Source organism: Littorina saxatilis, linkage group LG8, assembly GCF_037325665.1.
Source record: "Littorina saxatilis isolate snail1 linkage group LG8, US_GU_Lsax_2.0, whole genome shotgun sequence".
Taxonomy (NCBI): Eukaryota; Metazoa; Mollusca; class Gastropoda; order Littorinimorpha; family Littorinidae; genus Littorina; species Littorina saxatilis.
Genome location: NC_090252.1, coordinates 63,906,799 through 63,978,887, shown reverse-complemented (window position 1 = coordinate 63,978,887; position 72,089 = coordinate 63,906,799). Strand labels below are relative to the sequence as shown.

Sequence of the window (72,089 nt, the reverse complement as noted above, 5' to 3'; positions counted from 1 at the left end):
TCCTGTACTTATGTATCTTGAATGTGTCAATAGGCTATGTGCTTTAATGACAATAAATTCTGATTCTGATTCTGATTCTGATTCACACACGAGAAAGTCTTAGGCCTATATTCTGCATTATACCGAAAAACATGAAATGGGTTTGCCTTTGTAAAAACAGCAGAAAGCACTTTAACCACTTACTACGCATAATACAGCACCAGCACGGATCATAACGACAAAGATAATCTATCGGTTGCTTTCCGATCGATACAAAGCAATCGGGCGCCTGTGCAGTTTATTTCCGCGACCCTGCTAAGCAAGTTTAGAGTAGCACGGTGTTTGACTGTCTCGAAGGCGCCATACGTTTTAGTCAGGCTTTGGTTGTGCGAAGGCCAGTTTACTCTGCGGATTTTCTGCCGTCGTGTTGATCGAAGCCTGTATTTAGATACCTGAACTTCTATGTGGGGTTCGCTGAGAAAACTGACACTCCCTTACCGTGTGCTGAGACGTTACATATCAGGTAGTGTGTGTTTTGTTTTGTGGAGGAACAGAGAAGTGTCAAAGTTCAGAACATCGGTAAAGCATGTCCGCGTTGGAATAGTGAAAGAAGAAAGGCGGACTAAAGGCGAGGAAAGGTCGACTGGGTTTTACAGAGACTGCGACAAAGGAAGCCCATTGTTGTGACTGGTGTAAGGTGAGGACTCTGCCAGTACAGTGTTGATCGAGTGTACACTTTGACTTGTTCTGTTCACACACAGACTGACAGGCCGCACGGTGCACAGTTTCGCTAGTTCGTCGATCTGTTCTCTAGGCGTTGGTCATTGTCAGGGTATGGCGCTCATGACACCTGGATATCTACACTGGTCGGTACACGCGTTCACTAACTTTATATTAAACTAGAATGAATACCCGCTTCGCCGGGTAGCCGGCTTCGCCGGGAAGAAGTACTTAGAGCCGTACGCCGGCTTCGCCGGGTCCGAACAATGGACCCGCCAAGCTTAGGTCCCTCCCAGATTCGTGGAATGGGAACAGCACGAAAATGATTCAGTGGCCATAATGCCATTCCTGACCATATCGAGTCCCATCCTTGTCGACGAATGTAACCGTGTTAATCACCTTTGGAGGCGAACTCCACTCAAACAGGATTGAGCAATTTAGAGCTTATCTGTAAGCCCTTTTGAACTGTTATGGCTTCTCAAAGGAAGGCCAGTACATACAAATACACAAAAGCCGCCAGACCACATCACAAACAGAACTGAACAATCCCCAGGTGTTGCTCACATAGAGAGAGACACACACACACACACACACACACACACACACACACAAACACAGAGAAGCCGTATCTATAGAGAGATAGATGACAGTGTATTTTTCGCGTGGCTATAAATTGATTCGACCTTTGCACTTTTACAGTGAGGATAATTTACGGGTCCAATTTACGTTCTGGACACTGCGGTGACCTTCTAAAAATAGTAACAGAACGCCGGGAATATCCGAAGATGCTCCATAGTGCACCATACGAAGGAAGGGAGGTAAACGCTGAAAACCTGGAGAAGATGAGAAGATAAGGAAGAGTTACTTATAATGGTGAAATGAACACAAAAACCAAAATCGGTTCCGCGCTGCGCGCTGAGAGCACGTGTTGAAATATCTCATCGATGATATTGTGTCCGGGGTGTAGCTGAATACGGTGTCCAAATTTGAAAAAGATCCACCGAGAACTTTGGCTTTGGTGTGTCGGTATGGGGGCCCGGGTAGCTGAGGTGGAACCAAAATAGCTGAGGTGGAACCAAAATCGGTTCAGCGCTGCGCGCTGAGAGCACGTGTTGAAATATCGACCAGGTTGTGTCCTGTCCCGGGTCTACCTGAATATGCCCACCAAATTTGAAGCAGATCCATCGAGAACTTTGGCCGTGCATCGCGAACTCACACACAGACACACAGACACACAGACACAAGTCGTATATATATATAGATACGAGAAGCACTTTTTTTGTATCTATACTTCTACTGGTCTATTGGAACCTAACATGAACAAAAAAGAACTAACGTTACTGTATAGACTATAGGTGTGATACTTCTTACTGAACACGGTAACAGTGATCAGAAAATGCTTCTTAAATGTCGTTTTCTCTTCAAGTTTCTAGTCTTAATCGTACTGCATTTCTGGGGAGAAAACTACTTGGTCTTGAATGTCTTTGTTTGTCTCTGTGTCTGGATATGTGTTCATGTTTGTCAGTCTGTATTTCTGTTAGCATTTTTTCATGTCTGTCTTTCTGTCTGGCCACGCATTTATATGTTTCAGCCTGTCTGTGTGTCTGTGTGTCCATGGTTCAGTCTTTCTCTCTGTACGTAAACAACACACTGCACACAGCCTGCAATATGCCCTTTACACAATTTCAAAAGCCCACACAGTAACATCGATAACCGATAAAACGGCCGTGGTAATGCAATGCACACGAACTCTTTTAGATGCAAACTAGCATTGATTTTTCTTTCCGTGAGGCGCCCTTGTCAGCGACTGATTCATCACAGAGCACACGCACTGTGGGTTGAAGTAGTTGCGAAATCAAATCAAATCAAATGTTATGTCACGAGGGTTTTGGCATAAGCAATACAAACGAGCTTCTTTTCAACCAACCCTCGCCCAGAGAGGGACTACTTTAAACACGAAATTTCATTAAAAAAAAAGTAATTTATATTTACTTGAGAAGGAGCACATTTGTATTGAAGAACCAAGTTTCAGCTGCAGATTGAATGCAGCACAATGTCCCCCTCCCCCCCACACACACACACAGCGAGCAGTTAGGCTGTAGCTTTCTTGTATATGTTCAAGTAGAAGTATGCTGTTATTCCGTATTTACTGAAAATCTGAAAATAACCCGTTAGAATTCAGTTCTCTTCAGTGAGTCAAAGGGCGCATCGAGATAAGATAGTTATGGTTAGCTATGCACTCCGACGAATATGAAGAAGAAGACAAACTAGTCAGTCACGTATTTCCGACAAAATATATGATAACTCGTCTGACTAAAATTTAGTTTCATGATTTTATCTCTTGCTTGTGTTTTAGGTAAACAACAATGGAGGGAACATCAGTTACGTCAGACGCGGTGCATTGTGGGTCATGTGGCAGTGACCCGGAGGGCGCCATCTTGATGACGTGTCTGCACGTGCTCTGCCGGAACTGCGCACCTATCGCCACTTCCGGTAGCAGCAGAAGAGCCAGCGAACCTGCAAGCCTCTGTCCCGTCTGCAACCCTGCTACGTCACACGGAAGTAAACACTCGTCACAAAACGGAATGTCGTCACTTGGGGCTTCCACCATTGCGGCGAAACCGTGTGTGTCTATTGAAGAACTGAGACAACAAGGAAGGGGTGAAAGCAATGGAGCACCAGCTGACGATAACGGTGATGAAGATGGAGAGGAGAACGGGAGGGAGAGAGAAGAAACAGGTGAGGGTGGGAGAGAGACTTTCACCACCACCCTCACCTTCCCCTGTCCCGCACACTCACACCGGGACGCCGAAGAGTTTTGTCTCTCCTGTCACCAGCTGGCATGCTCCAAGTGCGTCACTTCCTCTCACCGGAAGTGCGCCGACCACCTCGTGACATGCGCAGAGGCCGTCACCTCCCAGCGCCCTATGCTGAACTCCCTTCACTCCAAACTCGCCGAGAAAGTCATAGCGTCACAAGATAGTCTTCGACACGAAGAATCCAAAGTCAAATCCATAGAGGACCAAAGAGCTGCCCTGGTTGGTCAAATCGCTGCCCAAAGAGAGGCTTTGGTGCGCGCTCTCCTGGAGAAGGAGGCGAAGTTGGTGGGTGAGGTGAACGCGACGCTGGACCGGATGAAGGAGGGGGTGGAGGGCAGGGCGGAGAGGGACAGACTGTCTGCACGTGCGGCTGAAGGTCAACTGTCAGTCCTGGAGGCTGTCATGAGTGTCAAGGTCGGTCGCAATGACAATGACGATGACGATGACAATGACAATGACAATGACAATGACGATGACAATGACGATGACGATGACGATGACAATGACGATGACAATGACGATGACGATAACAATGACAATGACGATGACGATGACGATGACGATGACAATGACGAAAACAATGACAATGACGATGACGATGACGATGACGATGACGATGACGATGACTTTTTTCATTTACGAGGGTTATGGTATAAGCACGAAGAGATTCCTTTTTTACGACCAGTCCTCGCCCTAAAGAGGGGTTAAACCATTCATCATAAACGTTCATAAACGTTAAATGAATAAATTATTACGTTCAAAAAAGTATGTTAAAATGAGCTTCAGTTATATTGATTTAGGCCAGAAATAATTTCAAGCGTAGATGTCGATCAATTCCACTGTTTGCTGTCATGCTTGCTTACTTGCTTTCTTTATCCTCGTCGTGCCAATATTGTTTTAAAGCATACAAAGCCGACTCACGAAGTCAACAATATTGTTTTAAAGCATACAAAGCCGGCTCACGAAGTCAACAATATTGTTTTAAAGCATACAAAGCCGGCTCACGAAGTCAACAATATTGTTTTAAAGCATACAAAGCCGGCTCACGAAGTCAACAATATTGTTTTAAAGCATACAAAGCCGGCTCACGAAGTCAACAATATTGTTTTAAAGCATACAAAGCCGGCTCACGAAGTCAACAATATTGTTTTAAAGCATACAAAGCCGGCTCACGAAGTCAACAATATTGTTTTAAAGCATACAAAGCCGGCTCACGAAGTCAACAATATTGTTACTTTCTCTCAGTGCATTTGGCAGGTAGCATGGAAGTCGATACATGAAAATGTGTTGGTAATTGTAAACAATAGTAATTTCGTTAAATTTAAAGTTGTATAATTTCTGTCAATGTTCCGGCCTCTGCAGCGTGTCGCGGTTTATCACAAGTTATGCGAGTATCTCTGTCTTCTTCCCATGTTTATCTTTGTTGCGTTTTCCTCGGCTTTTGGCTTTTGATTGGGTGCTTGTTATATCATAGGAGGAACTAACTGATAATCTGTCCACAGGGAGAGCCGGAAATTCTTTCTCTTCTGCCATCACTGCACATACGCCTCGACGCAGAGCTCGCCAACTGCGCAAGCGCCAGATCAGACACTGCGTCATCAAATCTTGTGTTCAACGTCAACAAGAAACTAGAAGGAGAAATCAAAACCTCGGATCTAGGACAGATAACTCATGCTGACGAGACGTTCAAGGGAGACAACGGCAGGAAGAAAGATGAGTGTGATCTGCGCTTGACGCTGATGACGTCATTTCACGCACGCACGCGAGAAGATATATGTGACCCTCTGTTGACAGACCTGGTGCTGCTACCTGGTGGTGACGTCATATTAACTGATAGAGACAACAAGTGAGTTTGGGCTGGGTGGGTTGGTTAGTTCATTGGTTTGGTTTGATTTGATTTGATTTTGTTAAACTGATTTGTCTGTTTGTTTTTGTGTGTTTTTTGCGTGTGTGTGTGTGTGTGTGTGTGTGTGTGTGTGTGTGTGTGTGTGTGTGTGTGTGTGTGTGTGTGTGTTTTAAGGCAACGCAAATGTCATAAATGTAGGTATTTGCTGACCAGTTTTATCAATCGTGCTGATTCTTGCTTTATACTGCAATAAATCCAATTCCTAAAACCTCAAAGCAAGAAAGAGAGGATGAGAGAGACCAAACGACTGGTTTTGAGATGAGACGCATTAAGAATTGTGTTTAGTTATTCTCTGTTTCTTTCATGTGTCAGTGTATACGTCGGAGATTAATTCTCTCTGTCTGCCACAATAGCTGGTTGGAACAATTTTATTCAGATAATTGCTAATAGCAATGCCGCATACAATCAATGAAATAAATAGAGCAGAACAAACCAATCTTATAAACGTGCTCTTAAAAGCGATATAAGATCTGAGTTGGTGGACGAATACAAGGTATATGGAAAGGGTATTTGGATTTGCAAAAGAGGAAAAGTACAGCTCACGAGCACTTGTCAAGATGTCGGTCAAACTAAATTATTTGAATTCTTCTGTTTCGTTCAACAGATGCGTCAAGAAATTCAACTCCACGGGGCACCTACTGACGCGTGTTCCCATCCCCGAAGTGCCGTCCCGTATCGCCCTGGTATCCCACGGGAAGGCCGCCATTTCTGTCATGAACAAGAAGGTCCTTCTCTTCCTCTCTCTGCTCGGCACCGTCCGCATCCTATCCTCCGTCAAGGTCAAGAAACCTTACTGCTTCCTGGCTACTGCGGGTCAAGGTCTCATCCAAGGTCAAGGTCAGGAGCAAGGTCAAGGCCAGGGTGAGTGTCAGCTGCTGGCGGCGACCAGTCTGTGTGACGTCATCGACCTGATTTCGGAGAGCGGCGTGCTGCTGCGAAGGCTGTTCACCCAGAAAGGAGACAAGGTAGGGATTACTGTATGTCTAGCTGGCAGGCTGGCTAGCTGGCTGGCTGGTTGGCTGACTGGCTGGCTGTCTGCCTGGCTGTCGGCCTGTCTGTCTGCCTGTTCTTTTCCATCTTGTGGATGTCTCCAGTGCTATCCTTCCGGCTGTGCATGCCTCTCTGTATGTCTGACTGTTCAGTCGTGTCTGTCTGAACGTCTTTCTGCCTTGCCTGTCTTTCTTTTGTCTATCAGAGTTATGCGAATTGGTCCGTCCCGGAGTGCTACCCTGTCTTGATATTTATTGAGCCACTGAGAATGAGGAATGAGGCTTGGAGGAACCGTGTGTTCTGGACTCTTAGAACTTGTGTGGTATCCGTGACAACGTGAACAACTGGGTGGGGCAGAAGCACTGGGTCAAATTGGTTGAAATACGGAACAAATCTTAACCAAGCTGACCCAACCGTTGGTTCCCAACCATTTGGCCGCTTCCTCGCGCACATCAACCTTTCAACCCACCAGCGGTTACCTTGAACTGTTCAGGCACATTTGCTAACGAAAAACACTCAACATTCATTCCATCTTTTCGTTCTGCTTCAGGTCAACATCTCGCGACCCCTCTACCTGCACGTGCCGCAGTCACGTGACCCCCAGGTGGCGGCCTTGGTGGTGGACAGCGGACGGCGCGTGCTCTTCGCACTGACCCCAGACGGTCAGACGACCTTCACCTTCAAGCCGAAGGACCAAAACTCTCTGGAATGTCCGCTAGGGGTCGGGACGGTTCCGGGCTCGGGACTCATTCTTCTGGCGGATCGCGACAAGCACAAAGTGGTGTTGTTAGGCCGGCGCGGAACGTTCCTGAAGCAGGTGCTTGGGGAAAAAGAAGGCCTGCACAAACCGTGCGCCCTGTACGCCGCTGTGCCGTGTCGCTTGGCGTTAACTCAGGTCGACGGCTGGGTCAAGATCTACAGAACGGAATAGCCTGGCGTGAACACTGAAGGGCTGTGTAGTCTCGCTTAGTGCTGACACAGTTTAAGATGGTCGGAAGATGGTCTACAGAAATGGAATAGACCAGGAATAGACCGGTGAACAAGGGGCTCTGTCGTCTCGCTTAGCGTTAACTCAGGTCGAACGCTGGGTCAAGATCTACAGAATGGCATAGACCAGAAATAGAGCCGTGAACAGCTCTGTCGTCTCGCTTAGCGGTAATTCAGGTCGAACGCTGGGTCAAGATCTACAGAATGGCATAGACCAGAAATAGACCCGTGAACAGCTCTGTCGTCTCGCTTATCGGTAATTCAGGTCGAACGCTGGGTCAAGATCTGCAGAATGGCATAGACCAGAAATAGACCAGTGAACAGCTCTGTCGTCTCGCTTAGCGGTAATTCAGGTCGAACGCTGGGTCAAGATCTGCAGAATGGCATAGACCAGAAATAGACCCGTGAACAGCTCTGTCGTCTCGCTTAGCGGTAATTCAGGTTGACGGCTGGGTCAAGATCTGCAGAATGGAATAGAAATGGCCGGACGAGTAAACCTCGTAAGCGGTCAAAAGCATGATGTTTATGCGGAATCAGTTGTCAGGGTTACGCCACAAAAAAAACAGCAAATACCGAGAGGATTGTATTTACACTTTTTGGATTTATTTGTTTGTTTGTTTTGCTTAACGCCCAGCCGACCACGAAGGGCCATATCAGGGCGGTGCTGTTTTGACATATAACGTGCGCCACACACAAGACAGAAGTCGCAGCACAGGCTTCATGTCTCACCCAGTCACATTATTCTGACACCGGACCAACCAGTCCTAGCACTAACCCCATAATGCCAGACGCCAGGCGGAGCAGCCACTAGATTGCCAATTTTAAAGTCTTAGGTATGACCCGGCCGGGGTTCGAACCCACGACCTCCCGATCACGGGGCGGACGCCTTACCTCTAGGCCAACCGTGCCGGTGTACTTTTTGGATGGATATATAACCAAATATACAAAAGACATAAGAAACAATTTTCTGCGTGCATTTTGAACTGTTTCAATCATGTGATTGTGCCCTCTGCACTGTTAGGGACAGCCTTCCTGTTTTTTATTTAAACAAAATCTGAAGACAATTTGCAATGATCGTGTGTCAACAGTCAATTTCCAGAACCAACCGTCTGTCTGTCATTAATTTAACTGGCTGCGGAAGAGTTTCTTCCCTTGTTTTCCTTGCCTTTCCATAGAAACACTGCATGAGGCAAGCTACACGTGACATTGGGTGATGCTTGCCTCAGCGTTTCTATCGAATCAAGAGAAAGCAACGCCTCCGCAGTTATTTCCAAACATCGTCTATAGTATAACTACTTTTTGTTGTTGTATTGTGATTTGAGGCAATGCTATCTTTAATAAAGATATCAATACATAAATTGGTTTCTTCTTCAGTGCTGCTGAAAGTTCTATAAAAAGTTGTTAACTAGCTTCCAGTGCTAGAGAGAGGGATTGTGTGTGTGGGCAGAGACATACATACATTCTATCTATGTCTCTGGTGTGGGTGTGTGTGTGAATTTGTGTGTGTGTGCGTGTGTGTGTGTGTGTGTGTGTGTGTGTGTGTGTGTGTGTGTGTGTGCGGGCGTGCGGCCTCTGACATCGAAGAGATAGATAATGGAAACCGTTTACGAGCAAATCATTCCAGGTGTTATCGAATCTTCTTCTTCTTTTCGATCGCCGATCACACTTGGAGTCCAGATCTTGAGATATAATTAGTGGTCCTCTGCAGCGCAGCCACTGGCCCGTACAGCTTGTTGTGCAGGGACTCCGGCATTGGCCAGATTTCCTCTCTCAGCACCTGGTGGTTCCTGCAGTCTCGTAGGATGTGGGCCGTGTCCTGCTCTGCTTCCCCACAAGAACACATGGGGGAGGGCACAACATGCAGCTTCTTGTGGAGATGCTGGTTAAGTCTGTTGTGTCCCGTTCTCAGGCGGAAGATGACCACCTGCTGTGGTCTGGATAGCAGGTGGTAGCTGTCCTGTGGCTGGGGCGTCCTGTGCAGAGACTTAATGATGGTCTTCATCTCTGTCAGGCTCACAGGGTTGTTCTCTTGCTCATCTTCTGCACCCAGCTTTGCCATCCTGTCCGCCTCTTCGTTTCCTTGTACACCACAGTGGGAGGGGATCCATTGCAGTACGGTCCTCAGGCTTTTGATGTTGTGTAGAGCGTGTTCCAGCTGAGGCAGTTTGCTACTGGTCATTGCTTGTAGTACTGACAGAGCGTCAGTCAGGAAGACCACCTGGTTGTCATGGTTGACTCTGTCGTTGATGGTGTATGCTGCATGGATCAGTGCCTGTACCTCAGCTCTGTAGTTTGTACAGTGGAGGCCTGTTGGTATAGCCTCTGCTTGCCTCTCTCCACTGGGGTACTGGACATACACCCCCGCTCCTCCATTTTTGACGGCCTCTGTGGCTGACCCATCAGTATACACCCGTATCCATGCTTCTTGGGGGTACCTTTCTTCAAGCATGGCAAGAGTCAGGGCTTTTTTCGTCACATTGCTCTGCTCGTCCTTTGTTGTGAGGTAGGGGACACTGGTCTGTATGTCCAGGTTTCCTTGTCTGTCTTCCCAGGGTGGGGCGTCAAGGGAGAAAGATGGTGGCTCCACTAGCTCTGGCATCTCTGTCTGATGTTTCTTCTGCAAAGCCCTTGCCTCAAGAGCGAAGCTTGATCTTTTCAGCCTGCCCGAGGACATCTTCTTGAGTCTGTCACTCATTGGATGGTCATGAGTGCACTGGTACTTGGTGGCTTGTACCATTGTTTTGCAGTCTCGCCTTTTGCTCAGTGGAGGAATGCCAGTCACCTGTTCCATCTTCTGTATGGGTGTTGATTTCATTGCGCCCGTGATGATTCTCAGCGCTTGGTTCTGTACTTTGTCTAGGGCCTGCTGGTGTGTCTTGGCTGCTGTTGCCCAAGAGCTTGATCCGTACTCAAGGTGCGGTCGTACAGTCCCCTGGTAGACTGATTTCAAGATCTTCTCGTTTGCACCCCAGTGTGATCCTGCCAGCTTCCGCATGATGTTTAGTTTTCTCCTGGCCTTTCCCTCTGCATTCATGATGTGTTGTTTCCAGGTCATGCGCTTGTCATAGGTGACCCCCAGGTATGTTTGCTGGTCTTCAAATTTCAGGGGTGTGTCACCCAAGGTCAGTTTGCCAGGTGTCGCTTTGGCAGAGAGTGTGAAGAGAGTGGCAGTGGTCTTCTCCCTGTTGATGGTCACACACCAGTCTTCCGCCCACGTTGCAACCTTTTCTAGGGCAAGTTGCATCCTGTAGGTTGCTGTGGTTGCATACTCTTCCGAGCACCAGAGAACAAGGTCATCAGCATACAGTGCCGCTTGGACTCCCTTGGGCAACTCTGGTACCAGGTCGTTAATGAAGAGTATGAATAGCGTGGGGGAGAGTACTCCTCCCTGTGGAACTCCTTGGCGTAGTAGCACCTTTCGGCCACAGTGACCGTCCACCAGCACTCTGGCCTTTCGGTTGTGCAGGTACGACTTGGTCCACTGGTACATGTTGCCTTTGACGCCGGAACGTAGGAGCTTCACAAGGAGTCCATCTTTCCAGACCTTGTCGAAGGCCTTCTGCAGGTCAATGAAAGTGGCCAGGGTGACCTTCTGGGCCTGGTAAGCATCCTCTATGACCTGGCTAAGGTGTGTTGTCTGGTCCTCCGTACTTCTGTGCTGTCGGAAGCCGGCTTGTTCTGGGACGATGATGCTTTCTGATTCCAGGTACAGCTGCAGGCGCTGGTTGACAATGCGCTCCATGGTTTTGCATACGCAGCTTGTCAGGCTGATGGGTCGGTAGCTCAGGGTTTTGGTCTTGTTTTTCCCTTTCTTTAAAACTGGGATCATCCTGGCTTCCTTCCAGCACTGAGGTACCTGTCCTTGTCTCCAGCTGAGGTTGAAGATGCCCAGTAGTTTCTGGAGGGCCGAGTTGCCTATGTGTTGCAACATCTCATTCGTAATGTTGTCTGGACCTGGAGACTTCTTCTTTTTGAGCTTCTTGATGGCATTCTTCAGCTCGGCCATGGTGATGTTTTGTTGCATGGCATCCTGGACGTTTCTTTCTGTTCTTTCTCTAATTTCTGTTCTGACTTCCTTTTGTAGAGGCAGGGGTATGGTGGTGTCGCTTTCTCCCCGATATGCTTGGGCGAAAGCATTGGCAGCGGCTTTTCCAGTGAGTGTTCTTCCTTCCTCCTCCAGGGTGATCTTCTGTCCCTTGTTGCCCTCTTCATTCAGCGCTCTTGTAAGTTTCCAGAGCTTTGTTGTGTCTTTTTCCATATTCAGCCCTGCCGTCTTTTCTCTCCAGCCTCTTCTCTTGCACTCTAGCTTTGTCTTCAGATGTTTTGCTTTGCTTTCTTGGAGTTTGATGTTGTTCTCCTGGCTAGGGTTCGTCTCTGCCTCTTCTCTCATTCTTGTGAGTGCATCGTGCGTCTTCTGCAGCTCATCGGACCAGTATGGGATGTAGTCCTTCCTCACTCCACGTGGGATGCTGTCCTTGGCTGCCTGGATTATGCTAGCATTGAATTCCTTTATCACGTTGTTGATGTTTCTCCCCTCTGTTTCTATGGCTCTGGTCAGCTCATTTGTTCGTATGTTGAACAGTCCCCACTTTGCCTTTTTGTAGTTCCATCTCGGGTGTTGTGGATGCTCAGATGCTGAGTCTCTACTGATGGTAAGGAGAACTGGGCGATGGTCGCTTCCACCCAGCTGTTCATCCACTTTTCTTGAGATGTTTTTGTGGATGTCATCCGTGCACAATGCCAGGTCTGGTGTTGTTGTTGAGTGCCAGCGGCGCGAGTAGAAGGTAGATGGATCTCTGGGGTCGTTGACAAGGATCAGGTGGTTGTCGTCCTGCCAAGATTCAATGTCTTCTCCTCGCCTGTCTAGTGTTTTATATCCCCAACTCTGGGACTGGCTGTTAAAGTCTCCAGCGATGAGGAAGCCGCTGTCAGGGACCTGGATTGTGTCAAGCGACAGCATCTTGTCGTTGGGGCAGTAGTAGTTGACGATGTTCATCTTGCTGTCATTGGTCGTTATCTTGACTTCTATGTACTCTGCTTCTTCCATGTATCTGTTGGTTTCACTGGCATTTATGTTGTTCCTGACCAGAGTCATCACTCCTCCTTTCTTCCTCCCTTGTCGGTCACTCCTGAACACCTGGTACCCTCGGATCTTAAAGGGCTTCCCTTCTTGCAGGTGTGTTTCCTGAATGCAGCAGATGTTGATGCTGTTTTCATAGAGGAAGTGCTCTAATTCTTCCTTCTTATTGGATACCCCCTCTGCATTCCAATGCATGATGTTAATAGTGGGGTTGTCCTTGGCTCTGCTGTTTTTCCGGCCAGTCGCTTTCCTTTCTCGTCCCCTGGCTCCACAAGACGAGATGAAGGGACCTCCAGTAGCTGAGGGTGGACTCCTTTGAGGCGCGGAGCCCGGCGCTGCACCTGCCTGGTGGATCCTCACAGGGCGAGCACCATTACTGTCAATTCTGTTTCCAAGTGTCATAATGGCAGTTGATGCGTAGTGTTGTGGTTTGTTGGAGTGCGCCGTGCGGCCCAACACATACGTCTTCAGCACTCGAGGTTTCTGTCAGGGTTACCTCACCCTTAGCTCATGGCCCAAGGATCTGCCCTGTGAGCACAAGGTTGGTCCATATTAGTCTGGCCTCTATCCTTCGACCTGTCCAGCTTGGGAAGCCCTGCCAGGAGTTTACACTCCCGCTGGCATAGCTCTTAGGGTCACAGAGACACGCAAACCACCACACCACGTTAAGGAATGGGCCATGTGGTGGTGTGTTATCGAATTATATCAAACCGTATGTTAATTGGGCGAAGTCAGCTTCACAAAGTCTATTTCACGAAGCTTGCTGCACAAGGCTTTAACACTGACTTTTTCGCGAAATCAACTTGGGGCCTAATAAAGGGCGGCCTTAACTCACCCGAAACCTGGAAAAGTAGGGGCGATCACCCCCAGGCGCGTCCACAGGTGGCGGATAGTGGGGTGGCCTTCATATAATGGAGGTTAGCTGCGAGATAAGCCAGGCTTGCCAGGACGAATAAGCAGTCGCGGACCAAATGGCGGTGCTCCCAGCAGGATGGGACAGGGTAACAGGTGGCACTGTTACTCTCAAGAAATACCCCAGGTGTCCAATTACGGGAGCACCATGCAATAAAGAGCCGCATAATAAGCTCTAGCCCTCGGGAAGGTCACCTCAGATAAACAAACCAGCCAGCTATGGCCAAATAGCCGGATAGACTGGACTCGACAGCCCTGTAAAGCCACCAGTCTAGGAGAAGGACCACTCCGATTTAAAAACACGGTGAAGTCGGATGAGCTGGGCCATGTATGGCGCATAACGGCAGCTTAACGCATCAACGCTCAAATGACAGACACTCACCCGCCAAATGGTGATCCATATAGATAGGCTACTACGTTTTTAAATCTTTCAAAGCCAACCTGTTCAATCTCCCTTCTGTACATCCTCTGTTGGCATCGCTGTCCGGTTATTGTATTGCCAGTGGGAGTATGATATCAAATCAACGGTATAGGGCTTGCATCACGTCGCTATTCACTCGGATGAAATGTCTATATTGTGTGCATACCGTATACGTGTATTTGCAAATAATGAAAAACCCAAGAATAACCAAACAAGATAGCTAATCTAAACAACGAAGTGACTGTGGTAAGATGAACAAAGTTAAAAAAACAAAGGATTACTGTACTCACCAATACAAAGACGACACAAGACGATAACGAATTTTCGCTCCTGGAAGCTTCGTAGCAGCAACCACACCTCCCTGGATGCACGTGTGAAGGGTGTCTGGCAAATGTACAGCACCTCCACAGACAGAAAACAAGTAGAGTCCAATTTCATTTTATCCCTGGGCACATCCACACCTGACGGTTTGAATGCGAAAATGTGATGTTCTTGTATTCCCCCAAACATACTGTGGATTTACGCTACGTGTGTGTGTGTATTTGTATTTGTGTGTGTGTGTGTGTGTGTGTGTGTGTGTGTGTGTGTGTGTGTGTGGTTTTGTTTCTGTGTGTTTATGTGTTTGCTTTTGTGTGTGTGTGTGTGTGTGTGTGTGTGTGTGTGTGTGTGTGTGTGTGTGTGTGTGTGCGTGCGTGCGTGCGTGTGTTCCCCCCCCCTGTTTTTTTCAAATTCCTCCCCCCCCCCCTTTATGAATGTGTATCACTTTTAGTCTGTATGCCTGTGCCCCTGACATCATCCAACCACTTCTCTCCCCTTTCATTCATTTCCGTTCCTAGAGTTCCTTCCCCTTTTTGCGTGTTTCCCCTCCATTTTCTTTCAAATTGTTCGTTCCGTGTTGCGTTTGCTTTTTACATTTAGTCAAGTTTTGACTAAATGTTTTAACGTAGAGGGGGGAATCGAGACGAGGGTGTGGTGTATGTGTGTGTGTGTGTGTGTGTGTGTGTGTGTGTGTAGAGCGATTCAGAGAAAACTACTGGACCGATCTTCATGAAACTTGACATGAGAGATCCTGAGTATGGTATCTCCAGACATTTTTTTCATTTTTTTGATAAATGTCTTTGATGACGTCATATCCGGCTTTTCGTGAAAGTTGAGGCGGCACTGTCACGCTCTCATTTTTCAACCAAATTTGTTGAAATTTTGGTCAAGTAATCTTCGACGAAGCCCGGACTTTGGTATTGCATTTCAGCTTGAAGGCTTAAAAATTAATTAATGAGTTTGCTCATTAAAGTTGTCATTAAAATCGATTTTTCGCAAACAGATTTAAAATTGATTGCATCGTATTCTTCATCACATTCTGAATCTAAAAATATATACATATGTCATGTTTACTCTTAAAATGTGATCACAATTAACGAAAATAGATTAATTAATCTTTCGATTAAAATTTAAGAAATCGATCCAAAAATGATTCCATCTTATTCTTTATCTTTTCCTGACTCCAAAAACATATAGATAGGATAGGTTGGATTCAAAACAAGCTCAGAAAGTTAACAAGAATACAGAAAAGCGCGCTTTCTTGCTTAGCACAATACGCTACCGCGCTAATCTGGCGTGTCAATATCACTACGTTTTGCACGTGGGAGGTGAGCGATTTCCTTCACGCGGGGATTGACGAAGCTGTACTGTCTTGGTGAAAAAATACAGTGCGTTCAGTTTCATCCCGTGACGGTTCGACAGCTTGACTAAATGTAGTAATTTCGCCTTACGCGACTTGTTCTTGTCTTTTGTGTTCTTGTTTTTCATGATGAAGCTTCCAGAAGCGAAAATTCGTTATCGTCTTGTGTCGTCTTTGTATCGGTGAGTACAGTAATCCTTTGTTTTTTTTTAACTTCAAACAAGATAGATCAAAGCAGGGCGTGTTTAATAAGGTTGATAATTACTGAAGGAGATAGCAACATTGCCTTCGTGGTCGCCGGGTTTTGTATTGCTCTTAATTAAACATGTCATCATTAACCTACTTTTCTCTCTTTGATTAGGGAACTTCAGCGGTCTGTCTGTTTCTAATTTCGAGTGATGGAAAACAATCCCTGGAAAATATTGTCCTGACTCCAGTGATCCAGTTTCAAGTCTTGGATGGGCATCTGCTAAGTCCTATACCTTATACATAGGTTTGACCCAAAACGGCCCGGGGGTGGGTGGGTGGGTGGGTTGGGGGGAGGGGGGTTGGATGGGGGGGGGGGGGGGGATGAGTGTTCTAATTACTGCCCGGCAGTATTTATACTACCGGGCAGTAATTAGAAGGTACTTTACGGTAATTATTTTCATAACTGCAGTTCGTGATGATGTCTATTTTCGTTGATGTTGTTGTGCTGAATGAGTTCTCATGTGTGTGTGTGTGTGTGTGTGTGTGTGTGTGTGTGTGTGTGTGTGTGTGTGTGCGTGTGTGTGTGTGTGTGTGTGTGTGTGTGTGTGTGTTCATTTGTCTGCCTGTCTCTGCCGTCTGTGTCTATTTATCTGTGTGTGTTTCTGTGTCATGTTTTGGGGAATTAGTTGTGTGAGTTGTGATACAGTTGAACGGCGACTGGTGTTATCTGTGAAAACAGACGTCACTCAGATCGTGAGTAATATATATAACAGATATATCACCCTGACGCAAACATCACCATGTCACTTGCATCTGCCGTAAAGGGAGGTAAACGCGTCTGAGACTCGGAGAACCTGAGAACTCTACAATCAGGTTGGTAGCGCTCGCTATCTACTATTAATAATGTATTAATACCTTCATTTTCTTGTGTAGGGTGTAAAGTATTTCAAAGAACTACATTGGTAAAACTCAGGTTTTGTTTAAGTATTATGATGTTTCTTTGGTGGAAATTCGGGTTGCTTCATCTCTCACTGGGAAAAGTTTTCCTTCATTTGCTCAAATTAATCGGAAACTGCACTGACTATTACAACCACCATCATACAGCATATTGTGACTGACTGAGAATGTTAGTACATTGTTTGTAGAATAAAAGGCTGCTCCGTCAGGCTGCTGCGTTTTATTAACGCTTAGAACATCTTTGAAAGAAATTATGATTTGTTTAAAGTCCGAGAACTCTGTAAAAGCTTGATCCATCTTTGACCAGCATTGACAGTGTCCCCTGATGTGTGTGCTTCCTACCACACAGTCAACCCACCTTTCATTCCCGGCGTGTGGAATGAATCCTGGCTAAACTCTCTGTCTCTTCTCTCCTCTCTCTGAGTAGTCCCTCTCTGGGCGAGGGCTGGTTGAAAAGAAGCTCGTTTATACTGCTTATGCCACAACCCTCGCAAAATAAAATTTGATTTGATTTGATTTGATCTCTCTCTCCAAAGCAGGCAGCTCGTAGCCGACAACAATGCGCACGCAGCGAGAGACAAAACCATCTAAGTCAGTATTTTGCTTGTTTTTGCACTTTGCTTGCTGGTGTATCTGGGGACAATGGTAAATGAGAGAAGAATGGAGGCTGTTGGGTAATGGTTGATATTTAGCTTTTGGGAAACAGCAGGCTATATATAATCACAGACCAATTAACAACAACTTAAAATGTAGTTTTGTGTGACTGAACAAACGTTTCATATTTGTTTCCATTTGCACGCATCAATGTATTTACACATGTTGTCAACAAAATGACATAAGCATCCTTTAAAAAGAAAGAAAGTGTACAGCGGGAAAGTAAATTGGTGGACGAAATTAAACATTTGGAGACAACTTTTAGTGAAAATAATTTGTTTATTTTGGAAAGAATTAATTGCAATTCGACAAAAGAAAATTGACGGAATGATTATAAGAACCCATACAAAATGGATTTCAGACGGTGAATATTTTTGTAATTTGGAAAAAATTAGACATGTAATAATAAAGGTACAATCATATTACAGTACTCCTCGGATAAGGTGACCCCCCTTGGGACCAAAAAATATCGTGATCTTATCCGAGGGACACGTTAACCGATCCTCGGATAAGATCAATTTCAGTAGAACAAAATTGATCTTATCCGAGGAGATCAGAGTTTAGTTTGAGGCCCCATAAGAGACTTCCCGCCAATTGAAAGTCAATGACGTGATAATGGGCAGATCCGGACTTTATTGTCCATTTCCATAAAACACAAGAAAGGACTTTTTCTGTCCGCGTAACGCATAGCTCATAAAATAATACTAAAACACAATTCATTATCAAAATTATACATAGATCTATACATCAATCAAAATACATCAATCACAATGCTCTATGACATTTAAATACAAAATTATGAATAAATATTTATTTATTTATTAGTGAGTATTTCTACGCACATACCCTCTCCTATTTGGGGAGGCTCATGGCGTTTACAATATGCCGTGTGAGATGGAAGTTTTTACACATTATATCACGCATTCACATCGGCCAGTAAATCTCAAGCGTGTTAGGCGAGTATATACTTTTCACGGTCTATTATTCCAAGTCACACGGGTATTTGGTGGACATCTATATATATATACGACTAGTGTCTGTCTGTGTGTGTGAACTCAGAACTCAGAACTCAGAACTCAGAACTCAGAACTCATTTAATTGTCATAAAAACACAGTAAAGGGTTTATCAGACACGAAGTGGATATTTGTAAAGACAAGAAGAAATATCGTCCATGGAGCAGTGATTACAACATTGTTATGTATCTGTAGTTATGTCATTATTGCGTATAATCATGCAGTTGTATACAAATTCAGCAAGTTGTTGCTGTATCGATACGTCTTGCATCGTCATCAGCTGACTCGGATTTCGAGCATTAACACGTGCATGTTCCATAAGCTGCAAGCGTAGATCATGAAATCTTGTACAACTATCCAGGAAATGGAGCTCGTCTTCAATTACGCCACACACGGTGCACTTTCTATCCTCTCTGGGTGTGTTTGTGTATCTCCCCCTTTCGATTTTTAAATCGTGAGCGCTAATACGCAATCTACACAGTGCTTTTCTGTGTTTGGGGTTGGTTACACATGTCAAGTATGCTGCACAGTCGTAATCGCCGTCAGTAATTGTGTTGTAGTATTGCAGTTTTGAGCCCTCAGTCTTCTTTCCTTGCCAAAATCGTACGTATTCGTATTCTAGTCCTCGTCGTAGAGTTTTCATCAGCGCATTCTTTTGGACTGCTGACTGAAGTATCCAGTTATGGTCCAGTCCGAGGTTACCTATGATTGCTCGAATGAAATGTATCCATTGCGGTGAGCTGTCTTGTGGTCTGTCGATCATGTCAGCGTAAGCCTGTCGTAAATATGAATTTTCTTCTGACTCAACGATGTGGGTCCAGAAGTTTATTGTTTGTTCAATTAGTTTTATACCCACAGGGAGTTGCCCGAGCTCTGCTAGCGTTGGCAAGTTCATTGCTTTACTGTGGACGCCAAGAAGGCGTTTACTGAATTTTAAATGCACTTGTTCATGGGGTAGATTATTCGATAGACACTTATCGAATATGTCGGGTAGCGATTGTTCGTTTTGGATGTTGATTGCTGATGGGAACCAGACCTCGGCTCCATAAGTGGACACAGGGGCGACTAAGGTATAAAATAGTTGCATCATTGTAGTTACTTTCATCTCTCTTCCTCTAATTAGTCGTCTCAGGGCATGCGATGCCTTGTTTGCTTGCTTGGCTAAATGTTCCTGGGTTTGTAAGAATTTACCGCTTTTATGGAAGATGACCCCTAAATATTTATATTGGTCTACACTTTCAATCATATGTGTGCCACAGTTAAATAGTATTGGTACTTTTGGGTCTGTGCGGGTAAATATTATCACTTTCGTTTTTTCTTTGTTTATTTTAATGCCCCATTCACTGCTGTAGTCATTCAGTCGGTTCAACTTATTTTGTAGTCCTCTTTTGGATGTGGACAGAATTACCAAATCATCGGCGTAAAGTAGGCATGGGATTTCTGTATTTTGGGCACTGTTCAGACTTGGTGAGTCATTCCCACGCAGATAATCTGGGAGATCGTTGATGAATATGTTGAAGAGTGTGGGGCTTAGAGTATTGCCTTGATGTACACCTTTCCGGACGGGTGTCTGTGTGTGTGTGTGTGTGTGGTTGTGCGGGATGCACGGCCAAAGTTCTCGATGGATCTGCTTCAAATTTGGTGGGCATATTCAGGTACACCCGGGACAGGACACAACCTGGTCGATATTTCAACACGTGCTCTCAGCGCGCAGCGCTGAACCGATTTTGGTTCCACCTCAGCTACCCGGGCCCCCATACCGACACACCAAAGCCAAAGTTCTCGGTGGATCTTTTTCAAATTTGGACACCGTATTCAGCTACACCCCGGACACAATATCATCGATGAGATATTTCAACACGTGCTCTCAGCGCGCAGCGCTGAACCGATTTTGGTTTTTCTGTTCATTTCACCATTCCCAGTAACTCTTCCTTATCTTCTCCATGTTTTCAGCGTTTACCTCTCTTCCTTCGTATGGTGCACTATAGTATGAGGGGGCATCTTCGGATATTCCCGGCGTTTTGTTACTATTTTTAGAAGGTCACCGCAGTGTCCAGAACGTAAATTGGACCCGTAAATTATCCTCACTGTAAAAGTGCAAAGGTCGAATCAATTTATAGTCACGCGAAAAATACACTGTCATCTATCTCTCTATATATACGGCTTCCCTGTGTTTGTGTGTCTCTCTCTATGTGGGCAACACCTGTGGATTGTTCAGTTCTGTTTGTGATGTGGTCTGGCGACTTTTGTGTATTTGTATGTACTGGCCTTCCTTTGAGAAGCCATAACAGTTCAAAAGGGCTTAGAGATAAGCTCTAAATTGCTCAATCCTGTTTGAGTGGAGTTCGCCTCCAAAGGTGATTAACACGGTTACATTCGTCGACAAGGATGGGACTCGATATGGTAAGGAATGGCATTATGGCCACTGAATCATTTTCGTACTGTTCCCATTCCACGAATCTGGGAGGGACCTAAGCTTGGCGGGTCCATTGTTCGGACCCGGCGAAGCCGGCGTTCGGCTCTAAGTACTTCTTCCCGGCGAAGCCGGCTACCCGGCGAAGCGGGTATTCATCTAGTTTTTATATATGTCTATACAATTTTGCCAGGAAAGACCCTTTTGTCAATCGTGGGATCTTTAAGGTGCACACCCCAATGTAGTGTACACGGGACCTCGGTTTTTCGTCTCATCCGAAAGACTAGCACTTGAACCCACCACCTAGGTTAGGAAAGGGGGGAGAAAATAGCGGCCCGACCCAGGGTCGAACACGCAACCTCTCGATTCCGAGCGCAAGTGCGTTACCACTCGGCCACCCACTCACAGGCGCTCTTATATACATAGAGCACCCACTAGACAATTGCATTTTGCACACACACACACCAAAGACCCCTATAATTATTTACCCATGCCTCATTTTTGGACACCCCCCCCCCCTCTATTATACTTGATCCAGGCCTGAGTGTGTGTGTGTGTGAGTGTGTGTGTGTGTGTGTGTGTGTTTGTGTGTGTGTGTGTGTGTGTGTGTGTGTGTGTGTGTGTGTGTGTGTGTGTGTGTGTGTGTGTGTGTGTGTGTGAATGTGTGTTTGGGTGTGCTAAAGAACCGTATCATCTCCCCACCCTCTTTCTTTCGCTCTTATTCTCTCTCTCTCTCTCTCTCTCTCTCTCTCTCTCTCTCTCTCTCTCTCTCTCTCTCTATATATATATATATATATATATATATATTATGTACGTCTGTATTAAGTGTTTGTATAAGGGACAGGTTGTAAGATTAGGCTTTGCCTAAAACCTCTATCCTTTGGTAATAAAGTTCAGTTTCAGTTTCAGTTTCAGTTTCTCTCTCTCTCTCTCTCTCTCTCTCTCTCTCTCTCTCTCTCTCTCTCTCTCTCTCTCTCTCTCTCTCTCTCTCTCTCTCTCTCTCTCTCCACCTGTGACATAATAATAACAATAACAGCACTTTATTGTCAATTAAAATATTACATAAAAATGGAAAATTTTCCTGATGCCGTGATGGACGCCACGCTGTTTGTCGAATGACAAAGCTGACAGCTCGTAGCTGACAACAATGTGCACGCAGCGAGAGACAAAACCATCTAAGTGTTTTGCTTGCTGTTGCACTTTGCTTGCTGATGTATCTGGGGACAATGGTAAACGAGAGAAGAATGGAGGCTGTTGGGTTGATAATTAGCTTTTGGGAAACAGCAGGCTATATAATCACAGACCCATTAACAACAACTCAAAATGTAGTGGTGTGTGACTGAACAAACGTTTCATATTTGTTTCCATTTGCACGGATCGATGTATTTACACATGTTGTCAACAAATTGACATAAGCATCCTTTAAAAAGAAAGAAAGTGTACAGTGGGAAAGTAAATTGGTGGACGAATTCTATGGAGCAGCAGAACCAGAACTTCAACTCTCAACACCCAATAAGAAAGATAATGTATGCTCTCATAAGAAGAGTCACCTCCTTTACATGGATACAAAGCAAGAGTTACCTCCCTTGGGTTCTGGAACATTCCGGTAGTTTCGCCGGAGTGCAGTTGTTTTCGTTCATTCATTCTTCTGATAAGGGAAATTAAGAAACTATAATGTCATATATACAATATATAAATACAATATATAAATACATATGCACACACGGCAGGGCGAAGTGTCTGCAGTTTAGTAGTACTGCTATTGTCACGTAGCGCTATCGACACGTAGCGCCGTATTGACACGTAGCGCTACAGTACGTTGGTTTTTCCCAAAATAGTGATATCGACACGTAGTGCTATTGAGACGTAGAGATAATGGCACGTGTGAATTGTGTCAATAGCACTACGTGACGATAGCACCACTGTTTTCGGCAATTTGTGTCGATAGCACTACAGAAAATAGCGCACACTATCGATACGTAGCACACATGACACGTAGCGCTAGCGGGACTCACCGGCTAATGACGTCATTTTAAGTGGAACAAACATGTACATAAATGCCTTCCCTTTCGAATGATTTACAGTTATAGAATTTTTGTCAAGCCGTTTAATTTTTATGTCCGTTTTATGAACCCAACCCTCTAAACGAGAATAGTAACGCCAATGAAGGAAAACATACACACAAACCAACGTTTTTCTCACCGGTGGTTTGGAATATAGCTCCACAACTTTAGATTTAGTGTTGTGGTGTTAAAATCTATCAGAAAAATGTGTTTGCTAACGTGACGCCAAAAAAGTAATCAAAACGGTCCTTAGCCGACTGACTTATTATACGTCCGGGGGTGTAAGGTATCAGTGTGAGGATCACCTTAGACACAGGCTTATAACTCAAAAAGTGTTCGCTCTTTTCTAAAACGGATTTCACAACTGGATAGAGTTTCAAAATCTCTTTTAGAAAATGTAAAAATATTAAAAATTATGCAAAGGTGACATGCGACTCATTCCGAGGTGGAGGGTCACATATACAATCATGTCGAAAAAAAACCTCTGTCAAGGCCACAGGAGCTTGTATCCAACCACCGGTCGATAATTATTTACTCCTTATTCCATTTATTTACTCCTTATTCCATACAATCTACTACTACTATTTACTACTTATTATTATTTATTTACTAATAAATAGTAGTAGTAAGGGTAAGCATGCATCACTGAGTAAATAATACGCATCCAGGAGTAAATAATTATCGACCGGTGGTTGGATACAAGCTCCTGTGGTCAAGGCCGCAAAATTGGGAGATTTTTTTCCGTTTCAGTTTCACTTGATCTTAAGCGGTGGTCTTCTGCATTTAGAGACCAGAACGGGGGTCACCTAAAAAGAGGTGTTCCCGTATCCGAGGTCACGCTAAGCGAGGTTTTCTTAGTCATACAAAGAAGGCTTTAGGTCGGGACCAACACCCTGATTGATGTTATCAGACGTGTGACCTTAAACGGTAGTGACGTTAACCGGGGAGTACTGTATGATGATTTATATACATTCGATGAAAAATATGTTTTATTTGATGATCAGATGCCAGTGATCGGCAAGGAATCGGCGGAGATTCGTTGCTCTGATGTGCATATTTGTGAAAGATAAGGGTATCATATCGAGCGCACACTGCATACCATTTGACACAGAGTCTGTTAAGTACAAGTCTCTGATAAACATCAGACAAAGTTGATCGTCGCAATGCGGGCCGGTCAGTAGCGAGCGAATTGCAAGAGAAAAAAGCTTTGGTCACTAAAAAGGGCTCTTACTATGCCACACCGCTTAAACCCCTAACAAAGTTATTTTCGGACAAATTCTATGGAGCAGCAGAACCAGAACTTCAACTCTCAACACCCAATAAGAAAGATAATGTATGCTCTCATAAGAAGAGTCTCCCGCAGTGGGGCACTGCGGTTATGAAATTAAAGGCCCCTCCTGTTTTTGGAACCGCAGGAGCTTTCTAGTTTGCTGTTAGGTAGATTTTTGGTTCCTCTTTTCTGTCATGCTCTCTTTTTCTTCATGAATTCTTTTCTTTTTTCTGCCTTCTTGCTCATTCACCTGTATTTTTTTCCAAAAATCTCTTCTCTTGCCGCTTGTCTCGCGATTCATGTATAGTTTAATCTGTTAGTGTTCTGATGTAAGTCCAGCAGTAGATAGGTTAAGCCTATTTTAACATACTGGAAACTGGTAATCTTCCAGTAGGTATTAATTTAGTTTTACTAAAGCCTGCTGGGACACAAGTAATGGGTTAGTGCATTTGTAAACAGGAATCGCTTGAAAAGTGGCCCCCTTCATCCCCCCCTTCCTCGTCCTGATATGGCTCTGCGTAGTCGGCTGGACGTTAAGCAACAAATAAACAAACAAACAAACAAATAAGAAGAGTCACCTCCTTTACATGGATACAAAGCAAGAGTTACCTCCCTTGGGTTCTGGAACATTCCGGTAGTTTCTCCGGAGTGCAGTTGTTTTCGTTCATTCATTCTTCTGATTAGTAGTAGTGCTATTGTCACGTAGCGCTATCGACACGTAGAGATAATGGCACGTGTGAATTATGTCAATAGCACTACGTGCCGATATCACTACTGTTTTGGGCAATTTGTGTCGATAGCACTACAGAAAATAGCGCAAACGATACGTAGCACAAATGACACGTAGCGCTAGCGGGACGCACCGTATATTTTACAGTTTTAGATCTGAAAACTTGTTGTGCTACGATTACGGTAGTTCGGTATGAGTAGGTCTAAAAAGTGTTCGCGACGTCAAGTTTAGGTAGAGATCTGTTTACGGATTGCTATGTTTGCTCTCGGAAGATTTCTCTTGAATCTACATGCCGCCATCATGAATAGATACTTGTAAACACGATGTGGGACTCTGTTACTAGTAGAATTATGACCTATGTCAGATACTTGTAAACACAATGTGGGGCTCTGTTACCAGTATAACTATGACCTATGTCAGATACTTGTAAACACAATGTGGGACTCTGTTACTAGTAGAACTATGACCTATGTCAGATACTTGTAAACACGATGTGGGACTCTGTTACTAGTAGAACTATGACCTATGTCAGATACTTGTAAACACAATGTGGGCTCTGTTACTAGTAGAACTATGACCTATGTCACGAACTATTCTAAACTTGTTGCAGAAATGTGTTCAAATGGATCACTTCTGATCAGAGTGCAAGGTTGTCGAGGGTACACAACGTTAATACTCAGTCTCCATGCTGAGCTTCTCCCTTGCGGCTTTAATGGCCCGTAAAGATCTGATTTTGCCGGTTTCTAATAGTCGACATTTCAATGTGAGAATCGTGCATTTTCGTGGCGCTGTTAGGAACGTATAGGTCTAGTATCTCAACCCGTCACAGTTGGACATGCTAAAAGTTGGTGTGTGCACACACTAATAGACTTACGCAAACTCAATTTATCGTTATATACATTTTAAAAGATCTCCGCCCCCCTCCCCCCTCCCCCTCTTCACCCTCCCGTCTCACCCCCTCACTCCTTCTTTAACAATAAAAATAGGACAGAAAAAAACACAGAAAACCCCAGACCAAAATTAAGACACCTGAAGAAAAACCTGAAATAAACACACACACACACACACACACACACACACACACACACACACACACACACACACACACACACACACACACACACACACACACACCTGACAATCTGACTGCGGGTTTATAAGAGTCGAATACAAATACAAGGAACAAAGAAAAACTAAATCTTGGGATCGGAAAGTTGGGTTCATTTTTGTTCCGTGCATGAATGGAGAGAATATGGCTGCAATCATTCGCTCTCAAAGACCAGGACGTACTTTTTGTGAATTTAAATCATGGCTACTTTAATTCCAAAACTGATGAAGTCGTGGTCCGACTTGTATATAATCATGTCCTTTTCATCGTTACATTTAGTAGCTAAATAAGTGATGATTTATGCGAAGGTGGGGACAAGCCAGACGCCTACGTGACTGAACATTTTCTAATTCGTTCAAGATTATGAAATTATTACGGCATGAACTGTCAATGCCTCATGAACTGTCTCTGTCTCTCTCTCTCTAAGAAAGCCTTTGATATTGTTGATCACACAATTCTGTAAAAGAAATTATCTTGTTATTTAGGCGACGCATCCTACTTACCTTTTTTTCGTTCTTATTTAGCGAACAGAACGCAGTTTGTCTCCCTTAATGGTAACCGTTCTTCGACAGGACGGCTAATGCACGGCGTCCCACAAGGATCAGTTTTGGGCCCACTTTTATTTTGCATTTACATTAACGATCTACCACTCTATATATCAGACAAGACGGTTATTAATGACCTTTTTGCAGACGACTCGTCTCTTTACACGTCCGGTAAAAGTTTACAATCTATTGAAACCTCTCTTCAAACGAGTTTGAACAACATATTTGATTGGTGTAAACAAAACTCAATGATTATACACCCAGGCAAAACTAAATGAATGGTGATCACAACACGACAGAAACACCAACTCGCTCCTCTGAATCTTCATCTCAGTTTAAATGAGTCACCCATTGAGCAAGTAACCAGCCATCGTGTTCTCGGCGGGTCACAATAGACGCTGAATTAAAGTGGCAGTCCCACCTCAACCGTCTTACCAAAACCTTATCTTCTTCTTCTTTCTTCTGCGTTAGTGGGCTGAAACTCCCACGTACACTCGTGTTTTTTTGCACGAGTGAAATTTTACGTGTATGACCGTTTTTTACCCCGCCATTTAGGCAGCCATACGCCGTTTTCGGAGAAAGCATGCTGGGTATTTTCGTGTTTCTATAACCCACCGAACTCTGACATGGATTACAGGATTTTTTTCGTGCGCACTTGGTCTTGTGCTTGCGTGTACACACGGGGGTGTTTGGACACCGAGGAGAGTCTGCACACAAAGTTGACTCTGAGAAATAAATCTCTCGCCGAACGTGGGGACGAACTCACGCTGACAGCGGCCAACTGGATACAAATCCAGCGCGCTACCGACTGAGCTACATCCCCGCCCCCAAACCTTATCTAAAAACTTGTTCCTTCTCTCGAAATTAAAGCATTACGCTGATACCACAGCACTCAAGTTGTTTTATTTTGGTTATATTTTACCTCATCTGAATTATGCATCTACACTTTGGGATGGTTGTAGCGATGTTCACTTATAAAAGACAGAGCCTGTTTCCATGGGAAGGTTTGTAGCATGAAACATAGCATGACGAAGTGCCCTAATTATGCGTGCTCAGTGACGTGATGTCGTGTCAGCGCATCACACAAGTAAACTATTTAGGACCATGAATGTGTTGCAACACAGTCTGGGGGTGTTGACAATTAGGTACAATACATCGCAAGTTTGTCCTTGTGTTGTTGTTGTTGTCGTATTTGTTGTTGTTATTGTTGTTGTTGTTGGTGGTGGTGGTGTTGATGTTGTTGTTTTTGTTGTTGTTGATGATGATGTTGATGATGATATTGTTGTTGTTGTTGTTGTTGGTGGTGGTGGTGATGTTGGTGATGTTGTTGTTTTTGTTGTTGTTGATGATGATGATGATGATGATGATGATATTGATGATGATATTGTTGTTGTTGGTGGTGGTGTTGGTGGTGGTGGTGGTGGTGGCGGTGTAGACACATACAAACATCGACAGCTGGCTGCTTCCTGTGCATAGTGGAGAATTAATTTCATGAGTTGACACTGTACTGGTGACACTGTACTGGTGACACTGTACTGGTGACACTGTACTGATGACACTGTATTGGCGACACTGACACTGTACTGGTGGCACTGTACTGGTGACACTGTACTGGTGACACTGTACTGGTGACACTGACACTGTACTGGTGACATTGACACTGTACTGGTGACACTGTACTGGTGACACTGTACTGGTGACACTGTACTGGTGACACTGTACTGGTGACACTGTACTGGTGACACTGTACTGGTGACAATGACACTGTACTAGTTACATTGTACTGGTGACATTGTACTGGTGACACTGTACTGGTGACACTGTACTGGTGACACTGTACTGGTGACACTGTACTGGTGACACTGTACTGGTGACACTGTACTGGTGACACTGTACTGGTGACACTGTATTGGCGACACTGACACTGTACTGGTGACACTGTACTGGTGACACTGTACTGGTGACACTGTATTGGCGACACTGACACTGTACTGGTGACTCTGACACTGTACTGGTGACACTGTACTGGTGACACTGTACTGATGACACTGTACTGGTGACACTGTACTGGTGACACTGTACTGGTGACACTGTACTGGTGACACCGTACTGGTGACACTGTACTGGTGACACTGTACTGGTGACACTGTACTGGTGACACTGTACTGGTGACACTGTACTGGTGACACTGTACTGGTGACACTGTACTGGTGACACTGACACTGTACTGGTGACACTGTACTGGTGACACTGTACTGGTGACACTGACACTGTACTGGTGACACTGTACTGGTGACACTGTACTGGTGACACTGTACTGGTGTCATTTTCCAAACGGATTCATAATACAATCCCACTCCTGACAAAAAGCAGTCAGGGTGCCTCCTCGGCAAGGTAAATGGACGATCGTATCGCATGTTAAAGCTTTGCCATGTCTGAGGTGCTGCACATGCTGGCTTCAACGAGGAGTTTGTTACCTTTAAGTTTACCGTTGAAGTACGCATGTACCCATGAGGAACATGTTAGACACTTGGAAACACTTGTTCGGATGACCTCCCAATTGAAACCCTTTGATGGTGACATTGTGTCCGAAAGTTGTGTTTCTATGTTTGTGTGTGTGTGTGTGTGTGTGTGTGTGTGTGTGTGTGTGTGTGTGTGTGTGTGTGTGTTTTCTGTTTTTGCAAATTTTTCTTTACACATTTGCCAATACCTCCCACCGTGATACAGCTGGTAGAGGACATATCCTTTACTGGGAAAAGGAGTCTCGTACAAGACTCTCTCTCTTTCAATCTCTCTCTCTCTCTCTTTGTCTGTCTCTCTCTCCCTCTCTCGCTCTCTCTCTCCCTCTCTCTCTCCTTCTCTCTCTCCCCTCTCTCTCTCCCTCCCTCTCTCTCCCTCTCCTTCTCTCTCTCTCGCTCTCTTCTCCCACCTCTCTCTCTCTCTCTCTCTCTCTCTCTCTCTCTCTCTCTCTCTTTCTCTCTCTCCCCCCTCCCCTAGCCCCCTCCTCCCCTCCGAATCAGTGTATGAGTTGCAAGACGGAAAGAATTGGTGCGAACAGAGGAGGTCATGCAATCTGTAACATATGCAAATGAAAGCGCGACCAGAATGAGAAGTACTAATAAACAGGTACCCTGTCTCATAAACCGACATATACCAATATGGGGCCATCCGACTGGCCACAGCGAGCTAGGGGTGTATAATATTGCTGTATATCACCCTCCAACCTCGCAAAGAGCTTATCATTTGGAGGGACGTCAGTTAGGTCAGGAGTTCTAAAACTGAAACAACTTATCGCTGGACTGTTCTGCCGTTCGCTGTTGCTCGTCGATACATGGGTACGTGGGGTTTTAAGACCATGTTGAAATTTAATTTCATCTGTGCACGATTTCAATTTGTATTGCAAAGTAATCTTTTCTTACATGGGTAACTATCATATAATGTATTTATAAAACTGATGTTGTTGTTGTTGTTGTTGTTGTTGTTGTTGTTGTTGTTGTTGTTGTTGTTGTTGTTGTTGTTGTTGTTATTGGGTTGTTTGTTTTTTGTTGTTGTGTGTGGGTTTTTGTGGGTTTTTTTAAATGTTGGTTTGTGTGTTGGTATTGAGGCATATCTGTTTCCGATGCTTTTTCTAACGATTTCGAAACCCGCAATGGTAATCGAAAGCAAATAGAAATACGGATAAACAGTCAGTAAAAAAAGAAAAACAAGAAAACAAGAAAAAAGAGGAAAACTTCATGATGTATTCGTCACTTTTGTCAATGTCATTTATTTGACATTCGAGAGTTTTGGCTTATTGTATACGAATCGTTCTTGGTTTTTTTAATTTTATTCTTTGTTTGTTTATTTAGTTTGCTGGCGGACTGCTTCTTTGCTTGCCTGTGTGTTTGTTTGTGTTTGTTTGTTTGTTCTGACGTTGGGATGCCAGCAAACGTGTTGGACATCCTGTGAGGACGCCATGAAACAAACGACTCTCACAATTGTCAGTGATTCTTTCCATCCCCTTCACCCTTCTGTTCAAATTCTTCCTTCAAACGAGATAAGGTCCAGTTGGCCAAAAAGAACTTTGTTAACGTTGTTCTTTATACCTTCACACCTGGTATGATGTGCCTTGCAAAAAAAAAAACAAGCTGTAAGTTTACTTATTCTGCTTTAGACTCTTTTTTAAAATCAGCCAATATTGAACGGTCTATTCTTTGTGTGTGCTGGAGACTGGGAAGGGAGAGGGAGCTCAGGGAATACAAAGTTTGAATGAAACTACACGGGAATGAATGTTTCAGTGGGAATACAAACAATGCTGATTAATGTTCGGTGTTTATTAGTCCCACAGATTGACTGCATGTTTTAGCATCACTTTACGTTACTTGCATTTTGGGGGGTGTTTTTTCGACATGCATACGTTTTAGTTTTAGTACATACGCCCGGTATGATCTACAGTAAAACAAAACCACAAATATAATTATGAACAGATTAAAAAGAATATTTAAAAAAAACACTCAATTCTCGAGTGGCCAATTGCACTCCAAAACTTGTTTTCTATTTCCTCAGACGAACCCAACCTATAAATCACAACCAGAGACCAGAACGCTCCAGCCATGGCAGACGAGAAATCCAAGGAGGCCTACGGCAACGGCCACAAATACATGCACACCAGCAACCCTGACGACGACAACGAGGAAGACAACGCGCCAGCAGAATGCGGCGTGGGCAGCTTCAAACCCGCAGCCCTCAGAATGTGTGCCAGCATCTCCGTCTTCACAGGCGTGTACAGCTTCTCCGGCCTGCTGACGTCAACACTCTCTTCTTACGTCAACAGTCAGGTCAGTGACGTCATATTGCGAGTCCTTCTTGCGTCAATACCAAAGAATAAGAGCAAAGTTGCATTGGTCTCGCATGATCCTCTGGTTTCAAGAGACAAGACACAACCCTAAAAAAAAACCACCAAAGAATCAAACAAAACAAGAAATTCCTCCGAGGTAGGAAAAACACCCCCGTTGGTCAAAGGGAAATAACCATTCTCACTGCCACCAACTGAGAAGGTTATTTCCCTTTGACCATTAATATGTCCCTCTATAAGTCCTTGTAGAATCTTAATCCACCAATAACTCCCTAACCGTGTGTTTGACTGGTCCCAATTTTTTGTAAGGACCGTCTCAGGAATGTATAGAACCTGTTCACCAAGTTTGGTGACGATCGGTCCGTTCATTCTTGAGATCTATATGCGCACACAAACACACAAACACATCGACCGAATCCTATACACACCCCTATACCGGGGGTGTAATAAAACCAAACAAAGACACACACAAAAAACAATGAAACAAACAAACAAACAAACAAACAGACAGACAGACAGACAGACAGACAGACAGACAGACAGACAGACAGACAGACAGACAGACAGACAGACAGACAAACAAACAAACAAACAAACAAACCAATGAGTCAATAACCAACATGACGACCAGCGCCTGACCTTGACATTGTTAATGCAATAAATATGTAATCATGTTGCACGTGCAATAACTGCATGATGACCTGTCCTTGACACAGGTGACCACCCTGGAGCGCCATTTTGGGTTCAACAGTGCTCAGACCGGCCTCATCATGGCGGCCAACGATGTGGGATTCCTCGTCATGGTCCTCTTCGTCAGCTACATCGCCGCTAAGGTGAGTCCGTGCAGCTAACATCATCCCCCTTAACCCCCCCCCCCCCCCCCCAGAAAGGGAGGGGGATGGCGGGGAGGGCTTTTTTTAATTTTTTCTAACACATCCACATGTGTGTTAGTCAGCAGACAAAAAGATAAGTTAGAATGGAAGAAAAGTTACTGTGAGCTTTGGATCTTTATCGTGCGCTCTTTGCATACAGCGGCATTTGGTAACTTGGAAGAACACAGAATGCAGCCACACTTTAGATATAGGGTGTATCATCATCATCCTCTTTTTTTCATTTCTTCTTCTTCTTCTTCTTCTTCTTCTTCTTCTTCTTCTTCTTCTTCTTCTTCTTCTTCTTCTTCTTCTTCTTTTTTTTCCCTCCGTTCATGGGGTGCACATTCCACGTACACTCGTGTTTTGCATGAGTGGGTTTCAACGTGTATAACCTTCTTTTCCCGCCATGTGGGCAGCCATATGCCGTCTTTGGGCACACATTTAAGACTTGTCGAAGTCGAAGGATGGCATTTAAACAGGCAATAATCGTGAGGGACATATCATGGTCTACAAGATGATTTACATTACAGAAAAACCTTCTTTTTAAGACCCCCCCCCCCCCCCCAATTTAAGGTTTCTCCCTTTTTAAGACCTACATTTTTATATTTTCTTTTCAGATCCTCTGGATATTTATCCCTAATTTAAGACTCAATCCTTTTTAAGACCCGATTTTCTCAGACTTTTTGATGTCTGAAATAGGGGATTCCACTGTATCTATGATGGGAGTAAAGACGATGATTTTCTGTGTTCCACAGGTGCATATCCCACGCTCTCTTGCTCTCGTCACTATTCTCTTCGGCATCTCTGGCATCATGTGCGCGATGCCTCACTTCATGTTCGGTGCGCCCAGCCCCTCTGGAGGCAACGTCAGAGGCGGTGACGTCAGCAATATGACGTCACCCAGATCCTTCAGAAGCTTCTCTGGTCAAATCTGCGACGGCGTCAACGACACGTCATCAGAGTGTAATGTTGACGTCACGAACAACGGTAAGGCCATTTCATTCGCCTGTCTGTCTGTCTGTCTGTCTGTCTGTCTGTCTGTCTGTCTGTCTGTCTGTCTGTCTAATTCTTATTTTCTCACTCTCGAGTCTGTCTGTCTGCCTTTCTGTCTGTCTGATTTTGTATATAGCCCGTTGAGGAGTGAAATCTACCAACAAAGAGGGGTTTCTTCTCTCTTACCAACTTGTTGTCGACATCATTTCACAAGATGTTTCCGCGATTTTTTTTTCTGGAAAGCTACGAGAAGAAACTGTCACCAGACCAGAGATAAGCGGAATAAGCTGCCAAATCGATCCATCTTCCTAAATGGCATGCCCATATTTAGAATGAGGTCACACGACTTTGAATGGGATTTCAGTTATTATACCCCGGTCACACAGAGACGCCTCTTCTACTCCGTTGTACAATTTATGGAGAGCGTGGCCAAACGTGGGAGGATCTCCATGAGCGTGGTTTGGTCGGGGTGGGATCTGCTAGGTCGCGAAGCTGCGCGCTCTCCCTACGCTTATTTTGAACTGCACAAAACAAGCGTAGCCGGGTCGTGGCGCAGTACAGTCGTGATGTAGGTTTTTTTTATGGACCCCTTCACACAGCTCTACGTTTTTACGACGACCATGCCGATCACTCCGACTTGAAAAAGTCGAGGCCCACCGTCAAAATCCAACACATGGCAAATCAAAAAAACTACAGCACGACTGTACTGCGCCACGACCCGGCTACGCTTGTTTTGTGCAGTTCAAAATAAGCGTAGGGAGAGCGCGCAGCTTCGCGACCTAGCAGATCCTACCCCGACCAAACCACGCTCATGGAGATCCTGCCACGTTTGGCCCACGATTGGCCACGCTCTCGGACACTTTTTCGTCGTAGCAGAAGCGGCGTCTATATTATGTGACTGGGGTATTAGTGCCATGTGCTGGACTTTGACGGCGATATGCCCCGATTTGATAACTTTTTCGGATCGGCGTGATCGGCATGGTCGTGGTAAGGACGTAACGCTGTGTGAACTGGCCCTTAGCAAGCCGGGAAGACATTTAAAACCAGGGCAGTGTGTGTGTGCGCACTACAGTTGATAACGATGTTAACGGCACATTTCCTGTCCAAACAAGCTTAAAACTCAAGACTGACCCATATATTTTATGTCTTGGATTTGAAGGTGGCTGTACATATCAGTGCAGGTACTTAAAATAGCCTGCTGATTCTTTGCATAAGATTAATTCTTTTTGCTTAATGCACTCAATGTGCATTTGAAATTGTTTTCATTTGAGTTTGCGCATATATGATTGAATTATATAACATAGAACTGTATTTTATACGTGAAAAAAAGTATTAGAATGCTATTATATACATAGACACGAAGTCATCTTCATTGTACATGGGCCTAAGGAGTGTGGTATGTGTCTAAATTGAACATTGTTCTGAATATAAAGCAGCCAGGCTGGTTAGGTGGGGCATGGGTTCAAATACATTATATCCTCATAGCTACGGCCAAGCTAGGAAAGGTTACTCAGACGCCAACAATGGAAATCTGATGTCCCATGATCTTTAACATTATTGTACTGTTTTTGTTTGTCACAAACTGTACGTATTGTTTTCTTGTTATAGACATAAAAAAAAATGTTTTGTTAAAGGTAAGTTCTGTATCAAATGTTGGTCAGTCTGGCGCTGACTACATCAGGATAGTTAGAAAAATAAAGTTAAGAATCATTTAAAGGTCCTTGTCTACATTTTTATACATTAATAGACATTTGACCATTAAAATGCTGAGTCTATTCCCTACAAATACATTTGTGTTTTTTTGCTTTCTGTATAACACTGTAATCGTGGTACTACAATACCTATGTTTTGTTCAACAACAACAAATCAAAAATTACACAACACCGGTTATTTCTGCGTTTGGAATGGACACATTTAAAACGTTGATCTATAATGCAGATGAATATAGTCATGCGAATAATTTCTGAAATTAGTTGGTTATACCTAGCTCTGTTCTTGTGTAAAAACGTAAACAAGTCTGTGACGTTCTACGCTACGGTTTAAAAGAGAATTTATCCTACATACGCGAGAGAGACACTCGTGAGATAATAATCGTTCAAATCACACGTGTGTATATCATGTAAATGAGGTCATGTCAAGCAAGTCTGGCAGGGATCTGTGTTTTTCCACTGCTTATGATGCCAAAGGCACCAAGACAAACGTCATTATAGAAAGAAAAAAATTGCGCTCGCTAATTACCCTCGATGATTATTTACAACTAACACGTCACGCCACACTTTCAGAGTGACGTTTCTTTGCTCTGACGTAATAGATTTCACGAGGCTTTAGAAGAGATCGAGGTTCCAAAACAAGCGTCTTCAATTTAGCTGCAGGACATTTGAAATACACGTAAGTACAGTATGTAGGATAAACAGAATACTATATGGCTTGCTGTTTCGTACCAGATTTACACTCGTTGCTTTTTCAAATAGTGAACAGCTCGCTTTCGCTCGCAGTTCAATATTTAAAAAAACAACTCGTGTAAATCTGGTACGACACAGCAAGCCATGTGTAGTATTCTCTATGTCTGCACCTTTAAGAGAATGGCGACAGACTGATAACAGGTACAACAGCTTGCGTAAAACATGCTCTTCCAACTAAGCCATGTATTATGTTCTTCGGCGCCGTTTTTCTGTAAAGGGGATTATATAGTCAGATGTGTAAAGTGAGTGAATCTGGTTTCAATGTTTTATCTCCTAGCAGAAAAGTGCAGAGTATGCATTTTACACTTTCATTTTATCACAATAAATATCCCCGCCTAAAATGGAGTGTTTTCATAATCCGAAATGATATAGTAATTGACAAAGTCTTTGTTGTTACAATTTCACAAGAAGCGACTGATAACAACGCAGACGACATGCCCTGAATAACTACAACTTGTGTAGGTCACATTCTGAAGCTAAACAGAAACAAGCACTACCCCTGAGCGACAATGCCCCGACCCCCTCCTGTCCCTCAATATTCCCTTCCGAGTCTTGGTACTTGTAATTCCATCGATTGTGCTAACCCTTCCCCAAATGCATGAGTCATCCATTGCAAGCAAAAGTTGTTCACTCAAAAAACAAAAAAAATAAATAAATAAAAAATAATACGAATACGTGTGCGAAAAATGACAAAATCAATAGATTGAATTTGACACATCAGTTTATTTTTGTAAAAGGTAAAAATCTCATTACCAAAAACAGCATGTTTCTGTCAGTGTGAAAAATTCACTTTCGCGTTGAGAAGGTGTCAGTTGTTTTAGGCGTTAAGTTGAGGTGAGGGGTAAAGCAGTCTATAACTCTGAGACGGTATCCATGTCCCGACCCCGCGTTACCACCGTGGCGCGTTAAAGACCCCGGTTATTCTGCCTGATGGGCGGGTAGTTAATTACAACTAAACAAGCACACACCTGGGTAGGGCGACTGTGTTGATGTCACCTTTCCACTTGGAGAAAACGACCCGAGTTTCCCAACACAGGGATAGTACAATAAAAACAAGTCGCGTAAGGCGAAATTACTACATTTAGTCAAGCTGTGGAACTCACAGAATGAAACTGAACGCACTGCTTTTTTCACCAAGACCACATACTCGTAGTTTCGTCAGTCCACCGCTCGTTGCAAAGGCAGTGAAATCGACAAGCCATGCAGAATAGTGCGGCAGTGGTCGCGCTGAGCAGGATATCACGCTTTTCTGTATGTCCATTCTTTTTAGCTTACTGAGTTTGTTTTTAATCCAAACATATCATATCTATATGTTTTTGGAATCAGGGATCGACAATGAATAAGATGAAATTGTTTTTAAATCGATTTCGGAAAATTATTTTTAATCATAATTTTCATATTTTTAATTTTCAGAGCTTGTTTGTAATCCAAATATAACATATGTATATGTTTTTGGAATCAGAAAATGACGAAGAATAAGATGAAATTATTTTTGGATCGTTTAATAAAATATAATTTTAATTACAAGTTTCCGGTTTTAATGACCAAACTCATTCATTAGTTTTTAAGCAACCAAGCTGAAATGCAATACCAAAGTCCGGCCTTCGTCGAAGATTGCTTTGCCAAACTTTCAATCAATTTGGTTGAAAAATGAGAGCGTGACAGTGCCGCCTCAACTTTTACAAAAAGCCGGATATGACGTCATCAAAGGTATTTATCGAAAAAAAAAATCCGGGGATATCATTCCCAGGAACTCTCATGTCAAATTTCATAAAGATTGGTCCAGTAGTTTAGTCTGAATCGTTCTACACACACACACGCACACACACACACACACACACACACACACACACACACACACACACACACACATACACCACGACCCTCGTCTCGATTCCCCCTCTACGTTAAAACATTTAGTCAAAACTTGACTAAATGTAAAAATGGGAAAAAATGAAAAGAAACAAGTAACATTATACGATCAGGTGGCCGTGTAACTGAGCAACCCTGAATACGGGAAGTCGTCACGCTCATAAGATAATTGCATGCCTATGTCATTTTTTGATGTGTTGAGAAAAACGCAAAAAAACTTTCTTTGGTTTCTGAACAATCTGCCTATCTCATTTTAGTTATAAGTTGCAAACTGCCTATCTCGAGCGGTGACAGATGGATAAACATGAGATAAAAAGCTGACAGCAACATTTTCAATCAGCAAAACTGTATAACAACCCACAAAGAGCTTTTGCATATTTTCACATTCTCAAAACAAGTCTTCCTGTATCATAAAAAAGTGCCTAACTCAAGAAACGAGATCGGCAGTTTTGCTTACGTTACCGTGGCAATGGTTTACTTCCGACGGTCTGAGAGTTTGTACTCTCTAACATATAATAGATACCCTTCCAGTAGCTTCCCCTGTAGTTTCACTACAGAAATGCCTAACACTGAGATAGGTATTTTTGTATGAGCGTGACGAAATGTTATCCGGTTTTAGGTCACTGGATCAGATCAGGACAAAGTCTGTGACAACCTGTTTGCCTGTTTTATAAGTAGTTGCGATTTCCCTTCAGGAATAAAATAGGTCGCGTCAGTTAAACTCACAGGTTGTTGATAGTTATTCACTTTTGGGTGCACGAGTTAGGTTGTGTAACTAAACTGATTTTTAAACATGGTGGGGTATTTGCCACAGATTAGACACAGCCGACACTTTCGTAAGGTGTAGAGGGTGCAAACTTGTGACCCATGATTTACGACGCTCACAGACTTGCATAAAAAACGGGCCGCGCTTGTTTTGGTGTCGACATAACCCCTTGAATGTCGGAAGAATTTGGTTTAAAAAATCGATTAAAAAAATCATAAAATACAAAGTATGACAATTATACCAAAACTGAGAAAATTAAATAGATCCAGCGGAGGCAATCATCGTGTTGCACATTAGCACAATGGAAAGCCTGCTGATGTCGATGACGCAATACCCGTTAGGTATTAATTTCACTTAGCTTCATCAATGAGCGCTTCTGGGGTGATAACGCGAGACAACTGCTGTGATCTTGCCACGAGGTTCTGCCTGTTACCAGTGTCTTGTTTACCGTATAAAATGCACGACTTACACACGAATTGTTACCATTGTCTTTTTACTGTATAAAATGCACGACTTACACACGAACTGTTACCATTGTCTTTTTACCGTATAAAATGCACGACTTACACACGAATTGTTACCAAAGCGACATGTTATTTGGGACCAATGCACGTTTTTACATTTAGTCAAGTTTTGACTAAATGTTTTAAGGTAGGGGGGGAATCGAGACGAGGGTGTGGTGTCTGTGTGTGTGTGTGTGTGTGTGTGTGTGTATGTGTGTGTAGAGCGATTCAGACTAAACTACTAGACCAATCTTTATGAAATTTTACATGAGAGTTCCTGGGAATGATATCCCCGGACGTTTTTTTCTTTTTTTCGATAAATGTCTTTGATGACGTCATATCCGGCTTTTTGCGACGACAATACAATGGGCCAACAACATTTATTCAGACACCCCCGAAGATTGAATTTGCAAAAGTTTCATTACCCTCCCTCAAATAGGCACAAACTCAGAACAACCAAAGCTGAAGAAGTATTTCCTTGTCGTCTTCGCAAATCACACACCCACGTACAGTGCAGTAGTTCCCCCCCCCCCCCCCCACACACACATTTTGTTTATCAATCAATGAGTCTTATATCGCGCATATTCCGTGGGTACAGTTCCAGGCGCTCTGCAGTGATGCCGTGTGAGATGAAATTTTATACGGCCAGTAGATTGCAGCCATTTCGGCGCATATTTACCTTTCACGGCCTATTATTCCAAGTCACACGGGTATAGGTAGACAATTATTAACTGTGCCTAAGCAATTTTGCCAGGAAAGACCCTTTTGTCAATCGTGGGATCTTTAACGTGCACACCCAATGTAGTGTACACGGGGGGAGGTTCGGACACCGAAGAGAGTCTGCACACAAAGTTGACTCTGTGAAATAAATTTCCGCCGAACCTGGGATCGAACTCACGCTGACAGCGGCCAACTGAATACAAATCCAGCGCGCTACCAACTGAGCTATATCCCCGCCCAAAGTGTTGCCCCTGTTTCACTTTTTCTTTATCAGTTGCATATGGGTGCAGACAACTTTGACATTTTACATTTGTACCCGTTTACTTCTTATCTAACAAGTACATAGCAACCCCAGACGTTGCGAATACCCGGTCACCGTGTTACGTTTTGTAACCGTCCCTCCGTGACCTTTTTTAATTCAGATTTGTTTTTAATGCAGTGGAATCCCTGATTTACCTCCCCCCCCCCCCTACATCCACCCCCAACCCATTGAATAACAAGTCGCGTAAGGCGAAATTACTACATTTAGTCAAGGCAGTGAAAGTGACGAGCCTGTTTAGCGCGGTAGCGGTTGCGCTGTGCTGCATAGCACGCTTTACTGTACCTCTCTTCGTTTTAACTTTCTGAGCGTGTTTTTAATCCAAACATATCATATCTATATGTTTTTGGAATCAGGAACCGACAAGGAAATTGTTTTTAAAACGATTTCGGAAATTTAATTTTAATCATATTTTTTATATTTTTAATTTTCAGAGCTTGTTTTTAATCCGAATATAACATATTAATATGTTTTTGGAATCAGAACATGATGAAGAATAAAATAAAAGTAATTTTGGATCGTTTTATAAAAAAATAATTTTAATTACAATTTTCAGATTTGTAATGACCAAAGTCATTAATTAATTTGTAAGCCTCCATGCTGAAATACAATACCGAAGTCCGGCTTTCGTCGAAGATTGCTTAGCCAAAATTTCAATCAATTTGATTGAAAAATGAAGGTGTGACAGTGCCGCCTCAACTTTTACAAAAAGCCGGATATGACGTCATAAAAGACATTTGTCGAAAAAAAGAAAAAAAATCTGGGGATATCATACCAAAGAACTCTCATGTAAAATTTCATAAAGATCGGTCCAGTAGTTTACTCTGAATCGCTCTACACACACGAACGCACACACACACGTACACACACGTACACACACACACACACATACACACACACACACACACACACACACACACACACACACACACACACACACACACACACACACACACACACACACACACACCACGTCCCTCGTCTCGATTCCCCCTCTATGTTAAAACATTTAGTCAAAACTTGACTAAATGTAAAAACCATCCCCTTTTCGGGGCCTTGCTTACATTTTTAAAGACAAGCTCCCTCCTTTTTCATACCTAACTATTTTCAAAATATTAGAATGCCCTGAAATAGAAGTACCACTGTACTACTTTGTTTTAATCTCCTCAGTGTTGCATTATCACATTCTGATGTTCTCGAATTTGGGTTGTTGTATTGTAATAAGAAGCAAAGTGTATTTGACATCTCTTATTCAACATTAGGGCATTTACGTTGTATAAATAAATGAGTGAATAAATAAATGAGTGAATAAATTAATCAATCGATCAATTATTAAATCAATGAGTCAGTCAGTCGGTCAATCAATAAATCAATCAATCAATCAGTCAGTCAGTCAAACAACAATCAATCCATCCATCAAACAAATGATAAATCAGTCAGTTATTCGGATGGCCGGAGTTCTTTTCGTTTCGTACCACAACTTGTAACTAGAAATGATAAGGACGGATACAAAATTAAAAATAATAAATAATAAGTCAACCTTTCAACAGAAAACATAACTGTTTGAAAATGAACCGCGCTCGCCAATTGGCCGGAGTTATTTGTAGTAAAATTAGAAATGGTGTGCACGAGGATGTATGCACGTGAGTGATATTTGTAAATGTGTATTATTATAATATCATCTTTGTATTTATATTATTGAAATTGTTATATCTCGATGTACAGCGCTTAGAGCATAGTTAAATTTGTGAAGCGGCGCTATATAAGCTATCTTTATTATTATTATTATTAAATGTAATAAATAAAACAAACACTGAAAAACAAAACATCAAAATAATGAAGAAGAATTGAAGAACACTCACAAAAACGAGACAAGAAAAATCTTTTATCGCTCCACTCTTTCTCGCAGGTCTTTCCAAGATGGCGGACAAGGAAGATCCGGACAACCGCGCACGCGCCAACGCTGGTGTTGCCCTGGCGGTGATCGTGGCTGGAATGGTTCTGCAGGGGATAGCCAAGACTCCGCGATATTCCTTCGTCACAAGCTACGTCGATGACAATGTGGATAAAGTCAAGACTGGCTTCATTATGGGTATGTTTGCTTCAATCTCAAAACAGGGGAGGCAATATGAAAAGGGGAAGTAATCTTTCTACGTGTAGACATGGACGTAAAACAGATATTGATGTCACAGAATGCTTGTTATTCTTTTGGCTGGTAGGAGATTGGTTCCGAATAACTCTTCCTTACTCTTACTGCACATGTGGTCAATATCAAGAGCGTTTATGTACAGGGTGACCCAAAAAAAAGAGTACCCAAACAAAACGTCATAAATTGACCAAAAATAAAGCAATCTTCATAAAATTTATTTACACACATAAGTAGCCTCTGCATGATTTGCACAGAACATTTTAGCGTTCTAGCTTGTCTTTCAGGAAAGTTATGCTCATTCTACAGAACATGCTCCAAATGGCCTCCGCGCCGATTCAGGCAAACTTGAACTCGCCGCGCAAAGTTATCAATCACCCGCACACACTCCTGTTGCGAGATTCCGCGAATGGTTGTTGTGATGGCTCGCTTGAGTTCTGCGATTGTCTGTGGGTTGTTCCTGTAGACGTTGTCTTTCAGGAACCCCCAAAGATAGAAATCTGGGGGATTTAAATCCGGGGGAGGCCATTTGGAGCATGTTCTGTAGAATGAGCATAACTTTCCTGAAAAACAAGCTAGAATGCTAACATTTTCTGTGCAAATCATGCAGAGGCTACTGGTGTGTGTAAATAAATCTTATGAAGATTGCTTTATTTTTGTTCAATGTATGACGTTTTGTTTGGGTACTCTTTTTTGGGGGTCACCCTGTAGTAAGGTTATCCAATGGTGGTGAGAGCTATAGGGAACCAGTCTCTTGGGGTATTGTGCACGAGAAAGTGTTCAAATTGGTCGGAATTAAGCGCTGGGTTGAATAGGCTAATTGAGATTTGTTTGCGATTTAAACCCAATCCGACCACAGGCGGAAGGTATCGTCCACTGGACTACCACTATCACAGAAAGACTACAAGGTACGTCACTCACCTTCGAGTCTTCTGTGTTCTTGGAGTCGCTTCCTGGGGAAAAATATTGTTCAAGACGGTTTACCTCTTCCTACAGTCTGTGTAAGGTCAAATAAATACAGTTGAATGATTGTTTGAACTGTATGTACCTTTAATTTTCAACTTCCGTCCGCTGCAGGTTGTTTTTAACCATCATTTGGACGAATCTTCGTTTGCGAGCCGCTAATATCCACTTTGCGTCAAATCATGCATCCGCACCGAATATGCATACCAGCGCTCATTGGTCTAAAACATATGTAAATATTGTGCAGCAAAGGGAAGCTACCCACGGGAAAATAATCATCGAATATCCTGTTATTAACCAATGAGCGCTGGTATGTATATTCGGTGCGGATGCATGATTTGACGCAAAGTGGATATTAGCGGCTCGCAAACGAAGATTCGTCCAAATAATGGTTAAAAACAACCTGCAGCGGACGGAAGCTGAAAATTAAAGGTACATACAGTTCAAACAATCATTCAACTGTATTTATTTGACCTTACACAGACTGTAGGAAGAGGCAAACCGTCTTGAACAATATTTTTCCCCAGGAAGCGACTCCAAGAACACAGAAGACTCGAAGGTGAGTGACGTACCTTGTAGTCTTTCTGTGATAGTAGCAGTCCAGTGGACGATACCTTGTGCCTGTGATCCGACAAAGCGCTTGGATCCCACCCAGCTTGGCTCATCCAGGTGTGTATTACCCGTACGGCAGCTAAGATAAACAGGCAGCATTGAATTCATGAAAAGCGACTTTCATCCTTGAGGATTTTGTCACTCTCAATCATGTCCAAATTAGGTAGGATGATTTTGGGTCAAAAGGTAGAACGACATGATAACTGATAACTGTTAACGGTTAATTGTACAATGAAATTCGAGTCACGATCGTTGTGACTGCAACTGGTATCGTGCCTGTACATGGGAGCGTGATTTTCTGTCAGTTACAGCTATTTAACTGAAAATTAAAGAGCTTAATGTCAATTAAGTATTAACAGTCAGTGGCCCTTCGTGGTCGGCTGGGCGTTAAGCAAAAAAAAAAAAAAAAAAAAAAAATAAAAAAATTAACAGTCAGAAGCATGATTTATTTGGCTGAGTTAATTCGCTGTTTGCTTCTATGAGGATGCGTGAAAAGATCTCCTTTTTAATTAAAGATACCATTCTTGTTTGTGTCGTACGATCAGAATTCGGGTTTTAACATTGTCGTAGAGCATCCTTCGGCCTGAACATTTACCCAAAAACAGTTACAACAAGACTGCTTTCTGTAAGAAGTGAGATTTAGTGTGTGAGTGTGTATGTGTGTTTGTTAACGTGGGTGCAAGCGTGTGTGCTTGTGCATGTACGTGCGTGCGTGCGCGCGTACGTGCCTCTGTGTGTGTGAGTGTGTGTGTGTGTGTGTATGTGTGTGTGTGTGTGTGTGTGTATGTGTGTATGTGTGTATGTAGGTGTGTGTGTTTGTGTATGTGTGTGTGTGTGTGTGTGTGTGTGTGTGTGTGTGTGTGTGTGTGTGTGTGTGTGTGTGTGTGTTCTGAATTAATTTCAGATTGACCTTGCTAATAGTTCTAAAATTATTTGAGCGAAAACTTCAAACTTTTCCGAAAGCAATCTGGCTGCTGATTGTCAGTGTAAGTCACTGGCGAACAATGCTCTAATCCTATGCAAAAGCCTGAAAGTATGTATGGCTATTTACACCAAAAAGAATTTTTTTTTTAAATGTTGTACGACCGGAAATCGGGTGTCACAGATCAATTTCAGTCAGTCTTTTGGGTATTTTCACATTTTCTGATGCTAGGTGTTAGTGGTAAGGCTAGGTCATTTTTAAGCGATTTTTGTGTGTTTATTTTTGTTTGTTGTTTTGTCCTTAGTTCGCTTGACCATGTAAGGACTGGGTGGCCGAGTGGTAACGCACTTGCGCTTGGAAGCGAGAGGTTGCGAGTTCGACCTTGGGTCAGGGCGTTAGCAATTTTCTCCCCCCTTTCCTAACCTAGGTGGTGGGTTCAAGTGCTAGTCTTTCGGATGAGACAAAAAAACGAGGTCCCTTCGTGTACACTACATTGGGGTGTGCACGTTAAAGATCCCACGATTGACAAAAGGGTCTTTCCTGGCAAAATTGTATAGGCATAGATAAAAATGTCCACCAAAATACCCGTGTGACTTGGAATAATAGGCCGTGAAAAGTAGGCTATGCGCCGAAATGGCTGCGATCTGCTGGCCGATGTGAATGCGTGATGTATTGTGTAAACAAATTCCATCTCACACGGCATAAATAAATCCCTGCGCCTTGAATATGTGCGCGATATAAATTGCATAAAAAAATAAATTAAAAAAAAAATAAATCCCTGCGCTTAGAACTGTACCCACGGAATACGCGCGATATAAGCCTCATATTGATTGATTGATTGTATAACCATGTATGACCATGTATAAAACAAATCTTGAGCAGGGGATCCATGTTTGTGGGTTTTAATTAGCTGTACTCTTATTTCTTCCCTTTTTGTGTATTTGCTATTTTGTTTGGCGTTTTGTATACATGCACTTTACTTTTCTTTATATCTGTTTATTCTTCGTATCGCTAGCAAATGTATCTTGCACAAAGCTATTTTCTCTCTGAATTGATTTTTGATTTGTTAATTAAAATGTTGTTTCTCGAGAAGCTGCAGATAATAGCGCTGAACATGCATCTTATTTGCTTGGTCTTCCTTGCCAGCCGCATTGTATTGCTTTTGTTTGGACATTTGTGACCCTCCACCACGGAATGAGTCGCATGTTACCTTTGCATGATTTTCATATTTTTACATTTTCCTAAAGAGTTTTTTATGCTCTATCCAGTGGTGAAAAACGTTTTAGAAAAGAGCGAACACTGTTATAAACCTGTGACTAAGGTGACCCTCACACTGTTACCAGACACTCCCCGGACTTATATTAAGCCTAGCGCAGAACCGCGCGAGGTGACATGGGATTCATTTCGTGGTGGAGGGTCACATTTCTGTGAGCTTATCAAGTAAAAGCAATTATTATATTCATGTATATGCAATATAATTGTACCCGCTATTATGACATGTATTTTCAGTTTGCATAATGTGCTCCTCTTCCCCGTCTTCATACCAGCCCTCCTTGTTCATTATCGTTATTATCGTCGTCATCATTGTCGGTCATCAACATCATCTTTTTAATCTTAACTATCATCGTCGTCATTAGAGTCATCGTGGACATCTCCTTTCCCGTCGTCACCCCACTTCCTCATTCTACTTATCTCTTCGTCACCATCCTCGTCGACGGCGAATTTATGGTCATCAACGACATCATCATCGTTATCATGATGAGTGGTTGTGGTGTTTGTGGGCAGGCATTATCACTTCTCTCGCTGTCATCGGGCCAGCCGTTGCTTTTAATCCTTATAATCATCATTGTTGCCCCCCCCATACACACACACACACACACACACACACACACACACACACAAACACACCATCATAACTAACGCTGTCATCCGAGTTCCTCCCACTCCCTTTACTCATCGCCATCTAAACCCTCCCCCGCCTCCTACATCATGTAAATCGTCGTCGTCCTCCTCCCCTCATCACTCTCCTCCATCATTATCATCGTCGTCATCCCACACCTCCTCATTCTCCTTATCTCTTCGTCGTCATCATCATCGTCGACAAACTTGCAGGGATCAACGACATCAATCATCATCGTTATCATGATGAGTGGTTGTGGTGTTTGTGGGCAGGCATTATCACTGCTGTAGCTATCATGGGGCCGGCGGTTGCTTTTGCTTTGGGTGGTGCCTTCACGCGAATCTATGTCACTCTGGAAGGTAACTGCGTTTTTTCAATAGACGATGTTTGGAGATAACTCTGTCTGAACCTTTGGTCGGCTATGGAAGAGTTGCGCCTCCTGTTTGCTAGGACAAATACGCGATAGCACTGACCTGGTAAAGCAAGCGATCGCTGCGGCATGCGAAAGAATGATTACGTCTGATTAGCATGTCTTCTGAAGCAAGGAGGCGTCATCAGTCATGTGTGCCGTGTCCGCTCGAGGAGACATTTTTTTCTCACAAGAACGTACGGAGATTGCCTATTTTCGAGTCTACCGCCATGTTCGCTTGCCTCAGTTTTAGCCCGCGACAAGTCTTCCGCATCCCTTAAAACCCCGACAGAGTTATTTCCCCGGCCTATTTGCATCTGGTTACATATGCTATGAATGTCTGTCTGTCCTTCTGTGGCCTCTTTAACAAAGAAATGTAGATATGTATAACATAACATAGGCTAGTGATTGCATTTTGATTTCCTGCAGTGAGTATACTTTTTCCTTTTCTTTGCTATAGAAAAGCTGTGTAGTGTTTTATAACCTCTCTGAGGCTGGTCGCTTGGTGAAGGTCATATCGGCAACTGCCCCGCGTGTACAGGTAATATTAGTTTGCCAGTGTGTTTGCATGTGTGCTTGTAGTGGTTGTCTCGTGTCGTTCTCTATTCTCTATTTTGATTTTGCTGGACTTTTTTCTGGCCTGGTGGAAGGATTTTTTCTCAATTTGCTGTGGCTTGCTTGGTTTGTGTATCAGCGAAGACCTTGAGAGGAAGGTAGTATTTTGTGTGTGTTCTCTTTTGTCGGCATTTTGTAAGGTGACTGTTGCTGCTTTTTCCAAATTAATATGACTTGATTTATTTATTCATTCAATTTTATTTCATTTTTTTATTATTTAATTTGTTTTTTTATTATAGTTGTACTTTTATTTTGTTTCTTTGCTTACCGTGTCAGGTTATTCTGCCAATCGTCACAGTTTGTATGTTTGTTTGTTTGTTTGTTTGCAATTCGCTTGGCTTTTCCTGTATCAGTCTTTGCTGAAGCTTGGGACCGGTGGTGCGTTTTCTTGTGTACACAATTCGGGTGCTGAAAAAAAGGTATGCTCCTTCATTTTCTCACAATGTCTGTGTGTCCATGTGTTTGTGTGTGTGTCTGTGTGTTCGTGTGTCTGTTTGGCTCCGTCCAGGCGTCATGACGTCCCTGGCAATGCTCGGACCGGCGATCGCTTTCACGCTGGGTGGCATGTTTAACCGTATCTACGTCACACTGCAAGGTTAGTGTCGTAGGCGTCCCTGTGACGTCATGTGTAATATGTTTCCCCAAAAAATGTGACGCATAAAAACGATCAAATTAATGAATTTGCTCTTTTATATATAGAGTAACAAAATAAAATCAATTAACAGGATTTAAATGACTACCCTACGGAAACCTTTCTCTCTCTCTCTCTCTCTCTCTCTCTCTCTCTCTCTCTCTCTCTCTCTCTCTCTCTTGTCAGTGTGAGCGTGTTTATGTGTGTGTGTGTGTGTGTGTGTGTGTGTGTCCGTGCGTGCGTGCGTGCGTGCGTGCGTATGTGCGTTTGTGTGTGTGTGTGTGTCAGTGTGTGTGTGTGTGTGTGTGTTTCCAGTGGCTGTGAGTGTGCGCGCTTGCCGCGTGAACGAACGTGTGTATGCAGGCCCATATGCGTGTGTGTGATTGAGTATGGCTGTTAGATTTACCATGTTTTACAAACGAATCACTTTCCAACAGAAACGGACATGCACTTCCGTCACCCCAAGTGGATAGGCGCGTGGTGGTTGGGTTACGTCACGTTTGGAGCGGCCGCCATCGTTTTCGCCGTTCCGCTCTTCTTCTTTCCGCGTCGCATCAAGGGTGGCAAGCGAGTCAAAAAGCCAGCGTCTGTAGCACAGAAAGTTAACGTCATCAAAACGGTGTCTACTTTTCTCACGGGTAAGGAGTGGTTTGATGTTTGATACAGACAGACCGTCAGTCTCTTTTAATCGAGTTGTTATGGTGACAACCTAATTTTGTCATTGTTATAAATCGCAGATAAGGTTTGGTTTGACATTTTAATATGCACATACATCTGTCTCTCTGTCTGTCTGTCTGCAAAAATCGCAGTTGTCGTGGTTAGAGCCTTATTTTGTCATTCTTATACATCGCAGTTGTCATGGTGACAGGCTGCTGTTGCTATGCTGAAAACTGAGTGTAGCCATGGTGATCATTGAACGTAACAGGTTTCATGGCGGCCATGGTACGACTGTGGACGAACCCCGTGTATATCTTTGTGGTGCTGTCCTCGTGTTTCCTGCTCTTCTCCGTGGCTGGCGGCCAGTCCTTCACCCCCAAGTACATCGAGAACCAGTTCTCCTTCCCCGCCTGGAAAGCTAACATGGCCATGGGTGAGTTGTGGTGCACACACACACTGACATACACTCTGTCTGCCTGTCTGTCTGTCTGTATCTCTCTCACACACACACACACAAACACCCCTCCAATCTATATACAAGGCAAACCTCAGAACAAGTACACAATGAAAAATGGATACTAGTTGCTTTTTTAAAGATTGAACTACGAGCGAAAGCGAGCTTTTCCGGCAATATTTGAAAAAGGAACGAGTGTAAATATGGTACGACACAGCAAGCCATGTAGTATTCTGTTTTTCCTACATACTGTACTTACGCGTATTTTACTCAAAACGTCCCGTAGTCGATGCGTACAAATTGAAGACGCTTCTTTTGGAACCTCAATCTCTTCCAAAGCCTTGTGCACTCTTTCACGTCAAAGCTAAAAAAAAAACCGTCACTTTAGAAAGTGTAGTGTGACGTGTAAGTTCTAAAAACTCTTCCACATGCTAAACAGCAGGCGGAACCGTGTTTCCATAATGACGTTTGTCTCGGTGACTTTGGCATCATGAGCAGTAGAAAAACAGGTCCCTGCCAGACTAGTTTGATACGACCTCGTTTACATGATATACACACGTGTGGTTTGAACGATAATGTTATCTCATGAGTGGTCTCTCTCACGAATGAAGAATAAACATGGAAAAATAACCTCTTCCATCTGGTGACAGACGTTTGTATTTTCTGTACAGCGGGTATGATGCTGGGTACAGCATGTCTGGGTACATTCCTGGGTGGCTACATCACCAAACGCTTCAAGATGGGCCCCATGGTGAGCCTCAAGTTCGTTATGGCCATGCAGATGCTGTCTGTTATCTTCACTGGACTCATGATGGCCTTCAGCTGTGACCAGCCCTACCTCTACAACAGTCCGGGGTCAGTATAGTGAAACCCACCTCTTAACACCTAAAAAGATATCAGAGAAAATCAGGGACCACCCATCACAATGTAGCCCAATAGTGGTAGTAGTACTGGTTGGTTTGTTTGCTTAACGCCCAGCCGACCACGAAGGGCCATATCAGGGCGGTGCTGCTTTGACATATAACGTGCGCCACACACAAGACACAAGTCGCAGCACAGGCTTCATGTCTCACCCAGTCACATTATTCTGACACCGGACCAACCAGTCCTAGCACTAACCCCATAATGCCAGACGCCAGGCGGAGCAGCCACTAGATTGCCAATTTTAAAGTCTTAGGTATGACCCGGCCGGGGTTCGAACCCACGACCTCCCGATCACGGGGCGGACGCCTTACCACTAGGCCAACCGTGCCGGTAGTAGTACTGGTGCTAGTGGTGGTTGGTGGCAAGATCACTACATGAGTTGGACAACTTGTTCTTGATGGTGGGGGTATCCATAATGTTCAAATAGTGGACTCTACGGCGAAAGTCTGCATGGTTTAAATGAGGTTCAAGCACCAAATTAGCGAGGTATGATAACGGTCTATTTTGATTTGTTTTCAGCCCACGTGCGTCTGCCGACACGTCACTGGGTGGTTGCCTTGACAACTGTGCGTGTGACAACGACGACTACTTCCCCGTGTGTGGTGACGACGGCAGATCTTTCTTCTCCCCCTGTCACGCTGGGTGTCTCGACATTGTGGGCAAGGTATGTCGTCTTTTTACATTTTGTACAAGTTTTAAATCCCGTGTCATTGGGTTTTATGACGGCCAACTATAGCGCCTACACTAGAGAAAATACAAATATCCCAGCAAAATACCATTTTCGTCCCCAGACAATGTTTAATCAGTTTTGGTTCAAGCAAGCAATCAGGAATCGAGACAAAACCGAAATGTGTTAATTTTCAAGTAAATATCAAACATTTCATGGAAAATGCGGTAGGAGGAGGGAAACGCGGATCTGATTGTGTGCGATGCGGTGCAGGGACCTATGTTCGTCTGTCCGTCCGTCTGTCTGTCTGTCTGTTTGTATGTCTGTCCGTCCGTCATTCCGTCATTCTGTCAGTCTGTGTCTCTTTTTCTGTGTGATTTCTATTCTATCTGCCTGAGCGCGGGAATGTAGGCCTCTGTACAACGTGTATGTAAACATTTATGCAACCTTGACCTTTGACCTGTGCAATCAATCGATCAATCAATCAATCAATCAATCAATGAGGCTTATATCGCGCATATTCCGTGGGTACAGTTCTAGGCGCTCTGCAGTGATGCCGTGTGAGATGAAATTTTATACGGCCAGTAATTGCAGCCATTTCGGCGCATATTTACCTTTCACGGCCTATCATTCCAAGTCACACGGGTATAGGTATACAATTATTAACTGTGCCTAAGCAATTTTGCCAGGAAAGACCCTTTTGTCAATCGTGGGATCTTTAACGTGCACACCCAATGTAGTGTACACGGGGGGGGGGGGGGGGGGGGGGGGAGTTCGGACACCGAAGAGAGTCTGCACACAAAGTTGACTCTGAAATAAATTTCCGCCGAACCTGGGATCGAACTCACGCTGACAGCGGCCAACTGAATACAAATCCAGCGCGCTACCAACTGAGCTATATCCCCGCCCCTTGTGCAGAGTTACGTGAACTGCTCGTGCATCGAGGGCGGTACAGCGGAGGCCGGTATGTGTGACTACGGCTGTCCCATGTTCTACCCCTTCATGATCTGCATGTGCTGCTCCGCGCTCTTCGGCACCTTCTCCATCATCCCCAAACTCATCATCTACATCAGGTAGGCTGGGAACATACACGTAAGAAAAATATGTCTGTTTCCGGTAACATCGCCGAAAAAAAAGGGTCGGTCGGTCTTTTTTTTATTTTTTATTTTTTTATTTATTTTTTTATCCCTTTTCTTACGTTTTGTTAACGTCTTTTTACGTTTTTGTGGTGTTTTTTTTCAAACGCTTCCTTAGTTTACTTACAATTATTTAGCACATGTTTTTGACCTGGATATATTGAAACTAAATAAAGTATACTTGAGTTCATCTTTTTTGCGCTTAAAAATAGGGTCGGTCGGGTTACCGGAAACAGACGTATTTTTCTTTTTGGCCTTATGTATAGAAAGTCTAAGAAAACTGGGTCTTAAAAGGAAGGAGGGCTTAAATGTGGGGATCTTAAAGGGGGTTCCACTGTATACTGAGACAGATGACATTTGGCACAGATCGAGACGGTCATTGTTCTATGAGTCCGCGCTTGAGTTCAGATTCCATATTTTGGTATAAAATAAAATTTATTCATCGATCCATTTTACGAGAACAATCTTGTATATTTTTACGAGAACGCCATTCGCGAGACTTTGGCATCATGGGCAGTGGAAAAGCAGGTTTCTGCCAGACTAGTTTGACACGACCTCAATTACATGATATATATTTGAATTGAACGATATTGTTACATGTATCTCATGAGTGGTCTTTCTCGCGCATACATGTAGTGTGTGTAACGTGTTGTCATGGTTACCCCACACAGGGCAACAGAAGCAAGGGACAAGCCCCTGGCACTGGGATTTTCTTCCTTCATGTCTTCCATCACCGGTAAGCGGTTCATGTTTTTCATTAATATATGTGACCCTCCACCACGAAATGAGTCGCATGTCACCTCGCGCGGTTCTGCGCTAGGCTTAATATTAGTCCGGGGAGTGTCTGGTAACAGTGTGAGGGTCAACTTAGTCACATGCTTATAACTCAAACAGTTTTCGCTCTTTTCTAAAAACGGTTTTCACCACTGGGTCACATATTGTGCCATTGCTGGGAAATTCGGGTCGCTTCCTCCAAGTGGAAAGATAGCAGCACAACAGAGTCGCGCTACCCAGGTGTAATCAGACACCTGCACTTAAGGCAGAATGACCGAGGTCTTTTACGTCCCACAGGGGTAGGGCTAAGAAATTAGCTCCAACCTCTCACTCCTGTTTGAATGGCTTTGCCTCCAAAGGTGATGTTTGTGTTTGTGTGTGACACGCGGGTAGAACACGGATACCGTCTCTGAGTCTGCGCATAAAGTTGACCCGTGTCCGTCCTGGCCCGTATTTTAACCCGTGACTCGCGGTGCTCTACCAACTGAGCTACCGGGGCCTCGGTTTGTCGAGCATCTACACATGAATCATGTCACGTTACACATACATGTATACATTGACATTGATAGAAGTAAGAAAGATCAACTTATGTTACCGTTGCAATCAAAAACATTTAGTTGATTCTTGTTTGTAGATATAAAAAATAACGATGTGCTTCCCGCCATTACAAGATGACAAAGAAAAACCCTTTTCCAGCCCACCCCTGTCCCAATACTAATTTCATCAACTTTTGGCCTCACCCCCTGCAGTGGTGTTTGAAAAGAAACGCTACTATATTATATTTGCACATAAAACTGACGGAGTGAGTGCGTGGAGAATTTTAAGAATGTTCACTCATGCAGTTGAAAGGAAGGCGTGGGTAAAAGACAAATACTACCTTGCTGAAAACCGACCAAAAAAGCCTCAGGTGCGCAATCTCAGAAACAACATATCTTAAGGCACTTAAGCTGACAAATAAGTGGATGAGTGGGAGGGGGAGTCAAGCAGTTTTCTTTCTGGCTGTCTGTCTGTCTACCTCTCTATCTGTCTCTCTCTCTCTCTCTGTCTCTCTATGTCTCTGTCTCTATCTCTGTCTCTCTTTCCGTATATATTATTGATTATTGGCTTCCATAGTATGGGACGGGTGTAGTGAAGTTCACTTAAAGAAGCTGAACTCGCTCCAGCGTAGAGCTGCTAAACTTGTTCTGCCCAGTCCATCTCTTTCTACAAAGGAAAAGATGAAAGTATTGGGATGTTAAGCTTAAAGAAGCAGCTTTTGTATAATAAATGTTCATTTATGTATAAAGTCGTCTATCAGGACGCCCCAACATATCTTATACAACTCTTCAAATCGTCTCCGTCATACTATTCAAACACTCGAAATAACCTTGTCTTGCCAAGGCCCCGCATCGATTTGTTTAAAACTAGTTTTTCTTATTCTAGTGCGTTCCTTTGGAATTCACTACCTGTAAATATCAAGTCATGTCTGTCATTATCTTCTTTTAAAAGACAGCTCCGAAAGCACCTCTCTAACGACTAAGTCGGTGTACAATTTGTGCGAGTGTGTGTGAGGATGCGTGAAAGAGAGAGTGTATAGTATGCTTCCATTAACAAGCACACTTTTTTTTAAATTTTGTTGTTATACTTTTCCCTACATGATTGTGTTTTATTTGATTTTTATTTTTTATTCTTCATACTTGTTCTTCGTTTCATGTGTGCATGTATTATATACTGTTCAAAAAAAGAAACGCATAGTTGCTACTTGCCAAATTTGTTTTATTTTTCGAAAAAATTAACAGAAAATCCAATATTTAGATTATTTGTTTGAAATTTGGTATGGACACAGTTGAATGCACACACAGTTCATTTGCATCTTCAAATCAATCAGTCGATCAATACGATTGGGTGCCGAGGCTGTCAAGTCAGTAGGGGGTGTGACTGCCTTGAGCAGCAACAACTGCCCGGCATCTTCTGGGCGCGCATGGACTGGATCAGATGCCGGATATCTTGCTGTGGGATGGTGTCCCACTCCTGAAGTGCCTGCAATAGATCGCGGTGATTTGCTGGCGCTTCTTCTCGCCTGCGCACACGTCTGTCCAATTCATCCCAGAGGTGTTCTATCGGGTTCATGTCTGGCGACATGGATGGCCAGGGAAGCACCTGGACATGGTGGTCGGTGAGGAACTGGGTGGTGAGTCGTGCTGTGTGCGGGCGAGCGTTGTCCTGCTGGAATATGGCATCCTGGTCAGCCAGAAGAGGAAGGGCGTGTGGGCGCAGAATTTCCTCCACGTATCGCTGGGCAGTTATGCGCCCTTGGACGTGCACCAGGGTGCTCCTTCCAGCGGTATTGATCGCCCCCCACACCATGACGCCTCCACCACCATGAACGGGTGCCTCATCCACACAGTTGGGCGCGTAACGTTCGTTTACTCTCCGGTAGACCCTCCTCCGACCATCATGTCGCTGGAGCAGGAAGTAGGACTCGTCGCTGAACCACACGTGTCTCCAGTGATTCCGGACGGTCCAGCGAAGGTGCTGGTTGCCCCACTGCACTCGGTTCTGGCGATGGCGGCGGGTGAGGACAGCTCCTCTGTGAGGTCTGCGAGCTCTCAAACCAGCTTCATGCAGGCGGTTCCGCACGGTCTGGTCCGATAATCGGTGTGGCCCGGGGAGAGCCTGGACAGAAGATGAGGCCGACAGGAAACGATTCCGAAGATGGCGGAGCCGTATGAAGCGGTCGTGAGCAGCAGTTGTCGCCCTTGGTCTTCCCGCTCGTGGCAAGTCAGCAACGGAGCCAGTGGCTTGAAACCTGACCCACAGTCTACTGATGGTGCTCTGGGACACGTGGAAGTGCCTGGCGATTGCACTTTGACTTTGGCCTGCTTGTAAACGACCCAATGCAATTTGGCGGTCTTCTCTGCTCAATCGGGCCATCTTTCGTCGCTGAATTGTCGTCTGATTTCTTTGTGGCGAACAATCCGCTTTTATGGGTTTTGGAAGACATGGTGAGAGCTCAATATTCCCCGAGTTTCACGAGATTACACTGAAGCATGACGAGTGGTCATGCCAAATGAGCAATTTTGACATTGTAGCCACTGATAACGCATGCGTCACGTGCAGAGCTCACTTGTGGCAATGGACGAAAGGTCGACGACCAGATAAACATTTTCTGCAGTTTGGTGGATATCCTTGTAGCCATATAACTAAATTAACCAAATATTACAAGCTATGCGTTTCTTTTTTTGAACAGTATAGTAGGGACTAGCTGTAAGAAAGGACCATATGGACCTAATGCTATCATCCCTCGGTGATAAAGTTTTCGAGTTCGAGTTCGAGTTCTCTCTCTCTCTCTCTCTCTCTCTCTCTCTTTCTCTCTCTCTCTGGGCTTTCTCTCGATCTCTCTCTCTCTCTCTGGGCTTTCTCTCTCTAGGCATTCTCTCTCTAGGCTCTCTCTCTCTCTCTCTCTCTCTCTCTCTCTCTGGGCTTTCTCTCTCTCTCTCTCTCTCTCTCTCTCTGGGCTTTCTCTCTCTCTATCTATCTCTCTCTCTGGGCTTTCTCTCTCTCTCTGGTCTTTCAGTCTCTCTCTCTCTCTCTGGGCTTTCTCTCTCTCTCTCTCTCTCTCTCTCTCTGGGCTTTCTCTCTCTCTATCTATCTCTCTCTCTGGGCTTTCTCTCTCTCTCTCTCTGGTCTTTCAGTCTCTCTCTCTCTCTCTGGGCTTTCTCTCTCCCTCTCTCTCTCTCTGGGCTTTCCCTCTCTCTCTCTCTCTCTCTGGGTTTTTTCTCTCCTGGGCTCTCTCTCTTTCTCTCTCTGTCTGTCTCTGTCTCTGTAATGGCACTTATAAGACCTACAGACTGCACGTTTTGGAGGTGGGTGTGTTTTTTCTCCCCAAAACAAGCGCCATTTGCCTTTGCAACTGACGAGCCACACGCCTTGAGACGTACAGTTATTTTGTGTGTTCAATACTCAGGCTGGATGCTCGGACCGATCTGCTTCGGGAAATTGATTGACGGCATCTGCATCCAATGGGAACACGGCTGCACAGGAAGTGGTTCCTGTCGTCTCTATGACAACGAGAACTTCCGTTGGAAGCTGTTAGGGTACCAGACAGCCTTCCGGTTTATGGGGTTCGTCTGTGTGGTCATTGCGCTCATCATTGCCAAGGTCACCAACAAGTTTGACAAGGTCAAGGACGTTCCCAAGGACCTAGAGCTCGAGGTGTCGCTGATCAACGGACAAAAGGGAGATAACCACACCATCGTGAAGCCTGTATAATGTATCTTAGATTGTGTAAGATGCTACAACGGATCTCCCCCCCCCTCTCCCCCCCCCCCCCTTTCAAGACCCCCATTTGAAGATTTCCCCTCCTCCCCCTTTAAAGATCTGACCTATTTCAGTATTTTATGCTTAACATTTTTCTACCCCCATGTAATTCTAGGATTACTACATTGTTTTTTTCTCAGATTTGTGTAGGTCTGAAAATGTGTGTGGGGGGGGGGGGGGGGGGGTGCCACTGTTATGTAAATACTGGATTTTTAGGTCTGAAATGATTCTGTACAAGTATTTCATCAACGTTAAATTCAACGAATGAGTATGCTTTAGTGTATACAGGACTACTCTTCCCCGTTTTGGTCGTTTTTGATTTGTTGTTTGTTGTTGTTGTTGTTTAACTTGTTGTTGTTGTTGTTGTTTGCTAGAACATCGTTAGAATAACTGATCATGCTTGCACACAGAAACGCATGTAGTAGATAATGCAATAATTCATTATACAGAAAATGATATCATATGTTGTGGTCTGATGTTCTTAGTCATGCTTTGTTGAATGTTTTAAGCAGATGATTCCCCAATTTTTTCAATATTATATCTAGTATTGATTTAATTCAAATGTTTGTTTGTTCCTTTCAAAACGCGGCCAGGTTTCGGTAAAAGCGAGTGAAGCAAATGTTTGCAGTGTATATATCCTGTTACCTAGTAGTGTTGACATCAAGTCCGAAAATCTTCCGTTTTAACTTTTTAATGTTTACAAATCTTTAGAATAAACAAACAAACAAACAATACAAACACATGAACATAACATACATAAATAAGAAATAAAATTAAGAAATAAAGAAATACATTTTTAAAAACTCTATGTTTGCCCAATGACATTGATCAAAAAATGCCGCAAACTAACTGTTTTGCAATTGTTTTGCATGCGTAAAAAACAATGTTAACTTTTCGATTGCACAAGACACCGTTCACTGGTCCCTGATTTTGTTAGAGACTAGGGTTGATGCTCCTGATTGTTCAAGAGACTGTGATTCTATACTGATGAGTTCAAGTTATGTTTAGATTCTGTCTGTGTGTGTGTGTGTGTGTTGGTGTGTGTGCGAGTATGTGTGTGTATGTGTGTGTGTGTGTGTGTGTGTGTGTGTGTGTGTGTGTGTATGTGTGTTGCGTTTGATTGCGTGTTGCCCTGCACAAGTGAGAGAATAAAAATTGCATTTCCGTACATATGTGGGCACACACACACACACACACTCTCTCTCGCTCTAACACACACACCTCTCTCTTTCACACACACACTCTCTCACTAACACACACACACACACATTGCTGACACTACAGGGAACAAAACCAAAACCAACAAGTATGGCCTCATTGTATTTCTTCCCCTGGAAGACACCATAAATCACATCTCATTCAAGTTTAAGGCAAAGCAACATACAGTGACAAAATTAATCCCACATAAATAAATGGTAAAAATTGTATCAAAAAATTCTACACTCCACACACACACACCTCTTTCTAGCCTGAATTGGTGGCCTCTGCTGCAAAATATTGGTTAAATATTCACCTGCTTCCATGCCACACGATTCATATACACACACACACACACATGCACGCACAAGCGCGCGCACACATACACACTCCCTCTCCCTCTCTCTGTCCCACTGTTTCATGTATAATTATACAACAACAAGCAACGAGTATGACACCCAAGTAAAGCAAGTACTATGACCCAGCGATGTCTTGCATCAAGTACAAAAATAATTGCATTCAACAATATGCATGTTAAATCATTCTAAATTTTTGTCAGAAAAAGTGGACCCATCAATGATAGTAAGATCCCCAATATATGAGAATTCAGAAAGCTGCTAAAAAAATGCAATGTTTAAGTTCTCTGAGCAAAAATAGAAGTATAAAGAAAAAGAAAAAGAAACAAGAAGGGCAAAGCCCATACGACTCACATGCTTTACACATTTTTCCTACCAAAATACATGTGACCTTGACCCAAGGTCAAGGTCATCCAAGGTCATGCAACACAAAGCTGTTAATTCAAGACATAGGAAGTACGTCCGGACGTCCGGACGACTCGGGTGAGTACATAGACTCACTTTTGCTTCGCATGTGAGTCAAAAAAACCAATTAGAAATATCAGCTTTCTCTCTTGTCAATTGAATACTGAAGAGAAAAAACCCACAAAACCCAACAACAACAAAAAAGATATCATCATAAAAAAAAGAGACCCCCTACTGCCCCCCCCCCCCCCCCCCCACACACACACAATAAAAACAAGAGGCGAAGCCTTCAAGGCTCACGTAAGAAATCGACAAACAGTAACACAAACTCAATCACTCCGTCACACACACACACACACACACACACATACACACACACATACACATACACATACACACACACACACAGACAAACACACACAGACACACACACACACAGTAAGCATAGGTGAAACTATGCAAGAAAGCGAGACACTAGATCTGCCAACTAGTCTCGGCCCGCTCACAATAACAATGACCGAGACTTTCAGTAATTCCTTAGCGTGACGTCTAACCCTCTTACGTCATAATGTGACGTCTTCAAATGTTAAAGTTTCTATCACACACGTCAAAAATTGACCGAGACGTAATCTTCTTATGCGAGCTTTATCCATAGACTCGGAAATGTTAAAGTTTCTATCACACACGCACGCACGCACGCACGCACGCACAGACAGACAAAAGTTAGCATCGCATAGGCTACACTTACGTGAGCCAACAAGCACAGGAAAGAAAGAAAGAAGATTGCAGTACACACACAGTTAAACAGCCTGAGGAGAAAAGCCTCACTTTCCATGTCATGGATATACAAGGCTGGCACAAATATCACAGTAAAAAACATTGCATGGATTCATTAAGATTACATCATAATATTTATACAATCAAGCACTGTCCTAAGAACAAAAGATTACAGCACTGATTTGCATGGTAAAGGACAGGTTTTCAATAACAACTATTAATGAGACATGAATGCCCACATCCCTTTTCAATCTCTTGACCTGCTAATGTTGATCTTATGTTGGATGTTCATGCTTGGACAGAAACACACATCTTAGAAATAAAAACAAGTCGCATGAAGTGATATAAACACATTTAGTCAATCTGTAGGTATCAAACTAAAAGATAAACACCAAAAACCAGTCATCGCCGAGACTACATTCAGATAGTCTCGGCTAAACTTCCCCGAACACCGAGACAGGTCACGCTCGAGACAGGTCACGCTCGTCTCAGGGAAGCATGCGAACATTATACTCCACCTATTTCTTTAATTCTGAGCGCGTTTTTCAAGTAAACATAACATATCTATATATTTTTGAATTCAGGAGAAAACGAGGAATACAATGCAACAATATTTTAATCTGTAAGTAAAAATTCGTTTTTAATGACAACTTTAATGAGCAAACTAATCAAATAATTGTTAAGCTTCTGAGCTGAAATGCAATACCAAGGTCCGGACTGAGTCAAACATTGCTTGACCAAAATTTCAAATCAATTTGGTTAAAAAATGAGGGTGTGACAGTGCTGCCTCAACAATCACAAAAAGCCGAATATGACGTCATCAAAGACATGTATCGAAAAAAAGAAAAAACAAGTCGCGTAAGGCTAAATAACAACATTTAGTCAAGCTGTCGAACTATTAACAGAATGAAACTGAACTCACTGCATTTTTACAGCCAGAGCGTATACTCGTAGCATCGTCAGTCCACCGCTCCGTTCTAAGTCCCGTTCCCGTAGCGACCAAGGAACGGCACGGGAACGGGACGGATGAGAAGGGGACGTTAACGGAACTCCTTTGAACGGTAGGAACGGGTGAGTTCAGGCTGCATGTTCAAAATTTTAGCCATTCCCCGCCCGTTCCAAATTACAGACATGGGATTCAGAAAAAGTGATAATTAAGGAAAAAAAAAGGTGGGGGTCTGGGGGCCGCAGAAGGCCCCCAGTAGGGTCCAGGGGCAACGCCCCTGGTCGGGGTCTGGGGGCGAAGCCCCCAGAAGCTGAAGGTTTTTAGTGTTTTAGACACAAAAATGGCCCTGAAATATTTCAGCATATTTCAGCTTAATCATAGCCCCCCCTCCCTTTCTCTTCCTTCCCATGTTTCTCAAATTAATTTTACGCTAAGACTCAAAATAAGGAGGAGAGAGAGAGAGAGAGAGAGAGAGAGAGAGAGAGAGAGAGAGAGAGAGAGAGAGAGAGAGAGAGGCGGGGATGGGGGGGGGGTGGTGGTGGCGTGTGACGGTGTGGTTTCAATGTTCTTACCTTGTCGGTGCCAAACGACCCCAGTGACTGATTACACGACTGGGTTTTCAGGATAGTCAGGTGCTTGTTGCTTTTCAAGTGGCTTTTGAGGGCAGTCTTTCCATTGGAACCGTAGTTGATAACATTAACATCGTTGCACAAAGTGCACTGAGCTTTTCCCGGCAAGTTGATTTAAGCAAAAGCATCGCCAACTTTCAGTTTCACGTCTTGTGTCTTCTGGCCTTTCTCGTATTTCCAGCTCAATGATACAACTTCATCGAGCCAGTCGAATCTCCAGAGATTTTTCTTGTACTTCTGCTGGTCAATTTCCCGGGATAGAACGGTTTCGTCTCGCTTTAGCTTCCTCATCATTTTGGCAAGTGGCTCGAAGCGATGTAAAAATGGCGCCGAATCATTCTCATACGGTATGCTTATACTGAATCCCCGATAGCTACGTTGAAACGGTGACTGTAGGAGACAAAGACACAGAGCGCGTTCCCATACAGATCGACCAGCAACAGTCTGACCGTTTTAGGAACCAACCGTTCAAGAATAGTATGGAATGGAGCGTCGCGATCAGCGGACCGGCCGAAAAACTTGGGTCTATACCTACATATACCCCAAAATTTTCTCAGCGGATTTGCACGAATCTCAAGAATGATCCCTGGAGCCTAAAAATTTACGGAATTCCGTAATTTTACGGAAGAATCCCATGTCTGAAATTAACGGTAATGGAACCTTAACACATCGGCAACGGAACTCATGGAACTTAACGCAATGCTAGCGCTTTCACACACTGAGTTGTCATACCCGCATTCCACACATCCGTTCTAGCTTCCGTTCCCAGCCGTCCTAAAAACGGCTGCCAGTAAAGTTAGACGCTACTCAAAGATGCCAAAAACAGCTGTTTACGCAGCGTCTCATTGTTGTGGCATGGCTGGGAACGGAAGCAAGAACGAATGTGTGGAATGGGGGTATAAGACAATATGTACATGTATTAATCCTAATCTTCCATTTCACAGTGATTAAGATCGCCCTTCATCAACGTTATAATTCAAACAAAATCAGCACCACCAGATATGATTTCAAGACATTCATTAACAAAAACACTAACTCATTTTTAGTGCAGCTTAACTAATCAAAATAGAAAAAATATATCAAAGGCTCTATTACGCTCTCAAACATCAGAATTTCAGGCAGCCAAACTTCAGGCTTTCCAAATCCCAACAAAAAAAGTTGAAACTACAACTGCTTCTGTTAAGACCATCGCCTCTATTACACACCACTGCTACAGCAGTCCCTCTCATGAACGGACACCCTTGGGCCATAGCAAACCTGTTCGTACATTACAGGCTGTAGGTCACGGGAGGGGTGACACCCCCCCCCCCCAAAATAAAATTTACCCCCCTCCTGATGGGTACACGTGCACTCAAGTTAACAGACGATGGTCTGTCCGTACATTGCAGGTATGACCTGCTGTTGGGACCGAAAATTAGTGTCCGCGTCCACGTTTGCAGGTGGCCGTTTAAGGGGGAGGGGGGGAGGGGGCAAATATAGAAGGAAAACACTCCGTGCCGAGCAAATGTGTCTGTACATGTCAGGTGGCCGCTCACGCCGGGGGCCGTACATTGCAGGGACTGCTGTAACTACTTGCCAGCCAAGACTCATTAAACAACATTCTGTTTCACAACATTTTAGGCCCAAAAAACATGACTCAAACAGAAAACATGGGTTCTTCTTTTCTGTACACAAGTTTCTAATTATGTTCTTTTCAAGCATTAGCAAAAAGATATGTCACATCGCCCAATTGCATCCATAGTCTTTAGGCAGACCTGAATAAAACACAAATTAAAAAATTAAGAAAGAAAAGAAAAAAATTGCTCTGGAATCACCGATTATTTTATATGTAAAACGAGCCAAAGAATGACACCTTGATCAGGTGTATCACAATCATGATTATCGGTATAAACTGTGAGCAATATCTAAACAAACACAATTTCAACTGTCCTTCACTGTTCATGATTGTGAGTTAGCTTGATTAAAAAGAGCAAGACATTGATTTACAAGAACACAATTTTGTAAAAGCTTGATTGTAAATGATTGTTCTTCACTCAGCAAAGGAGATGAAAACCAGCCCTTCCTGGTCAAGTTCAACTATTAACTAATGGCTCAGCCAAACATTTTTTACTACTGTACTGTACACAATCAAATTAATCGTCACAACTGAAAAACTTCCGGAAGTTTCTCAGGCTTTGCCCACAATTTCAAACTATGATAAAACAAAAAACTTGAATCATATCTGTAAAATGCATAAAAGTTTCCAATACAAAGCCCAAGATTTCTAATCACTGTGCATAATTCACTGTATCATCCAAAGTGCAAAACTTACTGACATTTCCCAAGCAAAGCCTAAGCTGAGCAATTACTTTACATTCTCAAGTTTATTATCACGTCTGCAGAAGCAATACTTCTTCAGCGTTCCAGAAATTCTGGTGACGTGTGAGCTTGTTTGCCCATTTGGGTTCCCCACACTATACTCTGAGAGCATAGTCAGCTTTACTCCACTGCGCCCGTCAGAAGCAATACAAGTTTCAAGAACTCGGCCCAAGATTTTGTAATTAAAGGGGAACCCCCTCTTACATTTTCTTTCTTTCTCAAATTTTCTGTTCACAGCATCGTTAAATTTACCTCCATTTTAAGACTCCTTCCTTTTTTTGAGTCCAGACAGAGGAGGGGAGGGGGGGATGGAGGGGGGGGGGGGCACTGCACTGAACCTAATAATCTTGTGATAATCAATGTCATTGAAGTTTTTAACACATAGCCCAAGATTTGTAATCATCGCACATAATAATCTTTATGATAGTAGAGAGATTAAGAAGGGCTACCACATTCATATGGTTGTCATTTTCGTGGTTGCGAAAGACACTCGGCGGGGGAAAACCATGTGTCGCTAGTACAGCGGTTAAGAGGACAGAAGAATATCGTTTCGCTGGTCGCGCTGGTTCAGAAGTGTCGATCAGATAATACCAGCTGCCTCATTTCTGCTGAAACGCACCAGACACTCAGGTCGCTACTCAACACATCATAAACTTTAACTGCTTCATGCATTTTTCTCCTCTAGGCAGCTTGACCAGCCGACTGAAAAGTTAAGTCGGCCTGATGTTTGGGTCGCCATCTTGAAATTTCTTTTGTCTGCTCAGACACTAACTTACCCAATTCAAGCCCGCTTTACGGCTTTTTAAACTTGATTTTTAAAAACATTTCTATGATAAATCGCGCCTAAAGATGTCAGAGCATACATCGATTACACAAGGTAGGCATATTTTATGACTATTCCAATATAAAACACGACCGAAGTCACTTTCGTCAGAATGACCAATTCTACGAATTTTGTTTCTCTTGGCGAAGCGAATTTCTGTTGGTAGAGATCGGAAATCACGTGTACTCTAAAAGGTGTGACGCTTTACAACCGAAAATGCCAACGAAACAAATGTGGTAGTGCTTCTTAATCTCTCTAGTGTCAGCAAAAGTTACAGTAGTTTTAAAATCATAGGCGAAAATATCTTATTAATTATATTTCTGCACAAAATCCACTCCATCATTATCATCTGTGAGATCTGCCGACAGTGTTGCCAAGCAACGACACGCTGGATTCATCCTTCCCGCGAATGAAGATGTCCTCCTCCTGGCTGTCTGCGTCAGATTCCTCGTCAGACACCAAGACTTTCCACATCGCTGGCAAGATGCTGCTCTTTGCCGGCCCTCTGTCCCTCCCGTTCTGCTCCAGCAGTGTCTCCGTTTGACCTTGACCTTGGTGGGCCTTAGACAACCTTGAAGCACCTTGGTGATTTGGCACACTCTGCGTTGTCATGGAAGTGCCTGTGGGTTGTGATGTCACCACCCTAGCACCGGTTAGCGGCAATGTCTTGGCTGCAGACCTTGACGATGAGGTTTCCATCAAACTTGAATTGTCACCTTCAAAACCATCAACGTCGGAATTCCCTAGCGACGTCCTGAACGTGGACATGTGAATTCTCTCCCCTAGTCTCGTCACCCTCTCCCTCCCCTTGGGTCGGGGCTGCTGCAAGTCAGCGTCCAAGAAAAACATGTCATCGTCATTCTCGTCATTGAACGCCGACTGCGCGTTCCTTAAAAACTCTGAGTCCTGCTCGCTGTCTGCTTGCAAGAGGTGAGCCGTCTCCTCGGAGGACTCAGCAGGGTTGGTGTGCGAGCGATTGTGAGTGGCTGCTTGGCGGGCCTCGGCTGCCTGCTGTTGCTTCTCCTCGTTATAGCACATCATGTACTCAAACGTCTCGTAGAGCGCGAACATCACAAAGAATATGCTGGACAGGAACAAAATCTGCAATACCACGAGAACATTAATGTGTGTGTTTGTGTGTTTGTTCTGTTTAAAACCAGTCTTGATCAAAGGACTATGTCCGGTCAAGAATAAAGACTGCATGGTTCTTGTGTACGACTGTGTACGTAAGCGTTTGTTAGAGTGCCTTTTTGAGGATGAAAGTCGCTTGTTCATTTCAATGCTTGTTATTCTCTCAGGTGCCAGGAGATTGGTTCCGGTTAACTCTCACTTACTCCGTTACACATGTCGTTTGCATTTAGAGCGCTTACTTCCCTTTGGTTATTAGCCTCTTAAACAAATGAGGCAGGGCGCTATTTACAGATTTGTATTAGGCCAAAAAAAAAATAGGTCTGTTTACGGTAACATAGGGTGAAAAAATAGGGTCGGTAGGTCGGCTTTTTCTTTTTTCATTTTTTTTTCTCATTTTTTTTTTCTCCCCTCTCTATGATGTTTCACAGTTCATTTCTTCTCATCAATCCCTGTTTTTGCCTGTTGAAAAACGTTAATGATACTAAAACTCGCTGGATAGGTACTGATAATTTTCACCCCATCCTTTTCATGACAACATTTATCAAGCTTTACAGCTAGCGGGTGGCGAACACCACTGCGTGCATCCATTTTGAAAGGAAGTAACACGAGTAACGACCCTTTACTCCTAACAGTACTTTGAGATTACCTCCCTTCTGTCGTCTGCTCTTTGAGCGCAAACAGCTCTATTTTGGATGCAGGTTGGTTCTTTTTTTTTTTTTCAGATGATCCAAAAAAAAGATTAGGGTCGGGCCTAAAAACTAGGGTCGGTCGGGTTACCGTAAACAGACATATTTTTTTTTTTGCCTTAACAAAGGGAAGTAAGCGCTCTAAATGCATACGACATGTGTAATGGAGTAAGCGAGAGTTATACGGAACCTATCTCCTGGCACCTGAGAGAATAACAAGCATTGACATGAACAAGCGACTTTCATCCTTCATACACCCCTTCGGAGTTTCGAGTGCGCATGCGCGGCTAGTCACAATTTTGGCGGCAGGGGGCGCTCCGTTGTACCAAACACACTCGAGATCCATTCCGCTTAAATCATGAAACTATCGTGGGACAAAAACCACAGAAATATCAAAGAGATAAGAGCTTACGAGGAAAAACTTGAACTCAATCGGCAATGTACCTCTTCTGAAGACCTCGTGTTTGGTACAATTTGCAATCCCAGCATGCAATGCGCGGACTCTCGCCTGAGACTCCGAAAGGGTGTATTGCACGTGTATTTAGAGCGTTTACTTCCCTTTATTTACCAGATCTATTATTAGCACAATCAGGGTGAAACTCTCCTCAGAACTATAAACTCCTGCTTTTTACTGTTTAACAGAGCACCCTCATAAGGATTGCTTGTTGTTCTCTGTTGATATCATTACATGTTTGCAGTATTGTTATGTAAAACTTGTTCAACAAAAGAGTGCATGTTTTTGTGCATTTAATCGCAAACGCTAAAAGGAGTTCTAACTAAAATGGACTGAAACATAAATTTGGCCAAAATATGACATTTAAAGGTACTGAACTTGTCAAATCCAGGTGCACGGAGCCCCTGGGGCTTTTAGTCATACCTCAGGCAGCTATCCGTTAGAAGAACTACCAAGTTTCATTGACTTGCACCCAAAGAGTCAAGAACTGCGATTTTTTTACGAATTAATTTCGTACTCGGACCCGGCTGGTCTTGACCTATTTTTGGATCTAAATTTAGATCAGGTAGATCACCACATCATGCACAAAAAGACACGTCACTAAAGCAAACTATGTCAGACGTCATCATGAGTTTGTGTAAAACAAAATCGAGGCCGGAATCACTCAGTTGAATCGAACTCCGACCAAACACCACGTAATAACTAGGTTAATTTATGCACTCGCGTGAACAAGAAACTGTCGAGCTTCACAGATGTCGTCGTTGGGTAGTTTTGGGTTTGTTTTACTACCATAGGAGGATTTTTGAACTATAAATGCACTCAGCTGCAACAAAAACGCAAAACGAAGGCTGTGAGCGGCACTGTGCCTTAAACACAGGCTGTCTCAATGACAACGACTGTCTCAATCTGTGTATAATGTCATATTTTCGTCAAAAATACAAACAACGTATAAAAAATGAATCACACACTAACCTTGAGAGTTTTCGCGGCCAGGGGGGTGTGGGGGAGAGACGTCACGGGTGGGGGGTCACAGTGGGGGGTCACGTTCCGCATCAGGTACTGTCCTCCCATTGCCGCTTCCACCTCTCTGAAACACAGGTAGAAATTAACTCCCCCTCTCTGAAACACAGGTAGAAATTAACTCCCCCTCTCTGAAACACAGGTAGAAATTAACTCCCCCTCTCTGAAACACAGGTAGAAATTTAACTCCTCCTCTCTGAAACACAGGTAGAAATTAACTCCTCCTCTCTGAAACACAGGTAGAAATTAACTCCCCCTCTCTGAAACACAGGTGGAAATTAACTTCCCCTCTCTGAAACACAGGTAGAAATTAACTCCTCCTCTCTGAAACACAGGTAGAAATTTAACTCCTCCTCTCTGAAACACAGGTGGAAATTAACTCCCCCTCTCTGAAACACAGGTAGAAATTAATTCCCCCTCTCTGAAACACAGGTAGAAATTAACTCTCCCTCTCTGAAACACAGGTAGAAGTTAACTCCTTCTCTGAAACACAGGTAGAAATTAACTCCCCCTCTCTGAAACAGGTAGAAATTAACTCCTCCTCTCTGAAACACAGGTAGAAATTTAACTCCTCCTCTCTGAAACACAGGTGGAAATTAACTCCCCCTCTCTGAAACACAGGTAGAAATTAATTCCCCCTCTCTGAAACACAGGTAGAAATTAACTCTCCCTCTCTGAAATTACCCCCCCCCCCCCCCCCCCTCTCTGAGACACAGATAAATATAACTTCCGCCTCTCTGATTACCTCTTTCCTGACGGCTTCTGAGATAACTCAGAATGTGATCACGTCACTCCAAGATTTCACTTTAGTCAGCTGCAAAATAACATATCTTCCATCATTTTCCCATCCCCTCAACCCCCTACGTTGTTACAATACAATACAATACAATACAATAACTTTATTAATCTCTAAAAGAGAAATTGCATTGCTGAGCTTTTGTGTCCGTAATAATAACATACATAAAACATTCAAAAATAAACATTTGTTCTTTGTCATTCATACATTCTTGTGTTCTTATACATTTCTTCAATTCATACATCAATATTCTATCATAATTATGTACATACATTTATTCTCTTTTAACAGTCTGTCTTCAAACGCATCTCAGAGAGGGAGGCTAGAGATTTGTGTTGTGCCATAGGTAAAATACCCTCAACCCCCAACACAAAAGTGTGCAAAGTATGTTTCTCACCGTCTGCGTTTCTGAAACTCGTCGGTTGACATGGGCGTCCCAAACAGCGTCAGTTTCCAATGTATCAGCCGACCTGTACGGAACGTGCTATCTGAAGGCACTGAAATAAAACACAAATGGTGACATTCTTTTTAATCTAATCTCCATTTCACAGATCGTTGGACACCAAACAAAATCAGAAAACTACACTGTAGATCCTCCTATATTTAGGATTGCCAAAAATCTGAGAAAACCAGGTCTAAAAGGGAAGGTAATCTTAAAACAGGGGTAAATGTACATCAGCAGGGTCTCAACAAGTAGCATGAAGCGACATCAACACATTGAGAATATGTCGGCAGGGGAGACTACTCCCCCTGATGGTATACTGAAAGATATCTAGAGTTAGCAACCTTTTTTATTCACTGGAGCCAAGGGACCCTTTCCTAATCTAGCACTCGTAAGTAAGGTAACTCCTATTGGTTAAATTGAGGTGATATATGCGATACCCACTCATATAAAACATGAGTGTATGTTGGAGTTGCAGCTGATAAATTCAAACGAAGAAACAAGGCCTTACGTGCATCACTGATGACAAGCTTCCACGCACGCACGCACACTCACACTCACACACACACCATCCAGTCACCAGTGGGGGCCTCCCCCAACACACACACACACACTTACAAGTATCCGTGATGACCAGCTTCCAATCACCAGTGGGGGCCTCCCCCCAACACACACACACACTTACAAGTATCCGTGATGACCAGCTTCCAATCACCAGTGGGGGCCTCCCCCCAACACACACACACTTACAAGTATCAGTGATGACCAGCTTCCAATCACCAGTGGGGGCCTCCCCCCAACACACACACTTACAAGTATCAGTGATGACCAGCTTCCAATCACCAGTGGGGGCCTCCCCCCAACACACACACTTACAAGTATCAGTGATGACCAGCTTCCAATCACCAGTGGGGGCCTCCCCCCAACACCTGACAGTGGTGAAGGTCCAGCCCGTGAAGCCTTCTGTCGAGCTGCAACAGTGAGGGAACAGCGTGTCAACATGCAGTTAAACCTTCTGAAACTGAAGCTGAAAACTGACTGGGAGACCAGGAACAACTACAGTCCATTTTCTCCATTCATTTCATTTTCATTTTTACATTTAGTCGAAGTTTTTTTTTATTACTTTATTGTCCCATTGCTGGGAAATTTGGGTAACTTCCTCCCAGTGGAAAGCTAGCAGCAACAGAGCCGCGCTTCCCTGGTGTGTGCGTGTTAAGGTGAAACCAGCCACCTGTACTTGTGGCAGAATGACCGAGGTCTGTAAAGTTCCACAGTGGTGACACGGGGGTGGAACATGGATACCTTCTCTGAGTCTGCACATTAAGTTTAACCAGTGTCCATCCCGGCCCGGATTTTAACACGTGAACCACGGATCACAAGTCCAGCGCTCTACCGACTGAGCTACTTGGCCCCCAAATCAACACGCTTGGCAGAAGGAGTCAGCTGGACCACCATCCTTTTGTCTGCGCACTGGTCACTGTGGGTTGAACAAGCACCTCAAGAGACTGGGACTCCATGACACAGACCAATGTGAGCCTGGTTCACAGGTGCAAACCCCTGAGCACTTTCTGCAGACCTGCCCACATCTGGAGCCAGCACTACTGCCCACATCTGGAGCCAGCACTACTGGCCACATCTGGAGCCAGCACTACTGGCCACATCTGGAGCCAGCACTACTGGCCACATCTGGAGCCAGCACTACTAGCCACATCTGGAGCCAGCACTACTAGCCACATCTGGAGCCAGCACTACTAGCCAGAGCCAGCACTACTAGCCACATCTGGAGCCAGCACTACTGGCCACATCTGGAGCCAGCACTACACTGCCCACATCTGGAGCCAGCACTACTGCCCACATCTGGAGCCAGCACTACTGGCCACATCTGGAGCCAGTACTACTGCCCACATCTGGAGCCAGCACTACTAGCCACATCTGGAGCCAGCACTACTGGCCACATCTGGAGCCAGCACTACTAGCCACATCTGGAGCCAGCACTACTAGCCACATCTGGAGCCAGCACTACTAGCCAGAGCCAGCACTACTAGCCACATCTGGAGCCAGCACTACTGGCCACATCTGGAGCCAGCACTACACTGCCCACATCTGGAGCCAGCACTACTGCCCACATCTGGAGCCAGCACTACTGGCCACATCTGGAGCCAGTACTACTGCCCACATCTGGAGCCAGCACTACTGCCCACATCTGGAGCCAGCACTACTGCCCACATCTGGAGCCAGCACTACTGCCCACATCTGAAGCCAGCACTACTGGCCACATCTGGAGCCAGCACTACTGGCCACATCTGGAGCCAGCACTACTGGCCACATCTGGAGCCAGTACTACTGGCCACATCTGGAGCCAGCACTACTGGCCACATCTGGAGCCAGTACTACTGCCCACATCTGGAGCCAGCAATACTGGCCACATCTGGAGCCAGCACTACTGGCCACATCTGGAGCCAGCACTACTAGCCACATCTGGAGCCAGCACTACTGGCCACATCTGGAGCCAGCACTACTAGCCACATCTGGAGCCAGCACTACTGGCCACATCTGGAGCCAGCACTACTGGCCACATCTGGAACCAGCACTACTGGCCACATCTGGAGCCAGCACTACTGGCCACATCTGGAGCCAGCACTACTGGCCACATCTGGAGCCAGCACTACTAGCCACATCTGGAGCCAGCACTACTAGCCACATCTGGAGCCAGCACTACTAGCCAGAGCCAGCACTACTAGCCACATCTGGAGCCAGCACTACTGGCCACATCTGGAGCCAGCACTACACTGCCCACATCTGGAGCCAGCACTACTGCCCACATCTGGAGCCAGCACTACTGGCCACATCTGGAGCCAGTACTACTGCCCACATCTGGAGCCAGCACTACTAGCCACATCTGGAGCCAGCACTACTGGCCACATCTGGAGCCAGCACTACTAGCCACATCTGGAGCCAGCACTACTAGCCACATCTGGAGCCAGCACTACTAGCCAGAGCCAGCACTACTAGCCACATCTGGAGCCAGCACTACTGGCCACATCTGGAGCCAGCACTACACTGCCCACATCTGGAGCCAGCACTACTGCCCACATCTGGAGCCAGCACTACTGGCCACATCTGGAGCCAGTACTACTGCCCACATCTGGAGCCAGCACTACTGCCCACATCTGGAGCCAGCACT

At 44.0% G+C, this 72,089-nt stretch overlaps 3 protein-coding genes across 4 annotated transcripts in view; 2 read left to right on the top strand and 1 right to left on the bottom strand.

Moving 5' to 3' along the window:
• Window positions 1–264: 264 nt before the first annotated feature.
• On the top strand, window positions 265–8,751 carry LOC138974121 (E3 ubiquitin-protein ligase TRIM56-like). Its single transcript, XM_070346811.1, has 5 exons — window positions 265–676; window positions 3,056–3,932; window positions 5,021–5,364; window positions 6,029–6,389; window positions 6,965–8,751. Exons 2-5 carry the CDS (start codon window positions 3,066–3,068, stop codon window positions 7,343–7,345), a joined length of 1,953 nt encoding a protein of 650 aa, XP_070202912.1. The 5' UTR covers window positions 265–676; window positions 3,056–3,065; the 3' UTR covers window positions 7,346–8,751.
• Window positions 8,752–29,594: 20,843 nt separating this feature from the next.
• LOC138974119 (solute carrier organic anion transporter family member 2A1-like) lies at window positions 29,595–56,893 on the top strand. Of its 2 annotated transcripts, none has more exons than XM_070346810.1 (13): window positions 29,595–29,770; window positions 30,981–31,252; window positions 31,986–32,102; window positions 32,897–33,128; window positions 41,686–41,868; window positions 47,852–47,938; window positions 48,412–48,612; window positions 48,900–49,064; window positions 49,757–49,940; window positions 50,529–50,673; window positions 51,595–51,749; window positions 52,484–52,548; window positions 56,533–56,893. In XM_070346810.1, exons 2-13 carry the CDS (start codon window positions 31,028–31,030, stop codon window positions 56,835–56,837), a joined length of 2,064 nt encoding a protein of 687 aa, XP_070202911.1. In that variant the 5' UTR covers window positions 29,595–29,770; window positions 30,981–31,027; the 3' UTR covers window positions 56,838–56,893. The 2 variants fall into 2 exon arrangements, with proteins under 2 accessions (XP_070202911.1, XP_070202910.1); XM_070346809.1 differs by lacking the exon at window positions 47,852–47,938 and adding an exon at window positions 46,592–46,678.
• A 6,967-nt stretch (window positions 56,894–63,860) lies between these two features.
• LOC138974117 (proprotein convertase subtilisin/kexin type 7-like) overlaps window positions 63,861–72,089 on the bottom strand; it is a 39,892-nt gene continuing 31,663 nt past the window's right edge. Inside the window, exons 15-18 of the mRNA XM_070346808.1 lie at window positions 69,782–69,876; window positions 68,861–68,960; window positions 67,620–67,734; window positions 63,861–65,477 (exon numbers count right to left, since the gene is read on the bottom strand). Of these exons, the coding sequence (XP_070202909.1) occupies window positions 64,722–65,477; window positions 67,620–67,734; window positions 68,861–68,960; window positions 69,782–69,876 (1,066 nt within the window). The 3' untranslated portion in view covers window positions 63,861–64,721. The remainder of the gene's footprint in view (window positions 65,478–67,619; window positions 67,735–68,860; window positions 68,961–69,781; window positions 69,877–72,089) is intronic.

Excerpts from the sequence above, each read along its gene's own strand:
- LOC138974119 (XM_070346810.1), top strand. The coding sequence starts at position 31,028 with ATGGCAGACGAGAAATCCAAGGAGGCCTACGGCAACGGCCACAAATAC. Across the intron at positions 48,613-48,899 it reads GGTGTCTACTTTTCTCACGG|GTTTCATGGCGGCCATGGTA; the intron begins GTAAGGAGTGGT and ends TGAACGTAACAG. Across the intron at positions 49,065-49,756 it reads GAAAGCTAACATGGCCATGG|CGGGTATGATGCTGGGTACA; the intron begins GTGAGTTGTGGT and ends TTTTCTGTACAG.
- LOC138974121 (XM_070346811.1), top strand. The coding sequence starts at position 3,066 with ATGGAGGGAACATCAGTTACGTCAGACGCGGTGCATTGTGGGTCATGT. Across the intron at positions 3,933-5,020 it reads AGGCTGTCATGAGTGTCAAG|GGAGAGCCGGAAATTCTTTC; the intron begins GTCGGTCGCAAT and ends ATCTGTCCACAG. Across the intron at positions 6,390-6,964 it reads TCACCCAGAAAGGAGACAAG|GTCAACATCTCGCGACCCCT; the intron begins GTAGGGATTACT and ends GTTCTGCTTCAG.